The sequence below is a fragment of the Triticum urartu genome, chromosome 6A, assembly GCF_056163025.1.
Source record: "Triticum urartu cultivar PI428250 chromosome 6A, HENAU_Tu73, whole genome shotgun sequence".
In the NCBI taxonomy this organism is placed as follows: domain Eukaryota; kingdom Viridiplantae; phylum Streptophyta; class Magnoliopsida; order Poales; family Poaceae; genus Triticum; species Triticum urartu.
Genome location: NC_141878.1, coordinates 49,513,504 through 49,585,592, shown reverse-complemented (window position 1 = coordinate 49,585,592; position 72,089 = coordinate 49,513,504). Strand labels below are relative to the sequence as shown.

Sequence of the window (72,089 nt, the reverse complement as noted above, 5' to 3'; positions counted from 1 at the left end):
TAAGAAAACAAACCACCACTTAAGGTACTGTAATGAAATCATTCTTTATTTATTTTTGTGTCAAACCTACTGTATTCCAACTTCTTTATGGTTCATAACCTCCGATACTAGCCATAGATTCATCAAAATAAGCAACACGCGAAAAACAGAATCTGTCAAAAACAGAACAGTCTGTAGTAATCTGTAGGTTTAGAATACTTATGTAACCCCAAAAATTCTAAAATAAATTGCTGGACGTGAGGAATTTATCTATTAATCATCTTCAAAAAGAATCAACTTAATCGCACTCTCCATTAAAAAATGGCAACAAATCTCGTGAGAGCTAAAGTTTCTGTTTTTTACAGCAAGATCGCAGAGACTTTCCCCAAGTCTTCCCAAAGGTTCTACTTGGCATAAACACTAATTAAAAGCATAAAACCACATATAAACAGAGGTTATATGAATTATTTATTACTAAACAGAACCAAAAAGCAAGAAACAAAAATAAAATTGGGTTGCCTCCCAACAAGTGCTATTGTTCAACGCACCTAGCTAGGCATAAAAGCAAGAATAGATCTAGGTGTTATCATCTTTGGTATGCAATCCATAAGTGGCTCTCATAATAGATTCATAGGGTAATTTAATTTTATTTCTAGGAAAGTGTTCCATGGCTTTCCTTAACGGAAATTGGAATCTAATATTCCCTTCTTTCATATCAATAATTGCACCAATCGTTCTAAGGAAAGGCCAACCAAGAATAATAGGACATGTAGGTTTGCAATCTATATCAAGAACAATGAAATCTACGGGCACATAATTCCTATTTGCAACAATAAGAACATCATTAATTCTTCCCATAGGTTTCTTAATAGTGGAATCCGCAAGATGCAAATTTAAAGAACAATCATCAAATTCACGGAAACCTAACACATCACACAAAGTTTTTGGAATCGTGGAAACGCTAGCACCCAAATCACATAAAGCATAGCATTCATGATCTTTAATTTTAATTTAGTAGTGGGTTCCCACTCATCATAAAGTTTTCTAGGGATAGAAACTTCCAATTCAAGCTTTTCTTCATAAGATTGCATTAAAGCATCAATGATATGTTTAGTAAAAGCTTTATTTTGACTATAAGCATGTGGAGAATTTAGTGCGGATTGCAACAAGGAAATACAATATATTAAAGAACAATTATCATAATTAAATTCCTTGAGGGTTCATTGCTATGTAAATTTTTGACCTCATCAATCCCACTTTTACCAATTTTTGCATCAAGATCTAAAAACTCTGAATCATTGGGACGCCTTTTAACTAAAGTTGGCTCATCTCCAGTCCCATCATTATCAAGATTCATATTGCAAAACAAAGATTTAATAGGGGACACATCGATCACTTTTAGATCTTCATCCTTATTATCGTCAAGTTCTTCTGGTTTGGCAGCCATCTTATTAACTAAGGTGGCCTGCTTATCCAAAATTTGGGCTATTAAGTTTTCAAGATGAGCGAACTGAGATTTCGGACCATAAAATTCTTTAGACATATCATCGAGCTCTTTATTCATGTACCCAATAAAACTTTTTTGTTCCTTAAGATCGTTTCTGAAGAAAGTATTATGCTCAAACTACAAGGACATAAAACTTCTAACGTTGTTTTTAATTTCTTCAAACCTTCTAAGGTGAGGATCAAAACTTTTTGGTAAGGCCATCGCGACAAACAATCCAACACACAAGCAAGCAAAAGGCAAACAAAAAAAGGTGAATGGAAAGGAGGGCGAATAAAACAGCAAGGGTGAAGTGGGGGAGAGGAAAACGAGAGGCAAATGGCAAATAATATAATGCGAGGGATAAGAGTTTGTGATGGGTACTTGGTATGTCTTGACTTGTGCGTAGATCTTCCCGGCAACGGTGCTAGAAATCCTTCTTGCTACCTCTTGAGCACTGCGTTGGTTTTCCCTTGAAGAGGAAAGGGTGATGCAACAAAGTAGCGTAAGTATTTCCCTCAGTTTTTGAGAACCAAGGTATCAATCCAGTAGGAGACTACACGCAAGTCCTTTGTACCTACACAAACAAATAAGAACCTCGCAACCAACGCGGTAAAGGGGTTGTCAATCCCTTCACGGTCACTTACGAAAGTGAGATCTGATAGAAATAATAATAATAATAGTAGTAATAATAAGATAAATATTTTTCATAATTTTATGATATAGAATGGAAAATAAAGATTGCAAAATAAAATAGATTGAAAAGTTATATGATAAAAGATACACCCGGCGTCCATAGGTTTCACTGGTGGCTTCTCTCAAGATAGCATAAGTATTACGGTGGGTGAACAAATTACTGTCGAGCAATTGGTAGAAAAGTGAATAATTATGAGAATATCTAGGCATGATCATGTATATAGGCATCACGTCCGCGACAAGTAGACCGAAACGATTTTGCATCTTCTACTATTACTCCACACATCGACCGCTATCCAGCATGCATCTAGAGTATTAAGTTCATAAGAACAGAGTAACGCATTACGCAAGATAACATGATGTAGAGGGATAAACTAAAGCAATATGATATAAACCCCATCTTTTTGTCCTTGATGGCGACAATACAATACATGCCTTGCTGCCCCTGCTGTCACTGGAAAAGGACACCACAAGATTGAACCCAAAGCTAAGCACTTCTCCCATTGCAAGAAAGATCAATCTAGTAGGCCAAACCAAACTGATAATTCGAAGAGACTTTCAAAGATAACCAATCATACATGAAAGATTTCAAAGAAGAATCAATTACTGTTCATAGATAAACGTGATCATAAACCCACAATTCATCGGATCTCGACAAACACAATGCAAAAAGAGTTACATCAAATAGATATCCAAGAAGATCAAGGAGAACATTGTATTGAGATCCAAAGAGAGAGAAGAAGCCATCTAGCTAATAACTATGGACCCGAATGTCTGAAGTAAACTACTCACACATCATCAGAGAGGCTATGGTGTTGATGTAGAAGCCATCCGTGATCGATTCCCCCTCCGGCGGAGCTCCGGAAAAGGCCCCAAGATGGGATCTCTTGGGTACAGAAGGTTGCGGCGGTGGAAATAGGGTTTCGTGGTGCTCCTGGATGTTTTCTGGGTATATGAATATATATATATATATATATATATATGTATGTATGTATGTATGTATGTATGTATGTATGTATGTATGTATGTAGAAGGAAGAAGTAGGTCAGTGGAGCCACAAGGGGCCCATGAGGGTGGAGGGCGCGCCTAGGGGGTAGGCGCGCCCCCTGCCTCGTGGCTTCCTCGTTGGTTTCTTGACGTCCACTCCAAGTCCCCTGGATCATGTTTGTTCCAAAAATAACTCTCCCGAATGTTTTATTCCGTTTGGATTCCGTTTGATATTCCTTTTCCGCGAAACACTGAAATAGGCAAAAAAAACAACAATTTGCACTGGGCCTTGGGTTAGTAGGTTAGTCCCAAAAGTAATATAAAAGTGTATAAATAAGCCCATTAACATCCAAAACGGATAATATAATAGCATGGAACAATAAAAAATTATAGATACGTTGGAGACATATCAATCATACATATTGATGTATGTGGTCCAATGAACATTGAGGCTTGCGTTGGATATCGTTATTTTCTCACCTTCACAGATGATTCGAGCAGATATGGGTATATCTACTTAATGAAACATAAGTCTGAAACATTTGAAAAGTTCGAAGAAATTCAGAGTGATGTTGAAAATCATCGTAACAAGAAAATAAAGTTTCTACGATCTGATCGTGGAGGAGAATATTTGAGTTACGAGTTTGGCCTACATTTGAAACAATGAGGAATAGTTTCGCAACTCATGCCACCCGGAACACCACAGCGTAATGGTGTGTCCGAACGTCGTAATCGTACTTTACTAGATATGGTGCAATCTATGATGTCTCTTACTGACTTACCGCTATCATTTTGGGGTTATGCTTTAGAGACGGCCGCATTCACGTTAAATAGGGCAGCATCAAAATACATTGAGACGACACCTTATGAACTATGGTTTGGCAAGAAACTAAAGTTGTCATTTCTTAAAGTTTGTGTGAGGGAGTCCTGGATTAGGGGGTGTTCGGATAGCCGAACTATGCCTTCAGCCGGACTCCTGGACTATGAAGATACAAGATTGAAGACTCCGTCCCGTGTCTGGAAGGGACTTTCCTTGGCGTGGAAGGCAAGCTTGGCGATACGGATGTTCAGATCTCCTACCATTGTAACCGACTCTATGTAACCCTAACCCTCTCCGGTGTCTATATAAACCGGAGGGTTTTAGTCCGTAGGACAACATACACATCAACAATCATACCATAGGCTAGCTTCTAGGGTTTAGCCTCTCTGATCTCGTGGTAGATCTACTCTTGTACTACCCATATCATCAATATTAATCAAGCAGGACGTAGGGATTTACCTCCATCGAGAGGGACCGAACCTGGGTAGAACTTCGTGTCCCTTGCCTCCTGTTACCATCCGGCCTAGACGCACAGTTCGGGACCCCCTACCCGAGATCCGCCGGTTTTGACACCGACATTGGTGCTTTCATCGAGAGTTCCTCTGTGCCGTCGCAGTGAGGCCCGATGGCTCCTATGATCATCAATGGCGATGCAGTCCAGGGTGAGACCTTCCTCCCCGGACATATCTTCTTCTTTGGCGGCTTCGCACTGTGGGCCAATTCACTTGGCCATCTAAAGCAAATCGAAAGCTACGCCCCTGGCCGTCAGGTCAGATTCGGAAGTTTAAACTACACGGCTGACATCCGCGGGGACTTGATCTTCGACGGATTCGAACCACTGCCGAGCGTGCCGCACTGTCATGACGAGCATGATCTAGCTCTGCCGCCGAACAGTGCCCTAGAGGCCGCACCCGCATTGGCTCCGACCCTTAGTTCGGAGCCAACCGCACCGATCGAGGATGAGCGGTTGGATGCCACCTCGGGGGTTGTGATCCCAACGGCGGTTGAGCCAAACACCAGCCCTGTACTCTGCAAGACTCGTGACTCCATGGGGCCGGATTCTTCGCCGGACGCCGAACCCTCCGTGCCCCTGCCGATCGAATCCGATTGGGCGCCGATCATGGAGTTCACGGCCGCGGACGTCTTTCAGCACTCGCCTTTCGGCGATATCCTGAAGTCACTGAAGTCTCTCTCTTTATCAGGAGAGCCCTGGACGGACTACGGTCAGCAAGGTTGGGGTACGGACGATGAAGAAATTCAAAACCCACCCACCACCCACTTTGTAGCCACTGTCGATGACTTAACTGACATGCTCGACTACGACTCCGAATACATCGACAGTATGGATGCCGATGAAGGAGATGATGAAGAACTAGCGCCTACTAGGCCCTGGAAAGCCACCTCATCATATCACATATACATGGTGGACACCCCAAAAAAGGGAGATGGCGATGGAACAGTGGAGGATGACCCCTCCAAGAAACAGCAAAAGCGCCGGCGTCAGCGGCGCCGCTCAAAATCCTGCCAACACAAAAACGGTGATTCCAGCACGGGAGATAATAATACTCCAGAGAGTGCCGAAGAAAACCCCCTCCAGCAAGGTTTAGCACAGGAGGATGGAGAAACCAGCCCTCATGAGAGAGCGGCAGACAGAGAGGTTGAGGACGATAATTATATGCCTCCCTTCGAAGACGAGGCAAGCCTCGACGACGATGAATTCGTCATGCCAGAGGATCCCGTTGAGCAAAAGCGTTTCCAACGCAGGCTTATCGCCACGGCAAGAAGCCTCAAGAAAAAACAGCAACAGCTCAGAGCTGATCAAGATTTACTGGTTGACAGATGGACTGAAGTCCTTGCGGCCGAAGAGCATAAACTTGAACGCCCCTCCAAGAGTTACCCAAAGCGCAGGTTGCTACCCCGATTAGAGGAGGAAGCACTTGATGCGGCCGAACGGCCACCTCGTGGCCGCGACAGAGAGGCCTCTCGGCCCTCCACACAAGCCGCACCCCGTACCAAGGCACGGGAATATGCGCCGGACTTACGAGACGTGTTGGAGGACAAGGCAAGGCAAACACGATCGATCTACGGATCGCGTGGGCACCCCACGGCTCGAGATGGTAACCGTCACGCCGGCCACACATTCGGCAGGGCCGAACACAGTAGACAAAGCTCATTGGAGCTACGTCATGATATCGCCTAGTACAGAGGCGCCGCACACCCACTGTGCTTTACAGACGAAATAATGGATCATCAAATCCCCGAGGGTTTCAAACCCGTAAACATCGAATCATATGATGGCACAACAGACCCTGCGGTATGGATCGAGGATTATCTCCTTCATATCCACATGGCCCGCAGCGACGATTTTCACGCCATCAAATACCTCCCACTCAAGCTTAAAGGACCAGCTCGGCATTGGCTCAACAGCTTGCCAACAGGGTCAATCAGTTGTTGGGAGGACCTTGAAATCGCATTCCTCGACAATTTCCAGGGCACTTATGTGCGACCCCCAGACGCCGATGACCTAAGTCACGTAATTCAGCAGCCAGAGGAATCGGCCAGGAAATTCTGGACACGGTTCCTAACAAAGAAAAATCAAATAGTCGACTGTCCGGATGCTGAGGCCCTAGCAGCCTTCAAGCACAATATCCGTGACGAGTGGCTGGCCCGGCACCTTGGACAGGAAAAGCCGAAATCTATGGTAGCACTCACGACACTCATGACCCGCTTTTGCATGGGAGAAGACAGCTGGCTTGATCGTAGCAAGAATATGACCAAGAACACTGGTAGTTCGGATACCAGGGACATTAGTGGCAGGTCGCGTCGCAACAAGCAGAAGCGCCGCATTAACGGCGACAATGCTGAGGATATGGCAGTTAATGCCGGATTCAGAGGCTCTAAATCCGGTCAGCGGAAAAAGCCATTCAAAAGGAATCCTAGGGGCCCGTCCAGCTTGGACCGAATACTCGACCGCTTGTGCCAAATACATGGCACCCCCGAAAAGCCGGCCAATCACAGCAACAGGGATTGTTGGGTGTTCAAGTAGGCAGGCAAGTTAAGCGCCGACAATGAAGACAAGGGGCTGCATAGCGATGACGACGAGGAGCCCCGGCCGCCGAACAACAATGGATAGAAGGTTTTCCCCCGCAAGTGCGGACGGTGAACATGATATACGCCACCCACGTCCCCAAAAGGGAGCGGAAGCGCGCGTTAAGGGACGTATACGCGGTAGAGCCAGTCGCCCCAAAGTTAAACCCATGGTCCTCCTGCCCGATCACCTTTGATCGAAGAGACCATCCCACTAGCATCCGTCATGGCGGATTTGCCGCATTGGTTCTAGACCTAATTATTGACGGATTTCATCTCACTAGAGTCCTCATGGACGGCGGCAGCAGCCTGAACCTGCTTTACCAGGATATAGTGCGAAAAATGGGCATCGATCCCTCGAGGATTAAGCCCACCAAAACGACCTTTAAAGGCGTAATGCCAGGTGTAGAGGCCAACTGTACAGACTCAATCACACTTGAAGTGGTCCTCGGATCCCCGGATAATTTCTGAAGCGAGGAATTGATCTTCGACATAGTCCCATTCCGCAGTGGCTATCATGCACTGCTCGGACAAACCGCATTCGCCAAATTCAATGCGGTACCGCACTACGCATACCTTAAGCTCAAGATGCCAGGCCCTCGTGGAGTAATTACGGTCAATGGAAACACCGAACGCTCCCTCCGAACGGAGGAGCACACGGCGGCCCTTGCAGCGGAAGTACAAAGCAGCCTCTCCAGGCAGTTCTCTAGTCCGGCCACTAAACGTCCGGACACCGTCAAGCACGCCCGGAGTAACCTACAACAAGACCGTCTGGCACGATCCGAGCAGGCGTAGCAATGTGGCCCCAACCCCAACCCTCGCAAAAAGGCGACGGCGGTACTTCGCGTCCATAACTACGCTCTGGAAATACCATGGGCATAGGGGGAGGGGCACCATCACGGCACGCCCAAAACATGGCTTAAACTGCACCAGGGGCTGTCGATTTTTTTACTTTTCTCTTACTTCCAGGACTCTACTCTCCAGAAGGCCTGTTCGGCAGATCCATTGCCGCACAAACGACACAAGAACCAGGGAAGCAGACAAGCCATGCCGCATTACGGAAATCCCAGGTGGTCTCTATCACGAGCAGTGTACCTGTTTCGCATACTATTCCGCAGCTTGCCCCTGGAGCAGACATGTTAAATAGTCCAACTTTTCGTTTATCGCATTACTTGTATCGTTCTGCTTTGATCGCAGCTATTTTTAATAAACAATGCATAGCTTTTGTCTATTTTTTGCATTATCTTTTTATAAATAAATGTTCCTTAATGACATGTTGCACCCGTACAACTTGGTACGGCAAAAATACGCCAGGGGCTTTTAGCACCCCTCAATATGGTGTGAGAAGTCCGAACACTTTCACAAGTGCGGCACCCCGAACTTATAGCACTATATGCATCGGCTCCGAATCATGTCTTGGGTCAATCGTTGGGTTTGCCCGGCTCCTATGTTTTGGTGCCTTACGTTCCGCTATAACGGCTAAGGTAGCACTAGGAGAACCACTGCGATTGTGCCCTAGTTGAGCTGGGCCTAGCACCTCAGTGGAGAAAGCTAAAACTGACTGTCATGATGAAGCGAGAGCTGGTCGCTGTTCAAGAGGTTTTTTCGAGTCCCTAAAGACTTATGCCGCTTAGGGCGAGGAGTCGGCTCTGTCCGGCCAAGGCGTGGATAGCGCCCCGAACTCGGTCTTCCGAATACTAGGGGCTTCGCCGAAATTTAAAATTATAGAATTCTATGGCTAAGTGAGAGTGTTCACGCATTATAGTCCGATTGCCTCGTTCGTTGGGCTGAGCGCCTCCCTCGAAGGACCCAAATATGGGGAAAAGAGCGCCCAGGTTTATCCCCGAACACCCCAGCACTAGCGGCAAGGGGGCAGAAGCCGATGACTCGCCATCTCTCAGTATTGATACACAGCTGCACAGAAGGTAATATTTTAAATTCAAGCAGCATTGCTCAGCGCATATGAACAAGTTTTCAGCGCGCACGACAAACACGAGCGAGTTTTACTGAAAAATTACATACCTAGTACATTCATCCGCCACAAGGCGGGCACCCTTCAAAACATCCTTATAGTAATTTTCGGGCTTGCGATGCTCTTTCCCCGCTGGTGGCCCGTCCTTCACAAGCTTCTCCGCATCCTGCCTACCCCAGTGCACCTTAGCACGGGCAAAGGCCCTACGGGCACCTTCAATACAGACGGAGCGCTTGATGACTTCGAGCCTTGGACAGGCCTCCACCAGCCGCCGCACTAGCCCGAAATAGCTCCCAGGTAGAGCCTCTCCAGGCCATAGCCGAACTAGTAGGCCCTTCATGGCCTGTTCGGCCGCCTTATGGAGCTCAACCAGTTGCTTCAGCTAGTCGCTCAGGGGCACGGGGTGTACGGCCTCAGCATACTGAGACCAGAACACCTTCTCCGTCGAGCTGCCCTCCTCGGCTCGATAGAATGCGGCGGCATCGAATACACTCTGGGGAAGATCTGCAAATGCCCCTGGAGAGCTCCGGATTCAGGTAAGTATCAAGTAACTCACGTTTATGTGTTTACTTTGCATAAAGAATGCCTTACCCGCCGCTATCTTCTTCACCTCATCCAACTCCTAGAGGGTCTTCTAGGATTCGGTCTTGGCAGACTTGGCATTTTCAATAGCCGCCGCGAGCTCGGACGCTCGCGTCTTCGAGTCAAGCTCCAAACTCTCATGTTTCTTCATGAGAACCTAGAGCTCTTGCCTCACCTTGCCAACCTCGGCCTCATACCTCTCCCGCTCGGTGCGCTCCGAGGCCGCACTCTTCTCGGCCTCGAGCAGCGCTTGCTTAAGGGTCGCCACCTCAGATGTGGCCCCTACAATAGCCATGTTAATCCTGTCATTTCTTGCAATTGCACCTTTTTTATATATACATATTCAACCAAGGTATTTCTTACCTTCCTTCTCCTCGAGCTGCTTCTTGGCACGCCCGAGCTCCTGCTCGGACTTCTCGAGGCTCTGCTTCAGCGTGTCCACTTCCGTAGTCAGTACGGCGGACGCCAGCAGAGAAGCATGCATATGCATATTGACTCCTTTTGTTAGACTACTGTGAATTCTTTGATCCTCTATTCGTCTTTTCTTCCCGAACGCCCAACAGAGCATCAGGGGCTACTGTCTATGCGGTAATATTATTTACACATTATTTACTTACCTCAAAGCCTGTCAAAAGGCTAGTACAAGCTTCAGTCAGTCCGCTCTTGGCGGACTGAACCTTCTGGACCACCGCACTCATAATAGCGCGGTGCTCCTCGTCAATGGAGGCGCCTTGGAGCGCCTCCAACATATTGTCCGGCGCCTCCGGTTGGACGGGGGCCGCCGGCACGGTGGACTTGCTCCTCTTGGAAGGAGGTCCCCCGCCGGACTCCGAAACCTTTGAAGGTTCTAGAGTGGTGTCCGGCCTAGAGCCGGACTTGGAGCCCTGGGGATTTCATCCCCTTTACTCCTGGAGTCCGGGAGGTCTTCTTGCGGCGCCTCGGGGACCACCTCCTCCTTGCTTGGAACCTGTTTGGACAACACCTCGGTGTCGTCCGTAGGGCGGGGGGAGGAAGCCGTCGGAAGCGAGTTCACATCCGACGGGTCCAGTGAGTCGCTCAACGACACGTCGAGCCGGTCTTTGGGTGGGCTGCATAAGCATATTTGACATAAAGGAAAGCTATGCAATAAACAAATACTATGACTAATTCCAGTATCCGGATACTTACGATTTTGCCAGGGGCTTGGCCCTGGGCTGCCACTCATCTCCGCCGTCGTCGGCATCGGCGGAGTAGTCCGGAGGAAGGGTTTTCCCCTTCTTGGACCCTCCGGCCTCCTCAGAGAGGGCGGCCTTCCTTTTCTTCTCTCCTCCCGCTGGAGGGGGGAGGTTTCTTCTTCTTCCTCCTCATCTTCACGAGAGGAAGGCGCTTCGGGACCGTCGGATGATGAATCCGACACCTCCTGGCGCCGGGCGCTCTTTCGAGTCCCCGTGGCCCTTTTCGTGGCCTTCTTCTCCGGCACCACATAGGGCGCCGGAACCAGCAGCTTCGCCAAGCTAGCGTCCGCTGGGCCTTCGGGCAAGGGAGCCGGACATTTGACCTATCCGGACGTCACCTCCCAATCCTATCAAAGATAAGGGAGCTTAGATCCCACATAAAGTCAAACTGTGAAAAACTGATACCTTGTAAAAGGACAAAAACAGCTTACCGCATGAGCGTGACGCTGAGTACTGAATCCACGATCCTCGGCAGCGGATGCGGGAGCCTCGGCGCCCTTGAAAAGCATCCTCCAGGCATCTTCGTACATCGTGTCGAAGAGCCTGTTTAGAGTTTGATGCTGCGCCGGGTCGAACTCCCACAGATTGAAGGCCCGTCGTTGACACGGGAGGATCAGGCGAATGAGCATAACCTGGACTACGTTGACAATCTTGAGCTTCTTGTCCACCAGGGTTTGGATGCATGTTTGGAGTCCGGTCAGCTCTCCTTTTTTACCCCAAGATAGGCCTGTCTCCTTCCAAGAGGTTAGCCACGTAGGGGGACCGGATCGAAACTCAGGGGGTGCGACCCATTCGGCGTCGCGCGGCTCGGTGACGTAAAACCACCATGATTGCCACCCCTTCAGGGTCTCCACAAAGGAGCCCTCGAGCCACAGGACGTTGGCCATCTTGCCAACCATGGCACCGCCGCACTCCGCCTGGCTGCCGCGCACCACCTTCAGCTTGACGTTGAAAGTCTTAAGCCATAGGCGGAAATGGGGGCGGATGCAGAGGAAAGCCTCGCACACGATGATAAACGCCGAGATGTTGAGGACAAAGTTCGGGGCCAGATCGTGGAAATCCAGGCCGTAGTAGAACATGAGCCCCCGGACAAATGGATGTAGAGGGAAGCCCAGTCCGCAGAGGAAATGGGGGAGGAATACCACCCTCTCGTGGGGCCTGGGAGTGGGGATGAGCTGCCCCGTTTCGGGAAGCCGGTGCGCGATGTCGCTAGCCAGATATCCAGCCTTCCTCAGCTTTTTGATGTGTCCCTCCGTGACGGAGGAGACCATCCACTTGCCTCCCGCTCCGGACATGACTGGAGAAGGTTGAGGTGGTAGTGCGGACTTGGGCGCTGGAGCTCGAGTGCGTAAGAATGGATAGGCAAAGGAGGAAGAAGGCGTGGGTGAAAAGGTGGATCCTTATCCCCTTATATGGGTGGATGTGACTACATGTCCCCACCAGCCTGGTAAAACTTGCTTATCTCCAAGCGCCGTAATCAAAGGCGCGGTTGGGTTACCCACGCCCGTATTGATGAGAATCCCGGAATAAGGGGGCACGATCTCTGCTTTGACAAGACGTGCCAAGGAAGCCGCCTCGCATGACGCGCTGAGGCGGGATAATTAAACCACTCGGGTAAAGGCTTGGCCGTGGTGTGTCGCACCATGGAATACGTCAGCAGATTAGATTTGTGTAAATATTATTCTCTCTATGGCAATATGTGGAAAACTTATTTTGCAGAACCGGACACTATCTTTGTGTTTAAAATCTTCTATGAAGTACTTGGAGGAGGAACCCGCCTTGCAATGCCGAAGACAATTTGCGCGCCGGACTCATCGTCATTGAAGCCTGGTTCAGGGGCTACTGAGGGAGTCCTGGACTATGAAGATACAAGATTGAAGACTCCGTCCCGTGTCCGGAAGGGACTTTCCTTGGTGTGGAAGCAAGTTTGGCGATACGGATGTTCGGATCTCCTACCATTGTAACCGACTCTATGTAACCCTAACCCTCTCCGGTGTCTATATAAATCGGAGGGTTTTAGTCCGTAGGGCAACATACACATCAACAATCTTACCATAGGCTAGCTTCTAGGGTTTAGCCTCTCTGATCTTGTGGTAGATCTACTCTTGTACTACCCATATCATCAATATTAGTCAAGCAGGACGTAGGGTTTTACCTCCATCGAGAGGGCCCGAACCTGGGTAAAACTTCGTGTCCCTTGCCTCCTGTTATCATCCGACCTAGACGCACAGTTCGGGACATCCTACCCGAGATCCACCGGTTTTGACACCGATGGAGGTAAGTGGTTTGGCAAGAAACTAAAGTTGTCATTTCATAAAGTTTGGGGCTGCGACGCTTATGTGAAAATGATTCAACCTAATAAGCTCAAACCCAAATCTGAGAAATGGGTCTTCATAGGATACCCAAAAGAAACAGTTGGGTACACCTTCTATCACAGATCCGAGGGCAAGACATTCGTTGCTAAGACTGGATCCTTTCTAGAGAAGGAGTTTCTCTTGAAAGAAGTGAGTGGGAGAAAAGTAGAACTAGATGAGGTAACTATACCTGCTCCCTTATTGGAAAGTAGTTCATCACAGAAACCGGTTCCTGTGACATCTACACCAATTAGTGAGGAAGCTAATGATGATGATCATGAAACTTCAGATCAAGTTACTACCGAACCTCGTAGGTCAACCAGAGTAAGATCCGCACGAGAGTGGTACGGTAATCCTACTCTGGAGGTTATGTTACTAGACCATGACCAACCTACGAACTATGAGGAAGCGATGATGAGCCCAGATTCCGCAAAATGGCTTGAGGCCAAGAAATCTGAGATGGGATCCATGTATGAGAACAAAGTGTGGACTTTGGTTGACTTGCCCGATGATTGGCAGGCCATCGAGAATAAATGGATCTTTCTAGAAGAAGACAGACGCTGATGGTAATGTTACTGTCTACAAAGCTCGACTTGTTGCGAAAGGTTTTCGACAAGTTCAAGGAGTTGACTACGATGAGACCTTCTCACCCGTAGCGATGCTTAAGTCCGTCCGAAACATGTTAGCTATTGCCGCATTTAATGATTATGAAATTTGGCAAATGGACGTAAAGACTGCATTCCTGAATGGATTCTGGAAGAAGAGTTCTATATGATACAACCTGAAGGTTTTATCGATCCAAAGGGTGCTAACAAAGTATGCAAGCTCCAGCGATTCATTTATGGACTGGTGCAAGCCTCCCGGAGTTGGAATAAACGTTTTGATAGTGTGATCAAAGCATATGGTTTTATACAGACTTTTGGAGAAGCCTGTATTTACAAGAAAGTGAGTGGGAGCTCTGTACCATTTCTAATATTATATGTGGATTACATATTGTTGATTGGAAATGATATAGAATTTCTGGATATCATAAAAGGATATTTGAATAAGAGTTTTTCAAGACCTCGGTAAAGCTGCTTATATATTGGGCATCAAGATCTATAGAGATAGGTCGAGACGCTTAATTGGACTTTCACAAAGCACATACCTTGACAAAGTTTTGAAGAAGTTCAAAATGGATCAATCAAAGAAAGGGTTCTTGCCTGTGTTACAAGGTGTGAAGTTGAGTAAGACTCAGTGCCCGACCACTGCAGAAGATAGAGAGAAAATGAAAGATGTTCCCTATGCTTCAGCCATAGGCTCTATCATGTATGCAATGTTGTGTACCAGACCTGATGTGTGCCTTGCTATTAGTTTAGCAGGGAGGTACCAAAGTAATCCAGGAGTGGATCACTAGACAGCGGTCAAGAACATCCTGAAATACCTGAAAAGGACGAAGGATATGTTACTCGTTTATGGAGGTGACAAAGAACTCGTCGTAAATGGTTACGTCGATGCGAGCTTTGACACTGATCCGGACGATTCTAACTCGCAAACCGGATACATGTCTTTATTAAACGGTGGAGCTGGTAGTTGGTGCCGTTGTAAACAAAGCGTCGTAGCGGGATCTACATGTGAAGCGGAGTACATAGCTGCTTCGGAAGCAGCCAATGAAGGAGTCTGGATGAAGGAGTTCATATCCGATCTAGGTGTCATACCTAGTACATCGGGTCCAATGAAAATCTTTTGTGACAATACTGGTGCAATTGCTTTGGCAAAGGAATCCAGATTTCACAAGAGAACCAAGCACATCAAGAGACGCTTCAACTCCATCTGGGATCAAGTCCAGGTGGGAGACATAGAGATTTTCAAGATACATACGGATCTGAATGTTGCAGACCCATTGACTAAGCCTCTTCCACGAGCAAAACATGACCATCACCAAGGCTCCATGGGTGTTAGAATCATTACTATGTCATCTAGATTATTGACGCTAGTGCAAGTGGGAGACTGAAGGAAATATGCCGTAGAGGCAATAATGAAGTTATTATTTATTTCCTTATATCATGATAAATGTTTATTACTCATGCTAGAATTGTATTAACCGGAAACATAACACATGTGTGAATACATAGACAAACAGAGTGTCACTAGTATGCCTCTACTTGACTAGCTCATTGATTAAAGATGGTTATGTTTCCTAGCCATAAACAAAGAGTTGTCATTTGATTAAGGGGATCACATCATTAGGAGAATGATGTGATTGACTTGACCCATTCCGTTAGCTTAGCACTTGATCATTTAGTTTGTTGCTATTGCTTTCGTCATGACTTATACATGTTCCTATGACTATGAGATTATGCAACTCCCGTTTACCAGAGGAACACTTTGTGTGCTACCAAACGTCACAACATAACTGGGTGATTATAAAGGTGCTCTACATGTGTCTCTGAAGGTACTTGTTGGGTTGGCATATTTCGAGATTAGGAGTTGTCACTCCGATTGTCGAAGAGGTATCTCTGGGCCCACTCGGTAATACACATCACTTAAGCCTTGCAAGCATTGCAACTAATGAGTTAGTTGCAGGATGATGTGTTATGGAACGAGTAAAGAGACTTGTCGGTAACGAGATTGAACTAGGTATTGAGATACCGACGATCGAATCTCGGTCAAGTAACATACCGATGACAAAGGGAACAAATGTATGTTGTTATGCGGTTTGACCGATAAAGATCTTCGTAGAATATGTAGGAGCCAATATGAGCATCCAGGTTCCGCTATTGGTTATTGACCGGAGACGTGTCTCGGTCATGTCTACATAGTTCTCGAATCCGTAGGGTCCGCATGCTTAAAGTTCGATGACGGTTATATTATGAGTTTATGGTTTTTGATGTACCGAAGGTAGTTCGGAGCCCCGGATGTGACCGTGGACATGACGAGGAGTCTCGAAATGTTCGAGACGTAAAGATCGATATATTGGACGACTATATTTGGATACCGGAATGGTTCGGGTGAGATCGGAATAATACCAGAGCACCGGGAGGTTATCGGAACCCCCCGGCAGGTATATGGGCCTTAATGGGCTTTAGTGGAAAGGAGGGGAAAGGAGCAAGGGAGGGGGCGGCTCCCCCAAGCCAAATCCGAATTGGGAGGGGGGTCGCCCCCCCCCTTCCTTCCTCCCTCCTTCCTCTTCCTTCCCTCTCCCTCTCCAAATAGGAAAAGGAGGAGTCATACTCCCGATGGGAGTAGGAGTCCCCCCTTGGGCGCACCTCCTCCCCTTGGCCGACCCTCTCCTCCCATCCTTTATATACGGAGGAGAGGGGCACCCCATAGACACAACAATTGATCCCTTGGATCTTTTAGCCGTGTGCGGTGCCCCTCTCCACCATAGTCCACCTCGATAATATTGTAGCGGTGCTTAGGCGAAGCCCTGCGACGGTAGAACATCAACATTGTCACCACGCCGTCGTGCTGACGGAACTCTCCCTCAAAACTCGGCTGGATCGGAGTTCGAGGGGCGTCATCGAGTTGAACGTGTGCAGAACTCGGAGGTGTCGTGCGTTCGGTACTTTATCACTCGGATCGTGAAGACATACGACTACATCAACCGCGTTGTGCTAACGCTTCCGCTTTCGGTCTACGATGGTACGTGGACACACTCTCCCCTCTTGTTGCTATGCATCACCATGATCTTGCGTGTGCATTGTAATTTTTTTGAAAATTACTACGTTCCCCAACATACTCCACACATCGACCGCTATCCAGCATGCATCTAGAGTATTAAGTTCATAAGAATAGAGAAACACATTAGGCAATATGACATGATGTAGAGGGATAAACTCAAGCAATATGATATAAACCCCATCTTTTTAACCTCGATGGCAACAATACAATACATGCCTTGCTGCCCCTGCTGTCACTGGGAAAGGACACCGCAATATTGAACCCAAATCTAAGCACTTCTCCCATTGCAAGAAAGATCAACCTAGTAGGCCAAACCAAACTAATAATTCAAAGATACTTGCAAAGATAACCAATCATACGTAAAAGATTTCAGAGAAGAATCAAATATTGTTCATAGATAAACTTGATCATAAACCAACAATTCATCGGATCTCGACAAACACACCGCAAAAAGAGTTACATCAAATAGATCTCCAAGAAGATCGAGGAGAACATTGTGTTGAGATCCAAAGAGAGAGAAGAAGCCATCTAGCTAATAACTATGGACCCGATGGTCTGAAGTAAACTACTCACACATCAGCGGAGAGGCTATGGTGTTGATGTAGAAGCCCTCCGTGATTGATTCCTCCTCCAGCGGAGCTCCGGAAAAGGCCCCAAGATGGGATCTCTTGGGTACAGAAGGTTGCGGTGTTGGAAATAGGGTTTCATGGTGCTCGTGGATGTTTTCGGGGTATATGAATATATATAGGAGGAAGAAGTAGGTCGGTGGAGCCACGAGGGGCCCACGAGGGTGGAGGGCGCGCCCAGGGGGTACGCGTGCCCCCTGCCCCGTGGCCTCCTTGTTGGTTTCTTGACGTCCACTCAAAGTTCCATGGATCATGTTTGTTCCAAAAAATAACTCTCCCGAAGATTTTATTCCGTTTGATATTCCTTTTCTGCGAAACACTGAAATAGGCAAAAAAATAGCAATTTGCACTGGGCCTTGGATTAGTAGGTTAGTCCCAAAAATAATATAAAAGTGTATAAATAAGCCCATTAACATCCAAAACAGATAATATAATAGCATGGAACAATAAAAAATTATAGATACGTTGGAGACGTATCAAGCATCCCCAAGCTTAATTCTTGCTCATCCTCGAGTAGGTAAATGATAAAAAAACAGAATTTTTGATGTGGAATACTACCTAGCATAATTCTCGATGTAATTTTCTTTATTGTGGCATGAATGTTCAGATCCAAGAGATTCAAGACAAAAGTTTAATATTGACATAAAAATAATAATACTTCAAGCATACTAACTAAGCAATCATGTCTTCTCAAAATAACATGGCAAAAGAAAGTTCACCCCTACAAAATCATATAGTTTGGTCATGCTCCATTTTTGTCACACAAGAATACTCTCATCTTGCACAACCCCGATGACAAGCCAAGCAATTGTTTCATACTTTAGTAATCTCAAACTTTTTTCAACTTGCACGCAATACATGAGCGTGAGCCATGGATATAGCACTATGGGTGGAATAGAATAATGATAGGGGGTTATGTGGAGAAGACAAAAAAGGAGAAAGTCCCACATTGACGAGCTAGGGAGATGCCCATCAATTGATGTCAATGCAAGGTGTATGGATTGCCATGCAACGGATGCACTAGAGCTATAAATGTATGAAAGCTCAAGAAAAGAAACTAACTGGGTGTGCATCCAACTTGCTTGCTCACAAAGACCTAGGGCATTTGAGGAAGCCCATTGTTGGAATATACAAGCCAAGTTCTATAATGAAAAATTCCAACTAGTATATGAAAGTGACAAAACAAGAGAGTCTCTATCATAAAGATCATGGTGCTACTTTGAAGCACAAGTGTGGAAAAAGAGGATAGTAGCATTGTCCCTTTTTTGGGGGGGCCTTTCTTTTTTTTTATTTGGCCTTTCTCTTTTTTTATTTGGGACAATGCTCTATTAATGATGATGATCACACTTCTATTTATTTACAACTCAATGATTACAACTTGATACTAGAACAAAATATGACTCTATATGAATGCCTTCGGCGGTGTACCGGGAAGGGCAATGAATCAAGAGTGACATGTATGATAAATTACGCATGGTGGATTTCCCACAAATACGATGTCAACTACATGATCATGCAAAGCAATATGACAATGATGAAGCGTGTCATAAATGAAACGGTGGAAAGTTGAATGGCAATATATCTTGGAATGGCTATGGAAATGCCATAATAGGCAGGTATGGTGGTTGTTTTGAGGAAGATATAAGGAGGTTTATTTGTGATAGAGCGTATCATATCACGGGGTTTGGATGCACCGGCGAAGTTTGCACCAACTCTCAAGGTGAGAAAGGGCAATGCATGGTACCGAGGAGGCTAGCAATGATGGAAGGGTGAGAGTGCGTATAATCCATGGACTCAACATTAGTCATAAAGAACTCACATACTTATTGCAAAAATCTACAAGTCATCAAAAACCAAGCACTACGTGCATGCTCCTAGGGGGATAGATTGGTAGGAAAATACCATCGCTCGTCCCCGACCGCCACTCATAAGGAAGACAATCAAAGAACACCTCATGTTTCAAATTTGTTACACAATGGTTACCATACGTGCATGCTACGGGACTTGCAATCTTCAACACAATTATTTCTCAAATTCACAATTACTCAACTAGCACACTCTAATATCACCACTTTTATATCTCAAAACAATTATCAAGTATCAAACTTCTCATAGTATTCACTGCACTTTCTATGATAGTTTTTATTTTACCCATCTTGGAGGCCTATCATATTAGGACTAGTTTCATAACCAAAGAAAATTACCATGCTGTTCTAAGGGACTCTCAAAATGATATAAGTGAAGCATGAGAGATCAACAATTTCTATAAAATAAAACCACCATCATGCTCTAAAAGATATAAGTGAAGCACTAGAGCTAAATTATCTAGCTCAAAAGATATAAGTGAAGCACATAGAGTATTCTAATAAATTTCAATTCATGTGTGTCTATCCCAAAAGGTGTGTACAGCAAGGATGATTGTGGTAAACAAAAAAGCAAAGACTCAAATCATACAAGACGCTCCAAGCAAAACACATATCATGTGGTGAATAAAAATATAGCCTCAAGTAAAGTTACCGATGGAATAAGACGAAAGAGGGGATGCCTTCGGGGGCATCCCCAAGCTTAGGCTTTTGGTTGTCCTTGAATTTTACCTTGGGGTGCCTTGGGCATCCCCAAGCTTAGGCTCTTGCCACTCCTTATTCCATAATCCATCAAATCTTTACCCAAAACTTGAAAACTTCACAACACAAAACTTAAACAGAAAATCTCATGAGCTCCGTTAGTATAAGAAAACAAACCACCACTTAAGGTACTGTAATGAAATCATTCTTTATTTATTTTTGTGTCAAACCTACTGTATTCCAACTTCTTTATGGTTCATAACCTCCGATACTAGCCATAGATTCATCAAAATAATCAACACGCGAAAAACAGAATCTGTCAAAAACAGAACAGTCTGTAGTAATATGTAGGTTTAGAATACTTATGTAACCCCAAAAATTCTAAAATAAATTTCTGGACGTGAGGAATTTACCTATTAATCATCTTCAAAAAGAATCAACTTAATCGCACTCTCCATTAAAAAATGGCAACAAATCTCGTGAGAGCTAAAGTTTCTGTTTTTTACAGCAAGATCGCAAAGACTTTCCCCAAGTCTTCCCAAAGGTTCTACTTGGCATAAACACTAATTAAAAGCATAAAACACATATAAACAGAGGCTATATGAATTATTTATTACTAAATAGAACCAAAAATCAAGAAACAAAAATAAAATTGGGTTGCCTCCCAACAAGTGCTATCGTTTAACGCCCCTAGCTAGGCATAAAAGTAAGAATAGATCTAGGTGTTATCATCTTTGGTATGCAATCCATAAGTGGCTCTCATAATAGATTCATAGGGTAATTTAATTTTATTTCTAGGAAAGTGTTCCATGCCTTTCCTTAATGGAAATTGGAATCTAATATTCCCTTCTTTCATATCAATAATTGCACCAATCGTTCTAAGGAAAGGCCAACCAAGAATAATAGGACATGTAGGTTTGCAATCTATATCAAGAACAACGAAATCTACGGGCACATACTTCCTATTTGCGACAATAAGAACATCATTAATTCTTCCCATAGGTTTCTTAATAGTGGAATCCGCAAGATGCAAATTTAAAGAACAACCATCAAATTCACGGAAACCTAACACATCACACAAAGTTTTTGGAATCATAGAAACGCTAGCACCCAAATCACATAAAGCATAGCATTCATGATCTTTAATTTTAATTTTAATAGTGGGTTCCCACTCATCATAAAGTTTTCTAGGGATATAAACTTCCAATTCAAGCTTTTCTTCATAAGATTGCATTAAAGCATCAACGATATGTTTAGTAAAAGCTTTATTTTGACTATAAGCATGTGGAGAATTTAGCGCGGATTGCAACAAGGAAATACAATATATTAAAGAACAATTATCATAATTAAATTCCTTGAGGGTTCATTGCTATGTAAAGTTTTGACCTCATCAATCCCACTTTTACCAATTTTTGCATCAAGATCTAAAAACTTTGAATCATTGGGACGCCTTTTAACTAAAGTTGGCTCATCTCCAGTCCCATCATTATCAAGATTCATATTGCAAAACAAAGATTTAATAGGGGACACATCTATCGCTTTTAGATCTTCATCCTTATTATCATCAAGTTCTTCCGGTTTGGCAGCCATCTTATTAACTAAGGTGGCCTGCTTATCCAAAATTTGGGCTATTAAGTTTTCAAGATGAGCGAACTGAGGTTTCGGACCATAAAATTCTTTAGACATATAATCGAGCTCTTTATTCATGTACCCAATAAAACTTTTTTGTTCCTTAAGCTCATTTCTGAAGAAAGTATTATGCTCAAACTACAAGGACATAACACTTCTAACGTTGTTTTTAATTTCTTCCAACCTTCTAAGGTGAGGATCAAAACTTTTTGGTAAGGCCATCGCGACAAACAATCCAACACACAAGCAAGCAAAAGACAAACAAAAAAGGCGAACGGAAAGGAGGGCGAATAAAACAACAAGGGTGAAGTGGGGGAGAGGAAAACGAGAGGCAAATGGCAAATAATATAATGCGAGGGATAAGAGTTTGTGATGGGTACTTGGTATGTCTTGACTTGTGCGTAGATCTTCCCGGCAGTGGCGCTAGAAATCCTTCTTGCTACCTCTTGAGCACTGTGTTGGTTTTCCCTTGAAGAGGAAAGGGTGATGCAACAAAGTAGCATAAGTATTTCCCTCAGTTTTTGAGAACCAAGGTATCAATCCAGTAGGAGACTACACGCAAGTCCTTCGTACCTACACAAACAAATAAGAACCTCGCAACCAACGCGGTAAAGGGGTTGTCAATCCCTTCACGGTCACTTACAAAAGTGAGATCTGATAGAAATAATAATAATAATAATAATAATAAGATACATATTTTTCATAATTTTATTATATAGATTGGAAAATAAAGATTGCAAAATAAAATAGATTGAAAAGTTATATGATAAAAGATACACCCGCGGGCCATAGGTTTCACTGGTGGCTTCTCTCAAGATAGCATAAGCATTACGGTGGGTGAACAAATTACTGTCGAGCAATTGATAGAAAAGTGAATAATTATGAGAATATCTAGGCATGATCATGTATATAGGCATCACGTCCGCGACAAGTAGACCGAAACGATTCTGCATCTTCTACTATTACTCCACACATCGACCGCTATCCAGCATGCATCTAGAGTATTAAGTTCATAAGAACAGAGTAATGCATTATGCAAGATGACATGATGTAGAGGGATAAACTCAAGCAATATGATATAAACCCCATCTTTTTGTCCTTGATGGCGACAATACAATACATGCCTTGCTGCCCCTGCTGTCACTAGGAAAGGACACCACAAGATTGAACCCAAAGCTAAGCACTTCTTCCATTGCAAGAAAGATCAATCTAGTAGGCCAAACCAAATTGATAATTCGAAGAGACTTTCAAAGATAACAATCATACATGAAAGATTTCAAAGAAGAATCAAATAATGTTCATAGATAAACGTGATCATAAACCCACAATTCATCGGATCTCGACAAACACAATGCAAAAAGAGTTACATCAAATAGATCTCCAAGAAGATCGAGGAGAAAATTGTATTGAGATCCAAAGAGAGAGAAGAAGCCATCTAGCTAATAACTATGGACCCGAAGGTCTGAAGTAAACTACTCACACATCATCAGAGAGGCTATGGTGTTGATGTAGAAGCCATCCGTGATCGATTCCCCCTCCGGCGGAGCTCCGGAAAAGGCCCCAAGATGGGATCTCTTGGGTACAGAAGGTTGCGGCGGTGGAAATAGGGTTTCGTGGTGCTCCTGGATGTTTTCTGGGTATATGAATATATATATATATATGTATGTATGTATGTATATATATAGAAGGAAGAAGTAGGTCGGTGGAGCCACAAGGGGCCCATGAGGGTGGAGGGCGCGCCTAGGGGGTAGGCTTGCCCCTGCCTCATGGCTTCCTCGTTGGTTTCTTGACGTCCACTCCAAGTCCCCTGGATCACGTTTGTTCCAAAAATAACTCTCCCGAATGTTTTATTCCGTTTGGATTCCGTTTGATATTCCTTTTCCGCGAAACACTGAAATAGGCAAAAAAACAACAATTTGCACTGGGCCTTGGGTTAGTAGGTTAGTCCCAAAAGTAATATAAAAGTGTATAAATAAGCCCATTAACATCCAAAATGGATAATATAATAGCATGGAACAATAAAAAATTATAGATACGTTGGAGACGTATCAATCATACATACTGATGTATGTGGTCCAATGAACATTGAGGCTCGCGGCGGATATCGTTATTTTCTCACCTTCACAGATGATTCGAGCAGATATGGGTATATCTACTTAATGTAACATAAGTCTGAAACATTCAAAAAGTTCAAAGAAATTCAGAGTGAAGTGGAAAATCATCGTAACAAGAAAATAAAGTTTCTACGATCTGATCGTGGAGGAGAATATTTGAGTTATGAGTTTGATCCTCATTTGAAACAATGCAGAATAGTTTTGCAACTCACGCCACCCGGAACACCACAGCGTAATGGTGTGTCCGAATGTTGTAATCGTACTTTACTAGATATGGTGCGATCTATGATGTCTCTTACTGATTTACCGCTATCATTTTGGGGTTATGCTTTAGAGATGGCTGCTGAGGGAGTCCTCGATTAGGGGGTCTCCAGACAGCCGGTCTATATCCTTTGGTCGGACTGTTGGACTATGAAGATACACGATTGAAGACTTTGTCCCGTGTCCGGATAGGACTCTACTTGGCGTGGAAGGCAAGCTGGGCTGTACGGATATGGATATCTCCTCCTTTGTAACCGACCTTGTGTAACTAGCCCCCTCCGGTGTCTATATAAACTGGAGGGTTTTAGTCCATAGGACAAGATACAATCATACCATAGGCTAGCTTCTAGGGTTTAGCATCTCCGATCTCGTGGTAGATTAACTCTTGTAATACCCATATCATCAAGAATAAATCGAGCAGGACGTAGGGTTTTACCTCCATCAAGAGGGCCCTAACCTGGGTAAAACATCGTGTGCCCTGCCTCCTATTACCATCCGCCTTAGACGCACAGTTCGGGACCCCCTACCCGAGATCCGCCGGTTTTGACATCGACATTGGTGCTTTCATTGAGAGTTCCTCTGTGTCGTCGCTGTTAGGCTTGATGGCTCCTACTATCATCGATAGCGATGCAGTCCAGGGTGAGACTTTTCTCCTCAGACAGATCTTTGTGTTCGGCGGCTTCGCACCGCGGGCCAACTCGCTTGGCCATCTGGAGCAAATCGAAAGTTACGCCCCTGCCACCAGGTTAGGTTTGGAAGCTTAAACTACACGACCGATATCCACGGAGACTTGATCTTCGACGGATTCGAGTCCTTGCCTTGTGTGCCACGCAGTCACGATGGGTACGATTTAGCTCTTCCATCGGACTATGTTCAAGAAATCGCACCGGCAGCCGCTCTGACCCTCAATTCGGAGCCAGTTGCGCCATCCATGGACGGGTGGATAGACACCGCCACGGAGGCCGTATCCTCTACGGCGATCGAGCCAAATATCAACCTTACCCTTCATGAGAGCCATGTTGCCAAACTGCCGGATCCTTCTCCGGCCATGGACTCCGAACCGCCTGCACCCGTTCCTATCGAATCCGATTGGGTGCCGATCATGGAGTTTACCTCCGCGGATATTTTTTAGCACTCGCCCTTTGGCGACATACTTAACTCATTAAGGTCCCTCTCCTTGTCAGGAGAGTCCTGGCCGAACTACGTCCGGCAGGATTGGGATGCGGATGACGAAGAAATTCGCCGCCCACCCACCACCCACTTAGTAGCCACTGTCGATGACTTAACCGACATGCTCAACTTCGACTCCGAAGACATTGACGGTATGTACGACGATGCGGGAAGCGAAGAGGAACCACTGCCAACAAGGCACTGGACAGCCACTTCATCATATGACATATACATGGTGGACACACCCAAAGAAGGCAATGGCGACAGGACAGCGGAGGATGACCCCTCCAAGAAGCGACCCAAGCGCCGGCGTCAGCGGCGCCACTCTAAGTCCCGCCAAGGCAAAAGCGGTGATACCAGCACCGGAAATAATAGCACTCCGGATAGCGCCGAAGACAACAACAATCCCCTCCAGCAAGATTTAGAGCAAGAGGTTGGAGAAGCCAGCCCTCCTGAGAGAGCAGCAGATGGAGAGGCGGAGGCTGATAATTACATGCCTGCCTCCGAAGACGAGGCAAGCCTCGACGATGACGAATTCGTCGTGCCAGAGGATCCCGTCGAACAAGAGCGCTTCAAGCGCCGGCTTATAGCCACGGCAAATAGCCTTAAGAAAAAGCAGCAGCAGCTTCAAGCTGATCAAGATTTGCTAGCTGATAGATGGTCTGAAGTCCTGGCGGCCGAGGAATATAAACTCGAACGCCCCTCCAAGAGTTACCCAAAGTGCAGGTTGCTACCCCGACTGGAGGAGGAAGCACCGAAACCTACATCTCCGGCGTATGACGCGGCTGATCGGCCACCTCGTGGCCGCGACAGGGAGGCATTCCAGCCAAAAGCTCAGCCCGCACCCCGACGCCATTCAAATAAAAAGGCATGGGGAAATACACCAGACCTACGAGACGTATTGGAGGACAAAGCAAAACACGCAAGATCGATCTACGGATCATGAGGGCGTGCCACTATGCGAGACGATAATCGTCACGCCGGATACAGTAAAAGTAAGTCCGGCCGGGCCGAACACAGCGGGCAAGACTCATTTGAGCTGCGTCGTGATATAGCCCAGTATAGAGGCGCCGCACATCCCTTATGCTTCACAGACAAAGTAATGGATCATCAAATCCCAGAGGGTTTCAAACCCGTAAATATAGAATCATACGACGACACAACAGATCCTGCGGTATGGATCGAGGATTTCCTCCTGCACATCCACATGGCCCGCGGTGATGACCTACACGCCATCAAATACCTCCCACTCAAACTCAAAGGACCAGCTTGGCATTGGCTCAATAGCTTGCCAGCAGAGTCCATTGGCTGTTGGGAAGATCTGGAAGCCGCATTCCTCGACAACTTTCAGGGCACTTATGTGCGACCACCAGATGCCGATGACTTGAGCCACATAATTCAGCAGCCAGAGGAATCAGCCAAGCAATTCTGGACACGGTTCCTAACAAAGAAAAATCAAATCATCGACTGTCCGGATGCAGAGGCCCTAGCAGCTTTCAAGCACAACATCCGCGATGAATGGCTCGCCCGGCACCTTGGCCAGGAAAAGCCGAAATCTATGGCAGCCCTCACGACACTCATGACCCGCTTCTGTGCGGGAGAGGACAGCTGGTTGGCTCGCAGCAATAACATATCAAAGAACCATGGTACTTCGGATACCAAGGACGGCAATGGCAGGTCACGTCGCAACAAACATAAGCGCCGCATTAACAGCAACAATACCGAGGTTACGGCAGTCAATGCCGCATTCAAAGGCTCTAAACCCGGTCAGCGGAAAAAGCCATTCAAAAGAAGCACTCCGGGCCCGTCCAGTTTGGACCGTATACTCGATTGCTCGTGTCAAATACACGGCACCCCCGACAAGCCAACCAACCACACCAAGAGGGATTGTTGGGTGTTCAAGCAGGCCGGCAAGTTAAATGCCGAAAATAAAGATAAGGGATCACATAGCAATGACGAGGAGGAGCCTCGGCAGCCGAACACCGGAGGACAGAAGAGGTTCCCCTCACAAGTGCGGATGGTGAACATGATATACGCAACCCACATCCCCAAGAGGGAGTGTAAGCGTGCGCTCAGGGACGTATATGCATTGGAGCCAGTCGCCCCAAAGTTCAACCCATGGTCCTCCTGTCTGATCACCTTCGATCGCAAGGACCACCCCACTAGTATTCGTCATGGCGGATTAGCCGCACTGGTCCTAGACCCAATCATTGACGGATTTCACCTCACTCGAGTCCTTATGGATGGCGGTAGCAGCCTGAACCTGCTTTATCAGGACATAGTGCGCAAAATGGGTATAGACCCCACAAGGATCAAACCCACAAAAACGACCTTTAAAGGCATCATACCAGGTGTAGAGGCCCATTCCACAGGCTCAGTCACAATGGAAGTGGTCTTCGGATCCCCGGATAACTTCTGAAGCGAAGAGTTAATCTTTGACATAGTCCCATTCCGTAGTGGCTACCATGCGCTGCTCGGGTGAACCGCATTTGCAAGATTCAATGCGGTACCACATTATGCATACCTCAAGCTCAAGATGCCAGGACCTCGGGGGGTCATCACAGTCAATGGAAACACAGAGCGCTCTCTCCGCACGGAGGAGCACACTGTGGCCCTCTGTTGGGGATCGTAGCAGAAATTTAAATTTTTCTACGCATCACCAAGATCAATCTATGGAGTAATCTAGCAACGAGGGGAAGGAGAGTGCATCTACATACCCATGTAGATCGCTAAGCGGAAGCATTCAAGTGAACGGGGTTGATGGAGTCATACTCGTTGTGATCCAAATCACCGATGATCCTAGCGCCGAACGGACGGCACCTCCACGTTCAACACACATACGGAACGGAGACGTCTCCCACGCCTTGATCCAGCAAGGAGGAAGGAGAGGTTGAGAAAGAGAGTCCAATAGCAGCACGACGGCGTGGTGGTGATGGAGTGGTAGTTCTCCGGCAGGGCTTCGCCAAGCTCACGCGGAGGAGGAGAAGTATTGAAGCGGAGGGGTTGCGCCAGGTTCAAGGGTGTGGCCGCCCTCCCACCCCTCCACTATTTATAGGTGGGGAGAGAGGGGGCCGGCCCCCTAGATCCCATCTAGGGTTGGGGCGGTGGCCAAGGGGGGGAGGAGTGCCTCCCAAGTCAAGTGGAGGCCCTCCCCCTTAGGGTTTCCCCTCTCCCATGCGCATGGGCCTTGGGGGGGCTGGTGCCCTTGGCCCATTAAGGTTAGGGCGCCCCCCTACAGCCCATGCTGCTGTATTGGACGTGGTGGAACATTTTCTGGACCTCCGGACCCCTCCAGAATCCTCCGGAATCTTCCGGAAGCTTCCCGGTACAATACCGGAAAAAACCGAACATTTCCCGGAACCCGAACAACAACTTTCCATATATAAATCTTTACCTACGGACCATTCCGGAACTCCTCGTGACGTTCGGGATCTCATCCGGGACTCCGAAAAACATTCGGTAATCACATACAAGTCTTCCTAATAACCCTAGCGTCATCGAACCTTAAGTGTGTAGACCCTACGGGTTCGGGAACCATGCAGACATGACCGAGACAACTCTCCGGCCAATAACCAACAGCAGGATCTGGATACCCATGTTGGCTCCCACATGTTCCACGATGATCTCATCGGATGAACCACGATGTCGAGGATTCAATCAATCCCGTATTCAATTCCCTTTGTCCAGCGGTATTGTACTTGCCCGAGATTTGATCGTCGGTATCCCGATACCTTGTTCAATCTCGTTACCGGCAAGTCTCTTTACTCGTTCCGTAACACATCATCCCGTGATCAACTCCTTGGTCACATTGTGCACATTATGATGATGTCCTACCGAGTGGGCCCAGAGATACCTCTCCGTTTACATGGAGTGACAAATCCCAGTCTCGATTCGTGCCAACCCAACAGACACTTTCGGAGATACCTGTAGTGTACCTTTATAGCCACCCTGTTACGTTGTGACGTTTGGCACACCCAAAGCACTCCTACGGTATCCGGGAGTTGCACAATCTCATGGTCTAAGGAAATGATACTTGACATTAGAAAAGCTTTAGCAAACGAACTACACGATCTTGTGCTAGGCTTAGGATTGGGTCTTGTCCATCACATCATTCTCCTAATGATGTGATCCCGTTATCAATGATATCCAATGTCCATGGTCAGGAAACTGTAACCATCTATTGATCAACGAGCTAGTCAACTAGAGGCTTACTAGGGACATGGTGTTGTCTATGTATCCACACATGTATCTGAGTTTCCTATCAATACAATTCTAGCATGGATAATAAACGATTATCATGAACAATGAAATATAATATAATAACCAATTTATTATTGCCTCTAGGGCATATTTCCAACAGTCTCCCACTTGCACTAGAGTCAATAATCTAGTTCACATCGCCATGTGATTAACACTCACAGGTCACATCGCCATGTGACCAACATCCAAAGAGTTTACTAGACTCAATAATCTAGTTCACATCACTATGCGATTAACACTCAATGAGTTCTGGGTTTGATCATGTTATGCTTGTGAGAGAGGTTGTAGTCAACAGGTCTTGCCATATTCAGATCCCTATGTATTTTGCAAAACTTTATGTCATATCGTAGATGCTGCTACCACATTCCACTTGGAGCTATTCAAAATTGTTGCTCCATTATACGTATCCGGTATCTCTACTCAGAGCTATCCGGATAGGTGTTAAGCTTGCATCGATGTAACTCTTTATGTCGAACTCTTTATCACCTCCATAACCGAGAAAACATTTCCTTATTCCTCTAAGGATAATTTTGACCGCTATCTGGTGATCCACTCCTAGATCACCTTTGTACCCTCTTGCCAGACATGTGGCAAGGCACACATTAGGTGCGGTACTCAGCATGGCATACCGTATAGAACCAATGACAAAAGCATAGGGGACGACCTTCGTCCTTCCTCTTTCTTCTGCCGTGGTCAATCTTTGAGTCTTACTCAACTTCACACCTTACAACTCAGGTAAGAACCCCTTCTTTGACTGATCTATTTTGAACTCCTTCAAAAACATGTCAAGGTGTGCGTTTTTTGGAAGTATCATCAGGCGTCTTGATCTATTTCTATAGATCTTGATGCCCAATATGTAAGCAGCTTTATCCATGTCTTCCTTTGAAAATCACTCTTCAAACAACCATTCATGCTTTCCAGAAATTCTACATTATTTCGAATCAACAATATGTCATCCACATATACTTATCAGAAATGTTGTAGTGCTCCCACTCACTTTCTTGTAAATACAAGTTTCTAGCAAACATTGTATAAACCTAAAAGCTTTGATCACTCCATCAAAGCATATATTCCGACTCCGAGATGCTTGCTCTAGTCCATAGAAGGATCGCTGGAGCCAGCATACCTTTTAGCATCCTTAGGATCGACAAAACTTTGATTGTATCACATACAACTCTTTCTTACGAAAACTGGTAAGAAAACTCGTTTTGACATCCATTTGTCAGATTTCATAATTGAAAAATACAGCTAATGCTAACATGATTCCGACGGACTTAAGCATCGCTACGGGTGAGAAATTCTCATCATAGTCAACTCCTTGAACTTGTGAAAAGACTCTTTCCCACAAGTCGAGCTTCATAGACGGTAACATTACTGCCCACGTCCGTCTTCTTCTTAAAGATCCATTTATCTCAATGGCTTGCCGATCATCGGGCAAGTCCACCAAAGTCCATACTTTGTTCTGATACATGGATCCTATCTCGGATTTCATGGCTTCTAACCATTTGTCGGAATACGGGCCCACCATCGCTTCTCCATAGCTCGTAGGTTCATTGTTGTCCAACAACATGATATCTGAGACAGGATTACTGTACCACTCAAGAGTAGTACATATCCTTGTCGACGTACGAGGTTCTATAGCAACTTGATCCGAAGCTTCATGATCACTATCATTAACTTCCTATTCAACAGACGTAGGCTCCACAGAAAACATCTTTCTATGTTGCATCACTCTCTGGTTGAAGTAAAGGTTCGACAACCTCATCAAGTTCTATCTTCCTCCCACTCAATTCTTTCGAGAGAAACTCCTTCTCAAGAAAGGACCCGTTCTTAGCGACAAACAATTTTCCCTCGGATCTGAGATAGAAGGTATACCCAACTGTCACCTTTGGGTATCCTATGAAGATGTGTTTGTCCGCTTTTGGGTTCGAGCTTCTCCGGTTGAAGCCTTAAGCATCACATCCCCAAACATTAAGAAACGACAACTTTGGTTTCTTGCCAAACCAATGTTCATATGACGTCGTCTCTACGGACTTATATGGTGTCCTATCTAAAGCGAATGCAGCTGTCTCTAATGCATAACCTCAAAATAATAGCGGTATATCGGTAAGAGACATCACAGATCGCACCATATCTCATAAGGTTCGATTATGACGTCCGAACACACCATTACCTTGTGGTGTTCCAGGTGGCTTCAACTGTGAAACGATTCCACAATGTCTTAAGTGATTGCCAAACTCATAACTCAGAAAATCCCCTTTTGATCAGATCGTAGGAACATGATCTTATTGTTATGATGATTCTTAACTTCATTCTGAAATCGCTTGAAATTTTCAAACGTTTCAGACTTGTGCTTCATTAAGTAAATGTACCTATATCTACTCAAATCGTCAGTGAAGATGAGAAAATAGAGATATCCACCGCACGCTTCAATTCTCATTGGATCACATGCATCAGCATGTTTGATTTCCAACAAGTCACTTGCCCATTTCATTGTACCTGAAAATGGGGTCTTAGTCATCCTGCCCATGAGGCATGGCTCGCATGTATCAAGCGATTCAAAATCAAGTGACTCCAAACATCCATCGATATGGAGTTTCTTCATGCATCTTACACCAATATGACCTAAGCGGCAGTGCCACAAGAAAGTGGTACTATCATTATTAACTCTACATCTTTTGGCGTGAACATGTGTATTACCATGACCGAGATTCAATGAACCATTCACATAGGGTGCATGACCATGAAAGGTATTATTCATGTAAACAGAATAACCATTATTCTCTAACTTAAATGAATAATCGTATTGCAATGAACATGGTCTAATCATATTCATGCTCAACGTAGACACCTGATAACATTTATCTAGGTTCAATACTAATCCCGAAGGTAGATGGAGCGTGTGATGGTGATCTCATCAACTTTGGAAACACTTCCAACACACATCATCACCTCGCCCTTAGCCAGTCTCCGTTTAGTCCGTAGCTTTTGCTTCAAGTCACCAATAATAGCAACTGAACTGGTATCCAATACCCAGGTGCTACCAGGAGTACTAGTGAGGTACATATTAATAACACGTATATACTTTGTTGAAGTTGCCAGCCTTCTTATCTACCATGCATTTGGGGTAATTCCGCTACCAGTGACCGTTCCCTTTACAATAGAAGCACTTAGTCTCGGGTTTAGGTTCAACCTTGGGTTCCTTCACTGGAGCGGCAACCGGTTTGCCATCCATGAAGTTTCCCTTCTAGCCCTTGCCCTTCTTGAAACCAGTGGTCTTGTTAAACCATCAACACTTGATGCTCCTTCTTGATTTCTACCTTTTGCGGTCTTAAGCACCGCGAACAGCTTCGGGATCAACTCCATCCCTTACATGTCATAGTTCATCACGAAGATCTAGTAGCTTAGTGATAGTGGCTAGAGAACTCTATCAATCACTATCTCATCTGGAAGTTTAACTCCCACTTGATTTAAGTGATTGTAGCACACAGACATTCTGAGCACATGCCCACTAGCTGAGCTATTCTCCTCCATCTTGTTGGCAAAAGAACTTGTCAGAGGTCTCATACCTCTCAACACGGGCATGAGCCTGAACTCCCAATTTCAGCTCTTGGAACATCTCATATGTTCTATGGCGTTCAAAACGTCATTGGAATCCCGATTCTAAGCCGTAAAGTATGGTGCACTAAACTATCAAGTAGTCATCAGGATGTGTCTGTTAGGTGTTCACAACATCCACAGACGACATTGTAGGGGTTTGCACATCGAGCGGTGCATCAAAGATGTAAGCCTTCTGTGTAGCAGTGAGGACACTCCTCGGACTATGGACCTAGTCCGCATCATTGCTTACAATATCTTTCAACTTAATCTTTCTCTAGGAACGTATTGAAACAAGGAGCTACAACGTGAGCTATTTATCTACAACATATTTGCAAAGACAATTTAGACTATGTTCATGATAATTAAGTTCATCTAATCAAATTATTCAATGAACTCCCACTCAGATAGACATCCCTCTAGTCATCTAAGTGAAACATGATCCGAGTCAACTAGGCCGTGTCCGATCATCACGTGAGACGGACTAGCCAACATCGGTGAACATCTTCATGTTGATCATATCTTCTATACGACTCATGCTCGACCTTTCGGTCTTCCGTGTTCCCAGGCCATGTCTGTACATGCTAGGCTCGTCAAGTCAACCTAAGTGTATTACATGTGTTCCGAGGCCATGTATGTACATGCTAGGCTCGTCAACACCCATTGTATTCGAATGTTAGAATCTATCACACTGGATCATCACGTGGTGCTTCGAAACAACGAACCTTCGCAACGGTGCACAGTTAGGGGGAACACAATTCTTGAAATTATTGCGAGGGATCATCTTATTTAAGCTACCATCGTTCTAAGCAAATAAGATGTAAAACATGATAAACGTCACATGCAATCAAATAGTGACATGATATTGCCAATATCATTTGCTCCTTTTGATCTCCATCTTTGAGGCTCCATGATCATCGTTGTCACCGGCATGACACCATGATTTCCATCATCATGATCTCCATCATTGTGTCTTCTTGAAGTTGTCTCGTCATCTATTACTTCTACTACTATGGCTAACGCTTTAGCAATAAAGTAAAGTAATTACATGACGTTTAAGTTGACACGCAGGTCATAAATAAATTAAGACAACTCCTATGGCTCCTGCCGGTTGTCATACTCATCGACATGCAAGTCGTGATTCCTATTACAAGAACATGATCAATCTCATACATCACATATATCATTCATCACATCCTTTTGGCCATATCACATCACAAGGCATATGCTGCAAAAACAAGTTAGACGTCCTCTAAATGTTGTTGCAAGTTTTTACGTGGCTGCTATAGGTTTCTAGCAAGAACGTTTCTTACCTACGCGAAAACCACAACGTGATATGCCAATTTCTATTTACCCTTCATAAGGACCCTTTTCATCGAATCCGATCCGATTAAAGTGGGAGATACAGACACCCGCTAGCCACCTTATGCAACTAGTGCATGTCAGTCGGTGGAACCAGTCTCACGTAAGCGTACGTGTAAGGTCGGTCCGGGCCGCTTCTTCCCACGATGCCGCCGAATCAAGATAATACTAGTAACGGCAAGCAAATTGACAATATCGACGCCCACAACTGCTTTGTGTTTTACTCGTGCATAGAAACTACGCATAGACCTAGATCATGATGCCACTATTGGGGATCGTAGCAGAAATTTAAAATTTTCTACGCATCACCAAGATCAATCTATGGAGTAATCTAGCAACGAGGGGAAGGAGAGTGCATCTACATACCCTTGTAGATCGCTAAGCGGGAGCGTTCAAGTGAACGGTGTTGATGGAGTCGTACTCGTCGTGATCCAAATCACTGATGATCCTAGCGCCGAACGGACGGCACCTTCGCGTTCAACACACATACGGAATGGAGATGTCTCCCACGCCTTGATCCAGCAAGGAGGAAGGAGAGGTTGAGGAAGAGAGTCCAATAGCAGCACGACGGCGTTGTGGTGATGGAGTGGCAGTTCTCCGGCAGGGCTTCGCCAAGCTCACGCGGAGGAGGAGAGGTGTTGGAGGGGAGGGGCTGCGCCAGGTTCAAGGGTGTGGCCGCCCTCCCACCCCTCTACTATTTATAGGTGGGGAGAGAGGGGGCCGGCCCCCCTAGATCCCATCTAGGGTTGGGGCGGCGGCCAAGGGGGGGAGGAGTGCCTCCCAAGTCAAGTGGAGGCCCTCCCCCTTAGGGTTTCCCCTCTCCCATGCGCATGGGCCTTGGGGGGGCTGGTGCCCTTAGCCCATTAAGGTTACGGCGCCCCCTACAGCCCATGCTGCTGTATTGGACGTGGTGGAACATTTTCCGGACCTCCGGAATCCTCCGGAAGCTTCCCGGTACAATACCGGAAAAACTGAACTTTTCCCGGAACCCGAACAACAACTTTCCATATATAAATCTTTACCTCCGGACCATTTTGGAACTCCTCGTGACGTTCAGGATCTCATCCGGGACTCCGAAAAACATTCGGTAATCACATACAAGTCTTCCTAATAACCCTAGCGTCATCGAACCTTAAGTGTGTAGACCCTACGGGTTCGGGAACCATGCAGACATGACCGAGACAACTCTCCGGCCAATAACCAACAGCGGGATCTGGATACCCATGTTGGCTCCCACATGTTCCACGATGATCTCATCGGATGAACCACGATGTCGAGGATTTAATCAATCCCGTATTCAATTCCCTTTGTCCAGCGGTATTGTACTTGCCCGAGATTTGGTCGTCGGTATCCCGATACCTTGTTCAATCTCGTTACCGGCAAGTCTCTTTACTCGTTCCGTAACACATCATCCCGTGATCAACTCCTTGGTCACATTGTGCACATTATGATGATGTCCTACCGAGTGGGCCTAGAGATACCTCTCCGTTTACACGGAGTGACAAATCCCAGTCTTGATTCGTGCCAACCCAACAGACACTTTCGGAGATACCTGTAGTGTACCTATATAGCCACCCTGTTATGTTGTGATGTTTGGCACACCCAAAGCACTCCTACGGTATCCGGGAGTTGCACAATCTCATGGTCTAACGAAATGATACTTGACATTAGAAAAGCTTTAGCAAACGAACTACACGATCTTGTGCTAGGCTTAGGATTGGGTCTTGTCCATCACATCATTCTCCTAATGATGTGATCCCGTTATCAACGACATCCAATGTCCATGGTCAGGAAACTGTAACCATCTATTGATCAACGAGCTAGTCAACTAGAAGCTTACTAGGGACATGGTGTTGTCTATGTATCCACACATGTATCTGAGTTTCCTATCAATACAATTTTAGCATGGATAATAAACGATTATCATGAACAATGAAATATAATATAATAACCAATTTATTATTGCCTCTAGGGCATATTTCCAACACCCTCACAGCAGAAGTGCAAAGCAGCCTCTTAAGGCAATCCACTAGTTCGGTGATTAAGGACCCGGACACCTTCAAGCGCGCCCAGAGTAATCAGCAACTGGACCGCCTGGCACGTTCCGAGCTCGCATAGCAATGCGGCCCCCACCCCGATCCCAGCCAAGCGGTGAAATCCGTGCCACACAAACATAATTACGCATTAAAAATACCATGGGCACAGGTGGGAGGGGGGCACGACGGCGGAACACTCCAAGATGTGGCTTAAACCGCACTAGGGGCTTCCCGCTTTGTTATTTTTCTATTTCAGGACTTTAATCTCTGGAAACCCTGTCCGGCAGCATGATTGCCGAACAAATGATGCAGCAACCAAGGAGGCAGAAAGCTACGTCACACCACGAAACTCCCAGGTGGATTATGATAACGAGTGAAATATTTGCTTTAATACTATTCCTCAGCTTGCCCTTGGAAGGGACATGTCAAACAGTCCTACTTTTTGCTTATCGCACTACTTGTATCATTCTGCTTTAACGCACCTTTTTGAATAATCAATGCATAGCATTCAGACTATTATTGCATTCTTCCTTTTATATATATATATATATATATATATGTTCATTCATGACATCTAGCACCCGTACATTCTTGTACGGCCAATACGCTAGGGGCTTAGGCATACCCCATAATATGGCGTGAGAAGTCCGAACACTTTCGACAGTGCGGCACCCCGAACTTATAGCATTATATGCATCAGCTCCGAATCATGTCTTGGGTCAATAGTTGGGTTTGCCCGGCTCCCATGTTTTGGTACCTTACGTTCCGCTATATCGGCTAAGGTAGCACTGGGAGAACTACTGAGATTGTGCCCCGGTTCTGCTGGGCTAAGAACCTCAGTAGAGAAAGCTAAAACTGACTGTCATGATAAGGCGAGAGACTGGTCACTGTTCGAGAGGTCTCAAGTCCCTAAAGTCTTATGCCGCTTAGAGCAAGGAGTCGGCCCTGTCCGGCTTAAGGCGTGTATAGCGCCCCGAATTCGGCCTTCCGAATACTAGGGGCTTCACCGAAATTTAAAATTATAGAATTCTATGGCTAAGTGAGAGTGATAACGCATTATAGTCCGATTGCCTTGTTCGTTGTGCTGAGCACCTCCCTCGAAGGACCCAAAAATGGGAACAAGAGTGCTCAGGTTTTATCCCGAACACCCCAGCACTCGTGGCGTGGGGGCAGAAGCCGACGACTAGCCATCTCTCAGATTTGATAAACAGCCGAACAGAAGGCAATATTTTAAATTCAAACAAGCGTTCCATAGCGCATATGAACAAGTTTTCATAATACAGGATTACACGAGCAAGTTTATTCAAATATTACATCTTTCGCACACTCGTCCGCTACAAGACGGGCACCCTTCAGGACACCCTCATAGTACATCTCGGGGTGGCGATGCCCCTTGCCCTGCGGCGGCCCTTCCTTCACCAGCTTAACGGCATCCATCTTGGCCCATTGCACCTTCACACGGGCAAAAGCCCGGCATGCACCTTCGATGCAGACGGACCGCTTAATGACTTCCAGCCATGGGCAGGCATCCACAAGCCGCCTCACCAGGCCGAAGTAGCTGTTGAGAAGGGCGTCGCCAGGCCACATCCGGACTATAAAGCCCTTCATGGCCTGTTCAGCCGCCTTGTGCAGCTCGACCAGTTGCTTCAGCTCGTCGCTCAGAGGCATTGGGTGTTCGGTCCCGGTATACTGAGACCAGAACAGCTTCTCCGTTGAGCTTCCCTCCTCACCTGGTAAAACTGTGCGGCATCCGACACGCAGCGGGGCAAATCTGCGAATGCTCCTGGAGAGCTCCGGACTCGGGTAAGTAACAAGTAATTTACTTTCACATGCTTGCTTTGCATATTGAATGCCTTACCCGCCGCTATCTTCTTCATAGCATCAATCTTCTGGAGGGCCTTCTGGGCTTCAGCCTTGGCACTCTTTGCACTCTCAAGGGCCGCGGCAAGCTCGGGCTCTCGCGTCTTCAAGTCAAGCTCCAACACCTCGTGCTTCGTCACGACAGCATGGAGCTCTTGCTGCACCTCACCCACCCGTGCCTCTTGTTTTTCCCGCTCGGTGCGCTCCTGGGCTGCTTTGTTTTTGGCCTCGAATAGCGCTTGCTTCAGGGTTTCCACTTTGGTCATGGCCCCTGGCAAATTAAAGATGATCCTGTCATTTTGCAATCGCATCCCTTTCATATATATACATATCTACAGACTAGGTATTACTTACCTTTGTTCTCCTCGAGCTGCCTCTTGGCAAGGCCGAGCTCTTTCTTGGACCCTTCGAGGTCCTGCTTCAGTACGGCGACCTCCGCAGTCAGTGCGGCAGACATACTTATATTAGACTCCTGCAGATATTAGTTGATCCTCTATTCGGCTTTTCTTTTTGAACACCAAACAGAGCATCAGGGGCTACTGTCTATGCGGTAATATTTTTTCTATATTTCAAATACTTACCTCAAAGCCTATTAGAAGGCTGGCACAGGCTTCAGTCAGTCCGCTCTTGGCGGACTGAACCTTCTGGATCACCGCACTCATAATAGTGCGGTGCTCTTCGTCGATGGAAGCGCTGCGAAGTGCTCCCAGCAGACTGTCCGATGCCTCTGGATGGACAGAGGTCACCGGCACCAGCGTCTTGCCCCTTTTGGAAGGAGGCCGCCTGCCCGAGTCCGGAACCGCTGGAGGTTCCAGCGCAGTGTTCGGCTGAAGGCCGAACTCGGAGCCCTCGGGAGCCTTACCCCCTCTGCTCCCGGAGTCCGGAAGGTCGCCTTGAGGCACCTTCGGGACTGTCTCCCCTCGACCCAGTGCCTCTTGAGACAGCACCTCGGCATTGTCCGTAGGGCAAGGGGAGGTGGCGGTCGGAAGTGGATCACTATCCATATCCGACGAGTCCAAGGAGCCGCCCGACGAAGATACGTCGGTACGGGCTTGGGGCGATCTGCATAATCATACTCGGTGTTAGGAGAAGCAGTGCGACAAAGGTATGCTATGAGTTACTCTGGTATTCGAATACTTACGACTTCGCCAGGGGCTTGGCCCTGAGCAGCCACTCATCTTCGTCTTCGGCGGCGGTGGTGGAGCAGTCCAGAAGGAGAGTCCTTCCCTTCTTGGACCCTTCGCCCCCCCCCCCGGTTGGGGCGGCCTTCCTTTTCTTGTCTTCCCCGGCTGGAAGGGCAGCATCTTCATCTTCCTCCTCGTCTTCGTGGGAGGAGTGCGTCGCAGAGTCATCGGACGAGGAGTCCGATACCACCTGGCGCCGGGAACTCTTTCAGGTTCCCTTGGCCTTCTTCTTGGTCTTCTCCGGCACCTTGTAAGGAGACGAAGTCAGCATATCCGTCAGGAGAGCGTCCGCAGTGTCTTCGGGCAGAGGGGCCGGACAGTCGATCTTCTCCGATGCCCCCACCCAGTCCTGTCAAAGGCATGGGAGCTCAGACCCTGCGCGTGGTTAAACTATGGGAAGTAAAAATCCTACCAGATGTACAAAACTTACCGGATTCGCAGGGTGCTTCGCACTTAGCCCGCGGTCCTCGGTGAGAGAGGGAGGGACCTTGGCACCCTTGAACAGCACCCTCCAAACGTCCTTGTGCGTCGTGTCGAAGAGCTCGCTTAGAGTCTGGTGCTGGTCCGGGTCGAACTCCCACAAGTTGAAATCCCGTTGTTGACATGGGAGGATCCGGCGGAAGAGCATGACCTGGACTATGTTGACAAGCTTGAGCTTCTTGCTTGCCATATTCCGGATACATTTCTGGAGTCCGTCCAACTCCACCGAGGAACCCCAGGATAGGCCCTTCTCTTTCCAGGAGGTGAGCCGCATGGGGATTCCAGATCGAAACTCGGGGGGGCGTCACCCAGTTGGTGTCGCGCGGCTCGGTGATGTAGAACCACGCCGATTGCCACCCTTTTATGGTCTCCACGAAGGAGCCTTCAAGCCATATAACATTGGGCATCTTGCCCACCATGGCTCCGCCGCATTCTGCTTGTTGGCCTCCCACCACCTTCGGCTTGATATTGAAGGTCTTCAGCCACAGGCCGAAGTGGGGCCGGATGCGGAGGAAAGCCTCACACATGACGATGAACACCGAAATGTTGAGGATGACGTTCGGGGCTAGATCATGAAAGTCCAGCCCGTAGTAGAACATAAGACCATGGCCGAATGGATGGAGGGGAAACCCTAGTCCGCGGAGGAAGTGGTGGAGGAAGACTACCCTCTCGTGAGGTTTCAGGGTGGGGACGATCTGCCCCGCAGTAGGCAGCCGATACACGATATTCACGGATAAGTATCCAGCTCCGCGCAGCTTTTTGATGTGTCCCTCCGTGATGGAGGAAGCCATCCACTTGCCTCCCGCTCCGGACATGTTTGGAGAAGGTTGAGGAGAAGGATGTGGACTTGGGCATTGGAGCTCGAGTGCGCAAGAATGGATGAGCAAGGAGGAAGAAGGCGTGGGTAGAAAAAGAATAAACCTTATCCCTTTATAAAGGTGGTCGAAACTATGCGCCCCCACTAGCCTGGTAGAACTCGCTTATCCTCCAAGCGCCGTAATTGATGGTGCGGTTGGTCTACCCATGCCTGTATTGATGAGAATCCCGTAATAAGGGGGACACGATCTCTGCTTTGACAAGACGTGTCAGGAAACTGCCTCGCGTTATGTGCGGGGCTAGTTAAAGAAAAACGGTTCGAATGATCACTGCGCCATGGCATGATGTCATGTTGCCAAAACGTGTCAGTAGATTAGATTTGTGGAAATATTATTCTCTCTACGGTGGTATGTGGAACTTATTTTGCAGGGTCGGACACTATCCTTTTATTCGAACTCTTCTGTGGTGTATCCGGAGGAGGAACCCGCCTTGCAATGCCGAAGACAACACTGCGCGCCGGACTCATCGTCATTGAAGCCCGGTTCAGGGGCTACTGAGGGAGTCCTGGATTAGGGGGTCTCCGGACAGCCGACTATATCCTTTGGCCGGACTATTGGACTATGAAGATACAAGATTGAAGACTTCGTCCCGTGTCCGGATAGGACTCTACTTGGCGTGGAAGGCAAGCTAGGCTGTACGGATATGGATATCTCCTCCTTTGTAACCGACCTTGTGTAACCCTTGCCCCCTCCGGTGTCTATATAAACCGGAGGGTTTTAGTCCGTAGGACAAGATACAATCATACCATAGGCTAGCTTCTAGGGTTTAGCCTCTCCGATCTCATGGTAGATCAACTCTTGTAATACCCATATCATCAAGAATAAATCGAGCAGGACGTAGGGTTTTACCTCCATCAATAGGGCCCGAACCTGGGTAAATTATCGTGTCCCGAGCCTCCTGTTACCATCCGCCTTAGACGCACAGTTCGGGACCCCCTACCCGAGATCCGCCAGTTTTGACACCGACAGCTGCATTCACGTTAAATAGGGCACCATCTAAATCCATTGAGATGACACCTTATGAACTGTGGTTTGGCAAGAAACCCAAGTTGTCGTTTCTTAAAGTTTGGGGCTGCGATGCTTATGTGAAAAAGCTTCAACCTGATAAGCTCGAACCCAAATCGGAGAAATGTGTCCTCATAGGATACCCAAAGGAGACTGTTGGGTACACCTTCTATCATAGATCCGAAGGCAAGATATTCGTTGCTAAGAATGGATCCTTTCTAGAGAAGGAGTTTCTCTAGAAAGAAGTGAGTGGGAGGAAAGTAGAACTTGATGAGGTAATTGTACCTGCTCCCTTATTGGAAAGTAGTTCATCACTGAAATCAGTTCTAGTGATTCCTACACCATTAAGTGAGGAAGCTGATGATGATGATCATGAAACTTCTGATCAAGTTACTACCGAACCTCGTAGGTTAACCAGAGTAAGATCCGCACCAGAGTGGTATGGTAATCCTGTTCTGGAAGTCATGTTACTTGACCATGACGAACCTATGAACTATGAGGAAGCGATGATGAGCCCAGATTCCGCAAAATGGCTTGAGGCCATGAAATCTAAGATGGGATCCATGTATGAGAACAAAGTATGGACTTTGGTTGACTTGCCCGATGATCGGAAGGCCATAGAGAATAAATGGATCTTCAAGAAGAAGACTGACGTTGATGGTAATGTTACCGTCTACAAAGCTCGACTTGTTGCAAAAGGTTTTCGACAAGTTCAAGGAATTGACTACGATGAGACCTTCTCACCCATAGCGATGCTTAAGTCTGTCCGAATCATGTTAGCAATTGTTGCATTTTATGATTATGAAATTTGGCAAATGGATGTCAAAACCACGTTCCTTAATGGATATCTTAAAGAAGAGTTGTATATGATGCAACCAGAAGGTTTTGTCGATCCAAAAGGTGCTAACAAAGTGTGCAAGCTCCAGCGATCCATTTATGAACTAGTGCAAGCCTCTCGGAGTTGGAATATACGCTTTGATAGTGTGATCAAAGCATATGTTTTATACAGACTTTTGGAGAAGCCTGTATTTACAAGAGAGTGAGTGGGAGCTCCGTAGCATTTATGATATTATATGTAGATGACATATTGTTGATCGGAAATGATACTGAATTTCTGAATAGCATAAAAGGATACTTGAATAAGAATTTTACCTCGGTGAAGCTGCTTATATATTGGGCATCAAGATCTATAGAGATAGATCAAGGCGCTTAATTGGACTTTCACAAAGCACATACCTTGATAAAGTTTTGAAGAAGTTCAAAATGGATCAGGCAAAGAAAGGGTTCTTGCCTGTATTACAAGGTGTGAAGTTGAGTCAGACTCAATGCCCGACCACTGCAGAAGATAGAGAGAAAATGAAAGGTGTTCCCTATGCTTCAGCCATAGGTTCTATCATGTATGCAATGCTGTGTACCAGACCTGATGTGTGCCTTGCTATCAGTTTAGCAGGGAGGTACCAAAGTAATCCAGGAGTGGATCACTGGATAGCGGTCAAGAACATCCTGAAATTCCTGAAGAGGACTAAGGATATGTTTCTCGTATATGGAGGTGACAAAGAGCTCGTCGTAAATGGTTACGTCGATGCAAGCTTTGACACTGATCGAGATGACTCTAAGTCACAAACCGGATACGTGTTTTTATTAAATGGTGGAGCTGTCAGTTGGTGCAGTTCCAAGCAGAGCATCGTGGCAGGATCTACGTGTGAAGCAGAGTACATAGATGCTTCGGAAGCAGCAAATGAAGGAGTCTGGATGAATGAGTTCATATCCGATCTAGGTGTGATAGCTAGTGCATCGGGTCCAATGAAAATCTTTTGTGACAATACTGGTGCAATTGCCTTGGCAAAGGAATCCAGATTTCACAAGAGAACCAAGCACATCAAGAGACGCTTCAATTCCATCCGCGATCAAGTCAAGGAGTGAGACATAGAGATTTGCAAGATACATACGGATCTGAATGTTGCAGACCTGTTGACTAAGCCTCTCTCACGAGCAAAACATGATCAGCACCAAGACTCCATGGGTGTTAGAATCATTATAATGTAATCTAGATTATTGACTCTAGTGCAAGTGGGAGACTGAAGGAAATATGCCCTATAGGCAATAATAAAGTTGTTATTTATATTTCCTTATATCATGATAAATGTTTATTATTCATGCTAGAATTGTATTAACCGGAAACTTAGTACATGTGTGAATACATAGACAAACAGAATGTCACTAGTATGCATCTACTTGAGTAGCTCGTTGAATAAATGATGGTTATGTTTCCTAACCATAGACATGAGTTATCATTTGATTAACGGGATCACATCATTAGAGAATGATGTGAGTGACTTGACCCATTCCGTTAGCCTAGCACGATGATCGTTTAGTTTGTTGCTATTGCTTTCTCCATAACTTATGCATGTTCCTATGACTATGATATCATGCAACTCTTGAATACCAGAGGAACACTTTGTGTGCTACCAAATGTCACAATGTAACTGGGTGATTATAAAGGTGCTCTACAGGAGTCTCTGATGGTGTTTGTTCAGTTGGCATGGATCGAGATTAGGATTTGTCACTCCGATTGTCGGAGAGGTATCTCCGGACCCTCTCGGTAATGCACATCAATATAAGCCTTGCAAGCAATGTGACTAATGAGTGAGTTGCGGGATGATGCATTACAGAACGAGTAAAGAGACTTGCCGGTAATGAGATTGAACTAGGTATTGAGATACCGACGATCGAATCTCGGGCAAGTAACATACCGATGACAAAGGGAACAACGTATATCATTATATGGTTTGAATGATAAAGATCTTTGTAGAATATGTGGGAGCCAATATGAACATCCAGGTTCCATTATTGATTATTGACCGGAGACGTGGCTCGGTCATGTCTACATAGTTCCCGAACCCGTAGGGTCCGCACGCTTAATGTTCGGTGACGATCGGTATTATGAGTTTATGTGTTTTGATGTACCGAAGGTAGTTTGATGTGATCACGGACATGGCGAGGAGTATCGAAATGGTCGAGACATAAATATCGATATATTGAATGACTATGTTTGGACATCAGAAAGGTTTCAAGAGAGTTCGGGCATATACCGGAGTACCGGGGGGTTACCGGAACCTCACGGGAAGTCAATGGGCCTTAATGGGCCATAGTGGAAAGGAGGAGGAGGCGTCCAAGGTGGGGGCGCCCCCCCCCCCAAGCCCAATCCAAATTGGGAGGGGGGCGGACCCCCTGTCCTTCTCTCGTTCTCCCCTTCCTTCCCTCTCCTACTCCAACTAGGGAAGGGGGAATCCTAGTCCCACCGGGAGTAGTGGAAGTGCTAGTGATCGACTAGAGGGGGGTGAATAGGCGATTTTTATGAAAGTCTTCAAAACATGGAAGTTTCGAAGACAAACGATAGAAATAAACCTATTACCATGCAGCGGAAGGTAGACTACACTAGGCAAACCATAGTCAAGTATTCAATGAAGTGAAAGCACAATAGCTAATAGCAGCTAGGCAGTAAAGATCAGGTAGGAAGATATAGTGAAGCCAATCAGAACAAGCAGTCACTCAATGAAGAAAAAAGATAATGCAATCATGCAATGACTTCACCAGGGCCAACAGTAAGTAAAGGAATGGGAAGGATGAAACCAGTGACTCGTTGAAGACAATGATTTGTTGGACCAGTTCCAGTTGCTGTGACAACTGTACGTCTGGTTAGGGAGGCTGAGATTCAACTCAGAAGACCGTGTCTTCACCTTATTCCGCTTGAGCTAAGGACACCCAGTCCTTGCCCAATCACTCTGGTAAGTCTTCAAGGTAGACTTCCAAACCTTCACAGACTTCCTTCACCGGCGATCCACAATGACTCTTGGATGCTCAGAACGCGACGCCTAACCGGCTGGAGGATTCACAGTCCTCAAGTGTAATAAGTCTTCAGATCACACAGACAGGAAGACTTCAGTGATGCCTAACTCTCTTTGGCTCTGAGTGGTTAGGGATTTATCCTCGCAAGGAATTCTCTCTCAAAGGCTTCGAGGTGGGTTGCTCTCAAATGACAAAAGCCATACACTAACTCTGAGCGGCGAACCGTTTATGGTTGTAGGGGGTGGGCTATTTATAGCCACTAGGCAACCCGACATGATTTGTCCGAAATGACCCTCGGTCACTAAGGAACTGACACGTGTTCCAACGGTCAGATTTCAAACACACACGGCAACTTTACTTGGGCTACAAGCAAAGCTGACTTATCCAGCTCTGGACAAGATTTGCTCTCATAGTCTTCGCTCGAAGACATGGGATTTTGTTTAAGCATCACTTCAGTCATTCTGACTGGTTCTCTTGGACCCCACTTAACAGTACGGTGGCTCCTATGACTCAACAAAGAAGAAAAAGAACGACGAAACAACTAAGTCTTCACGCTCCATAGTCTTCATGCGATGTCTTCTCTTGTCATAGACTTCAATGTGAATATCTTCACATACCACCTTTGACTTCAATGTCTTCATACATTTTTAGGGGTCATCTCTGGTAGGAAAACCGAATCAATGAGGGACTTCTACCTGTGTTATCATGCAATTCTCACAAACACATTAGTCCCTCAACCAGGTTTGTCGTCAATACTCCAAAACCAACTAGGGGTGGCACTAGATGCACTTACAATCTCCCCCTTTTTGGTGATTGATGACAAACTGGTTGAAGTTTTCAACGGGGAATAAAATATGTGAATTTGTAAAGAATAGGGTATTGTCTTCATAAGTTGCAAGGGCTCCCCCTGAAGATGTGCATATAAGTAGTTTGCTTTTGGAATGCAAATGCACATGGCAGGTTGTAATTGTGGAGATCCTCTTCAACCTATGATGACAAGTCATTATGCAAGATATGATGTAACGAAGATAATGACATGCATAATGAAAAATGAACATCTGAAAAATGATCTAAGTGCGGAATTTATCGTCGCACATGCGGCATTTATCATCGCATCACAGAATAGCAAATAAGTAGCAGGCAACCATCGAGTTTAAGTGTTACAACTCAAAGAACCAAATGTATCGAAAACGAGAGTTGTAAGCACTTGGCAAAAGTAGCAAAAAGTAAATCAACCACCCATATAGACCCGCTTGAAGACTATCAACTCATATGCTTCTCCCCCTTTTGTCAGTAAGGACCAAAAAGGTTTGAAGACATAGAGCACCTACTCGTTCCCTTGAGGAGTTGGTGAAGCAGCAGAGTCGTCGGTGTTGGTTGGCGGTGCAGACGAACATGGTGCAGTGTTGATTCGCGCTGGAGGTGGAGGAGGTGAAATTGCATCATCTTGGTCATCGATGAATCTGGCATTTACGGTTGCAGCTGAGGACGAGTATTCAGAGTCTTCAAGTGAGGGAGTCCGACGCAAGTGAGCATTTCTGGGAGGAGTTGAGTCAAACTTGAAGCGTTCGGTGAAGCCATCGTCGTGCAGATCAGCTTCAGCACTCAGTAGGGTCAAACTCTTCCACGACCTCCGACAGGTTTCATGAGTGACAAAGGCATTCTTGGTGGCAAGATTGCGAATGCGGTTGACATCCACCAAGAGGCTTTGCATCTGACGCTTAAGCCAGTCGTGATGTTTGTCCTGTTTCTGATGCAGCGCGACGAGAAGCTCTCGGTCATTGAGGACACGAGATCGTCTTTGAGGCCTTTGCGCAATGGTGCTACCAGTGACATTAGTTTGAGCACGAGGGACACGTGTGTTTCCAGCCAGAGGATAAACACGAGAAATGGCTGGAATCCCTTCAATGGGCTGGGTGAAGCTTTGGTGATCAGCATTGTGAAGATAAATGGGATCCTTAGCAGGCTCTGGGTGAATGGCTTCAACTGACAGATCAACCTCGGGCAAGAATATAAGATGATTGCGCGCAGACGGCTGATAGTTGAAAGCTGAGTGACGCTTTATCAGACGTATGACCCATGGAGCATAGAATTTCAACCCAAAGATGTCAGAGCCAGACGCAGCCAACTGCCTGATGAAGAAGTCTTGAGCATTGAAGCTGATGCCATTGAAGATATAAAAAACCAAAGTCTTCATTGCTCCTTCAAGCTTCGCTGCAGATGAGTGTCCTTTGACAGGCCATAGAGTCTTCCTGATGATGTGGTAAATGGTGTGAGGCAGGTACTCTAGGTCTTCAACAAAGAACTCAGATGGGTATTCAGCGGCATGAGGCAGAGGCTTCATCATGCTCAGCATTTGACTCATGTTGGGTTCTGGCTTCTGAAAGATGCTTTCCAAGGCATTTTGATGTTGTTGACAACCTGGTTCATAGTATTCACCAGGAGTGGGCAGGCCTGTGAGCTCAATGATATCAAGAGCTTTAGCTTCATGATGGACATTGCCTGTCATCCACTCAAGGACCCAAGTCTTCGGATCCCTGTTGTAGCCTCGAATATGAAGAGTGGCATAGAATTGAAGCAGCAATTCTTCGTTCTAGTGCTCCTTGTCAGTGACGAACTGCAACAGACCAGCGTCTCGGAAACAGTCCAATGCTTCTTCGAGGCAGGGCAGACCAGCTATAGCTTCAGAGTCGAGGCGCATATGTGGAAATATGCGCCCTTGATTGTATAGGACACAGGAATAGTAGCTGCGCTGCTGATAGCTCCAGAACCGATCTCAGGAAATGCGCGGTCTTGTATAGGGGTTCTTGGAGCTATTGAAGAAGGTATTATGTGCCATGAAGCCATTTGCATTGAAGACCCCAGGTGAAGTGGCAGTGCCTGGGAATCGTGGAAGTCTTGTCTTGGGCTTTTGAACTTGAGGCATGTGCTCGGCGTGGTACTCAAATTATGGACCAGCAGCAGGCGGAGGAGTCAGAATGGGCCATCGAACCATAACTGGCTGACCACGATCAAATGCCAGCTCCATTGTGTGAGGTCTTGGAGGGGGAACAAGGGCATTGGCATTGTCTTCATGGGCTTCAGGGGCCACATGTGCTTTAGGTACTTGGACCTCAGGTGTTGCAGCATCGACTTCAGGTGTTGCAGCATTGACTTCTAGTGCCTCATTGGCTTCTGGCACCTCATTGGCTGCTGGCGTCGTATTGGCGTCAACCATGACAACGTCATTGGCGTCAGCAGTGATGTTGGTGGCTACTTCAGGGTTGTTAACCTCCACTTCAGAAGCTGGAGGGTCGGTCATGTTCTCCTCGAGAACAACATCTTGGTGAGACGGGGGTGTAGCAACTCTTGAAACTCTTGGGGCTTCTTCTTCATCTTCTTCTTCATCGGCTGATGCAGCCGGAACATCTTTAGCCATTTTGGCTTCGGATTCAAACATGTGCATTGTGCGAGTGACTTGGGGCCTTGGTCCTTTGCGAAGCCTGCGTAATGCGGGCGACGCTTGTGGAGATGGAGCGTGCGGGGCCTCAAAGTCATCATCATTTTGCACTGTTGGGGTAGCTTGCGGTTGGGGAGAGCTTGGAGTGTCTTGTCTCTGTGGGTGATCAGCCCACGATGCATCCTGAGTAGTTGGTGTCAGAGGACGACCAATGCTGATGAGTTCGTTGTGCGTGAGCACAGGCGATGATACCAATTGGTGCTCAATCTGAGGAAGGACTTCATCATCTTCAACATTGTCATGGTGACCAATGTCTTTAGCAGCGGTGGGGTCAACTGTTGGAATGTCTTCAGCTTCAGGAGCCTCTGTGGAAGCAGGCTCATGAACTATCATCTGTCGTTCTTGATGCGAAGAGGCAGGACGAGCAACCGAGATGGGCTCGACAACAAGGGGCTCTATGGGAGCAGCCCGATCTTTCTTGGTTTTGCGCTTCTTCTTGGAGGGAGCGGCATCAGAAGCTTCAGGATTTTTCCTCTTTCTAGCTTTAGCCTCGGCAGCCCTTGTCTTCTTTAGTTCTGAAGCCACTGTGGGGACCTTAGGCTTCGAACCTGTCATACTGGCAGGGAAGACAATGGGATGTACTTCCTGCCTTGTTGCTTCGGGTTCGGCCACAGCTGGCTTCTTCTTATTTGGCTTGGCCGCCATTCTGGGGTCGATGCCAGGACGCCCAAGAGCCTTGCGCTTCTCAACTTCATTGTAGGCTTGCACGCACTTGTCAGCCAGACTCTTCATGTGCTCACGAGACCCTTTAGCTTCTTCACGTTTCTTGAGAAAGGCTTCCTTGAGCTCGTGCAGGATAATCTTGAAGTTTTTCACATCTTGCACGCTGAGCTTGGCCATGTGCTTCTTGAACTGAGCTTTCTCATAATCGATCATTTGCTTCAGTTCAACGATGCGCTGAGCTAGAGCTAGCTCAGAAGCAATGGCGCCAGTGAAAGCGACGCTGAGGCCAATTGGAAGTTGCAGATCATCAAAGCTGAGATTGGGGGTTTCAAACCACTTATCAATGAAGATGTGGGGGATTGCTACGTCAAAGAGAGGCAAATCATTGAAGATTTCTGCTTCTTCTTTACTCTTAATTAGTTGCTCAAGAGCATCATCTGCAAGATCTTCATCGCTGGACAGATCAATGGCATCATTGCGTAGAATAGCAGCAGCAGTCAGTTCTTGGCTGGTGGGTTGCAAGGGCATCTTCACTCTTGAGGGCTTGGAGATGCGTGACAAATCTTCAGACTGCACACTGTGTTCAAGAGGTGCAGTGGCCAGAGGCTTCGCCTGTAAGACCTTTGGTGCAGGAGCAGGCTTTGAAGCTTTAGGCTTCTTCAGTTTCTTTGGCTTCGGCGGTGCAGGCGCTTCATCAGATTCAGCGTCATCTGCAGGCTCATCCACGGCTTTCCCTTGAACCATGATATGAGTGATGAGACCTTCCAGGTTGTAGAAGGGCCCAACAAGATTGGGTTCAGCTTCGCGTGTGCCATCAGCACGAGGAGCAGAGGGGCCTGGATTGAAGTCTAAGCCTCGTGACTTCTTGTTCTCTTTGGCCGAGTTCCTGGCAAACTGAAGGTTGCGCCTGAACAGATTATCATCGCGGCACCACAGTAATGAAGATGGGTCTGCATCCGCAGGCTGCGGTCCACGGACCATGCAAGGATAGAAGCCTTGTTCAATGGCTTCAGCTCTGGACTTGCGTTGAAGATTTCTATATAGAATGTCTCCCCATGGTCGTTTGATGGCATTCTTCTCAGCATACTCCTGGGTCACAAACCTGTACTTGAACCACTGTTCTGCCCAATATCTTCGAATCCATTGGATTCGAGTTTTTCGCTGATTGTAGTCCTCCTCTGGATCTGTCTTGTATAGCTCATAGAGGTCATGAGGCAAATCTCTTGAGGTGTTGCCAAGACGCTGTCTGCCACCCTTTCTTGTAGGTTTCTCTGGTGCCATGAAGCTTAAACTGAAGGGCTTCAACACGTTTAAAGGCTTCAAAGGCTTCCGCTTTCTGGTCAAACATGAACTGGCTTCGGGAGAGTTAATGTGATGCTGTAAGAATTATGCAAACGAATGCAGACTATGAGAACCAAGAGATTCTCCCACGGACATGTACCTGTGACAGCATTAAGGTGTGAGGGAAGGGGAAGAGGTCATATGCATTCTCAGAAGATTTTGAAGATAAATCAGTTTAGAAGACATTGACCTCATAGTGCGAAGACATTCACTCATAGATAGAGAGTTGGTTCCAGATTTGTACGAATCCACGAATAAGTACATGTGAGGAATCTAACTTCTTTGTGAAGCATAAGTGAACATACTAGGCATATTATGAGATGCAGTATGAAATAGATCCAACTTGTGTGAATAGAAACTTCTTGTGGTAGAAAGTGATGAATCTATAGGATCAAAGGGGGCCGTAAAAAGGAAGTTTTATTTACCACACGAAGAACTGCTAGACGAAGTGGGAGAGGAGGCCGAGCAGTTCGATCGTCCGTGCCCTAACTTGGCGACGGAGGACACCTACGGCGATGGCGGAGAAGACGATGTCTGCGGCCAGCGTGAAGACGGCATCGGTGAGGTCGCGGCAGCTAAGCGCTTCGTCGCCGGCGTCGTCGAGGGCTAGCGGTGGCGCTAGGGTTTGTGCGAGAGTGGAAGAAAGGATAATGTCTATGGTGAGGCGTGTATTTATAGGGATAGGGACAGCACAGAGTTATTACACAAGTGCCCCTGGCGATTCACATCTGAGGGACACGTGGCTATCATGCAACACATCGGAGGTTGTTCCACGTTCCCACGCACGCCTGGATTGTCGGGTGGTCGTTCCCACTTCTCCGGGTTTCAGGTGAAAGGATTTAGCATTGAAAACGGATTAATGTTTGTCTCTGTGTCTTCTGCTGACATTGAGGCAGAGAAGACATTTGACAGTGTCAATAGAATGCATATGATTTGGATAGATAGACTTAGGAAAGAAGCATAGAGGGGTTAGGGTCCGATCACATTCACTTAGTTCAAAAGATTCATCAAGAAGCCATAGCTATAAGTGAATGTTGTAGAGGACAGAAACCAAACCAAATCAGTATATACCAGAAGACAATCATATCAACATAGTGAAGATAATCATTAAGACAAGTTGAAAATGAAGACAAACCAAATGTGAAGACATAGCAAATGTAACGCCATGGGTAAAACACTTCAACAGAAGAATTTGGTGGTGGCGTTACCCACCGTATAGGAAGTATTAGACCCAGACACGGCGCACAATTATTGTGGCGCTCCGAAGTCAAATTCCACGTTAATGTATTCACACTCAGAATGTAAGTCTTCATTTATTGAAGATATACTTTACTTCGTGTGTTGCACATCTAAGTCATCAACATGCATAAGTGTTAGGATGTGTGCCTGATCACATGACATTTGAGGATTCCAAGATATTTAGCTCACACCGTAACTTGCAAAACCTCTTCTCATCCAAGGGCTTGGTGAAGATATATGTCAATTGCTCTTCAGTGTTGACGTGTATGATATCAATATCTTCCTTCAGAACATGATCTCTGAGAGAGTGGTGGTGAATTTTAATATGCTTTGTCTTCGAGTGCTGAACTGGGTTGTTGGCAATCTTGATGGCGCTTCCATTGTCGTAGTAGAGTGGCACTTGCTTCAGGTGAATGCCATAGTCTTTGAGTGTTTGCTTCATCCATAGAAGCTGAGTGCAGCAAGATCCAGCAGCAATGTATTCAGATTCAGCAGTGGAGAGAGATACACAGTTCTGCTTCTTTGAAGACCAACATACAAGTGATCGTCCCAGAAAATGACATGTGCCTGATGTAGACTTGCGATCCACCTTGTCACCAGCATAATCAGCATCCGAGAATCCAACTAGATCAAACTCTGAGCCCTTTGGATACCATAATCCTAGTGTTGGGGTGTGAGCCAAATATCTGAGAATTCGCTTCACAGCTAAGTGATGTGATTCCTTTGGTGCCGCTTGGAACCGGGCACACATGCAAACACTAAGCATGATATCTGGCCTAGATGCACATAAATAAAGCAAGGAACCAATCATGGAGCGATATACCTTTTGATCGAACTCTTTACCATTGTCGTCGGGACCCAGATGATGTTTGGCTGGCATTGGCATCATGTAGCCTTTGCAATCTTGCATTCCAAATTTCTTCAGGCAATCTTTGAGGTATTTCTCTTGAGATATAAAGATGTCGTTGCGTTGCTGACGTATTTGAAGACCAAGGAAGAACTTCAGCTCTCCCATCATGGACATCTGATATTTATCTTGCATCATATATCCAAACTCATCAGTGTATTTCTGATTGGTGCAGCCGAAGATAATGTCATCCACATATATTTGGCACACAAACAGTTCACCATCATATGTCTTCATGAAGAGAGTGGGGTCCAGGGAACCAGGTTTGAAGCCTTTTCTCTTCAGGAAGTCTTTGAGTGTGTCATACCAAGACCTAGGGGCTTGTTTGAGGCCATACAGTGCCTTGTTGAGCTTGTACACCATATCAGGATGTTTTGGATCTTCGAAGCCAGGCGGTTGTGCAACATACACTTCTTCGTCAATCTTGCCATTGAGAAAAGCGCTCTTCACATCCATTTGATGCAGAAGAATGTTATGATGATTTGCATAGGCCAGCAGTATGCGTATGGCTTCAAGTCTAGCCACAGGAGCAAATGTTTCATCGAAGTCAATTCCTTCAACTTGAGTGTATCCTTGAGAAACGATACGAGCTTTGTTTCTGACAACTTGACCATGCTCATCTTGCTTGTTGCGATATATCCATTTGGTGCCTATTATATTGTGCTTGCGAGGATCAGGACGCTTAACCAGTTCCCATACATTATTCAGTTCAAATTACTGAAGCTCTTCTTGCATAGCTTGAATCCATTCAGGCTCCATGAAGGCTTCATCAACTTTCTTGGGTTCAGATATTGATACGAATGCGAAGTGCCCACAGAAATTAGCTAGCTGTGTTGCCCTTGAACGAGTGAGTGGGCCTGGTGCATTGATGCTATCAATTATTCTCTCAATCTGTACTTCATTTGCAACACGAGGATGTACAGGACAAAGATTTTGCTCTTGCTGATCATTTTCATCGTTAGAAGGATTGTCTTCAGGTTGATCAGGTGTGGAGATGATAAGTTCCTCTTCAGGCCGAGCTTCAGATGGTATGATTTCTCCAGTTCCCATAAGTTTGATTGATTCACTGGATGGAACTTCATCTAGAACATTTGGCAGGTGCTCTCTTTGCGAGCCGTTAGTCTCATCGAACCGCACATCCACAGTTTCAACCACTTTATAGTGAAAGAGGTTGAAGACTCTGTAGGAGTGCGAATCCTTTCCATATCCAAGCATAAAACCTTCATGTGCTTTTGGTGCAAATTTTGAAGTGTGATGTGGATCCTTGATCCAGCACCTGGCACCAAATACTCTGAAGTAACTGACATTTGGCTTCTTGCCAGTAAGGAGCTCATAGGATGTCTTGTTCAGAAGCTTGTGAAGATAAACACGGTTGATGATATGGCATGCAGTATCAATGGCTTCAGGCCAGAATTTTCTTGGAGTCTTGTATTCATCAAGCATCGTCCGAGCCATCTCAATAAGTGTTATGTTCTTGCGTTCGACGACGCCATTCTGCTGTGGCGTGTACGGAGCTGAGAATTCATGTGTGATGCCCAAAGTATCAAGATATGTATCTAGCCCAGTGCTCTTGAATTCAGTGCCATTGTCACTTCTGATGTGCTTTATCTTGACGCCATAGTTGTTCATGGCTCGATTGGCGAAGCGTCTGAAGACATCCTGCACTTCAGTCTTGTAGAGGATTATATGCACCCAAGTATATCTTGAATAATCATCAACAATGACAAAGCCATAGAGACAAGCAGTAGTAGTAAGAGTTGAGTAATGAGTGGGACCGAAAAGGTCCATGTGGAGCAGTTCGAAGGGTTGAGTCATTGTCATGATTGTCTTCGAGGGATGCTTGGCCCTCGTCATCTTTCCTGCTTCACAGGCACCGCATAAGTGATCCTTCTTGAACTTGACGCCCTCGATGCCTATGACATGCTTCTTTCTTGCAAGAGTGTGCAAGTTCCTCATGCCAACATGCCCTAGCCTCCGATGCCAGAGCCAGCATTCTGAAGCTTTTGCTAGAAGACATACGGCAAGTTGTGGTCCTGCTGAGAAATCTATCACGTACAAATCATCTTTCCGATACCCTTCAAACACTAGAGACTTGTCAGATTCCATTAGAACAAGGCAACGATATTTTCCAAACATCACAATCATGTTTAAATCGCAAAGCATTTAGACAGACATTAAGTTGAAACCAAGGGATTCAACAAGCATGACTTTATACATGTGTTGATCCTTTGAGATTGCAACTCTACCTAGACCTAATACCTTACTTTTACGAGTGTCAGCAAATGTGATGTGACTTTTGTCAGATGGACGTAAGGTTGAGTCCATAAGAAGACTTTGCTTGCCAGTCATGTGATTAGTACACCCACTATCAATAATCCATTCTGAAGCAGCTGGTGTCGTACCCTACAGTGCAGTTAGGGGGATAGGCTTCACGAAGAGAGTTGTAAAGTAAAAACATTTGATGAGAAAGTGGATTATGAAAGCTTAGATCGAGGTTAGGACTGATAGGGCAAGTAGCAAGCGACTCAGGAACAAAATACATAATAAGACCATTTGGGCATTTGATCTTGCGCCCTACAAGATGTTTAAGGTCCCCAGCAATAGCTTCAGACGATTTTGGTTTTTGGCTGGAGACCTTTCCCTGCAAAAGAGAGTTAAGCTTTCTTAGCCACCCACATCTTCAAGGGTGGCTTTGAAGCAATGAGTCTAAGTGGAGCATCTAAGAACTTTGGCTTTGGAGCCCTAGCAAAAAAACTTGCAGGTGGACAATAGTACTCATAAGAATAAGCAGAATAGTTCTTGGTCTTATGAACATGGCGGTTTGATGAAACGCGCTCATATTCATAGGCCTGAGTATGGCTTCCCTGCAAAACATTTGCGTTAGTGCGACTCAGGTGAGTCATCTGTCTATATGAAGCCTTTGGACCGTATGAAGCCTGTGGTCTGGGGTTTGTCTTCTTCACATGTGGTGTCATGACGACATTCACAGGAAGATTCTCCAAACACCTTTTCGGCACCCAGACCTTCTTCATAGGCGGTCCATTCCTGCAGTTAGTACCAATATACCTGGCAAACACTTCACCCTTCTGATTCTTAAACAGTTTATAGTTTGCATCAAAGGATTCATCAATAACAATGGGATTAGCACAAGTGAAGCCAGATAGGGTGGATGGATCCACTGAAGGTCCCTTTGCAGCAACCCATGTGGTTTTGGGGTACTGCTCAGGTTTCCAGTAAGAGCCATCAGCATTCATTTTCCTTTCGAACCCAACACCCTCTTTCCTAGGGTTTCGGTTCAGGATCTGCCTTTTGAGGACATCACATAGTGTCTGATGCCCTTTGAGGCTTTTGAACATCTCTGTTTCAAGCAATGTCTTCAACCTAGCATTCTCATCAGCAATAGCAGTGGCATCCTCAGCAGAGGGGTTAGTTGGCACATCAGCAGTTGAAGATATTGCAATAGTAGCGGCAGTAGAACAACCAGCAACAGAAGTAGCGTTGTCACGCTCAATACATTTAAGACATGGTGGTTCAAATCCTTCCTGAGTGGGACTGATCTGTTTGGCACGAAGTGACTCGTTTTCCTTTTGAAGATCTTCATGAGCCGCTCTCAATTTCTCAAGATCTTGCTTCCTTTGAAGATAATCATAGGAAAGTTTTTCATGAGTTGTTGAGAGCGTTTCATGACGACTTTCAAGTTCTTCATACTTAACGTGAAGATTTTTTATGTCTTCAATTAAGGACTGAGATTGAGTCATTTCAGCGTCTAACAGGTCATCGCTTTTGTCTAACAGTTTTTGAATATGTTCCATAGCTTTCTGTTGTTCAGTTGCAATTTTAGCAAGTGTTTTGTAGCTGGGTTTGGAACCACAATCAGAGTCATCTTCACTAGAAGTTTGATAGTGAGTAGTGCGTGTGTTTACCTTGGCACCGCGTGCCATGAAGAAGTAGGTAGGAGCGGAGTAGTCCTTGTCATTTGCATCGGTGTCGGTGACGGAGTCATTGTCTTTAGTGTTGAAGATGGACTTGGCAACGTATGCCGTAGCCAGACTCGCAACGCCAGAATCGGACTCCTCCTCGGACTCCACCTCCACCTCCTCAGAAGCGGACTCCTCCTCTGAATCCATTTCCTTACCAACAAACGCACGTGCCTTGCCAGATGAGCTCTTCTTGTGTGATGAAGACTTTGAGAAGGACTTGGAAAAAGACTTTGAGTATTTCTTCTTCTTCTTGTCGTCAGAATCATACTCCTTGCTCTTCTTTTTCTTCTTGTTCTCATTGTCCCACTGCGGACACTCGGAGATGTAGTGGCCAGGTTTCTTGCACTTGTGGCATGTTCTCTTCTTGTAGTCATGAGCAGAAGCTTCATCATTCCTTGAGCTTGATCGTGAGGACTTTCTGAAGCCTTTCTTCTTGGTGAATTTTTGGAACTTCTTCACAAGCATAGCAAGCTCCTTTCCAATGTCTTCAGGATCATCAGAACTGCTGTCAGACTCTTCTTCAGATGAGGAGACAGCTTTTGCCTTCAAGGCACGAGTTCTCCCATAGTTGGGACCATAGATGTCTCTTTTCTCAGAAAGCTGAAACTCGTGTGTGTTGAGCCTCTCAAGTATGTCGGACGGATCGAGTGTTTTGAAGTCAGGACGTTCTTGAATCATCAGGGCTAGGGTGTCAAACGAGTTGTCAAGTGATCTCAGGAGTGTCTTGACGACTTCATGCTTGGTGATCTCAGTGGCGCCGAGGGCTTGAAACTCATTTGTGATGTCAGTGAGTCGATCAAACATGAGCTGAACATTCTCGTTGTCATTTCTCTTGAAGCGGTTGAAGAGATTGCGAAGGACACTGATTCTCTAATCTCTCTGGGTTGAGACGCCTTCGTTGACTTTGAAGAGCCGGTCCCAGACTAGCTTAGATGTTTCCAAAGGTCAGATGACCACAGATGATGTTCTTGGCAGTGGAGTCCAGTTGAACGAACTTCTTGACATCAGCAGCGGTGACACCTTCACCAGCCTTGGGAACACCATTCTTGACGACATACCATAGTTCGACATCAATGGCTTCAAGATGCATGCGCATCTTATTCTTCCAGTAGGGATATTTAGTTCCATCAAAGACTGGGCACGCAGAGGAGACTTTGATTATCCCTGCAGTCGACATAGCTAAAACTCCAGGTGGTTAAACTGAATCACACAGAACAAGGAAGTACCTTGCTCTGATACCAATTGAAAGTGCTAGTGATCGACTAGAGGGAGGTGAATAGGCGATTTTTATGAAAGTCTTCAAAACATGGAAGTTTCGAAGACAAACAATAGAAATAAACCTATTACCATGCAGCGGAAGGTAGACTACACTAGGCAAACCATAGTCAAGTATTCAATGAAGTGAAAACACAATGACTAATAGAAGCTAGGCAGTAAAGATCAGGTAGGAAGATATAGTGAAGCCAATCAGAACAAGCAGTCACTCAATGAAGACAAAAGATAATGCAATCATGCAATAACTTCACCAGGGAAAACAGTAAGTAAAGGAATGGGAAGGATGAAACCAGTGACTCGTTGAAGACAATGATTTGTTGGATCAGTTCCAGTTGCTGTGACAACTGTACGTCTGGTTAGGGAGGCTGAGATTCAACTCAGAAGACCGCGTCTTCACCTTATTCCCCTTGAGCTAAGGACACCCAGTCCTTGCCCAATCACTCTGGTAAGTCTTCAAGGTAGACTTCCAAACCTTCACAGACTTCCTTCACCGGCGATCCACAATGACTCTTGGATGCTCAGAACGCGACGCCTAACCGGCTGGAGGATTCACAGTCCTCAAGTGTAATAAGTCTTCAGATCACACAGACAGGAAGACTTCAGTGATGCCTAACTCTCTTTGGCTCTGAGTGGTTAGGGATTTATCCTCGCAAGGAATTCTCTCTCAAAGGCTTCGAGGTGGGTTGCTCTCAAACGACAAAAGCCGTACACTAACTATGAGCAGCGAACCGTTTATGGTTGTAGGGGGTGGGCTATTTATAGCCACTAGGCAACCCGACATGATTTGTCCGAAATGACTCTCGGTCACTAAGGAACTGACACGTGTTCCAACGGTCAGATTTCAAACACACACGGCAACTTTACTTGGGCTACAAGCAAAGCTGACTTATCCAGCTCTGGACAAGATTTGCTCTCATAGTCTTCGCTCGAAGACATAGGATTTTGGTTAAGCATCACTTCAGTCACTTCAGTCATGCTTAGGCGAAGCCCTGTTCCGGTAGCATCATCATCACCGTCATCATGCCGTCCTGCTGACGAAGCTCTCCCTCGACACTATGCTGGATCGTGAGTTCGTGGGACGTCATCAAGCTGAACGTGTGCATATCATGGAGGTGCCGTACTTTCGGTACTAGGATCAGTCGATCGTGAAGACGTACGACTACATCAACCGCGTTGCCATAACGCTTCCGCTTACGGTCTACGAGGGTACGTAGACAATATTCTCCCCTCTTGTTGCTATGCATCACCATGATCTTGCGTGTGCGTAGGATTTTTTTTAAATTACTGTGTTCCCCAACAATTGCTACCCGGATTTGAGCGTGAGAGCAGTAGATCAAGGGTGATGTACTATTATAGCAAGATTAATAATATAGCCGGCTGCCAGCTCTATCTTTGTGTCAGCTCACTTATAGCCAAGATAAAAGCTCATTTATATAATAGTTTCTGGCTCTATACAATAGGTAGTTAATACTTGACCCCACCTTCTTCTCTCATAAGTGTGTTGAAGCTTGTGCTGTAGCTAGCTACTAGTTACATCCCACCCCTCTTCTCTCTCCTCTCCTCTCTCCTCCACATCATCATAAATCTGAGGTGGCAATCCTTATAGCCCACTTATGTCACCATATTATACTTGCTCTTAGATTGCTAACACGCAAGTGAAGCAGGTGTTGGTCCACTGGTAGGTTTCCCCGTGCAATCTTGCTAAGTCTCAGTTGACCGAAACTTAACGAAGTGTCGGTCGATGATATATCCATGCAATCTTATCTTGAGATTTATGCAAAAAAAAATATTTTTTTTTTCATTTTCTTTCTTGTATGTTATGTCATTTGACTGAGATTTGGTTCGACTGAGACCTAGCCACACGGCCACACCCTTCCCCATGCCGCTCGCCACCTCGGAAGACAAGGTGCCACTCAAATCAAGATTTTCAAGGGCGTTGGCTCAGGGGACAAGCCGAATCAAATGGGAGGCAATGTCACCAGAGCGACCGGGTCAACTGGCACGCCGGGCAGCCCGGCCCAAGAGGAAGGCCAAGCCCAACCCCCGCTTCCGTGGAGAATTCAGTGAGGTGGCTACTTGGGCGTGTGTGCGAGTTCCTCTTCCACCTCCTGGCTCTGCTCCCCAATCCCCATTCTTGCTGAAACCCTAGCTACTCCAATTTGTATCCTGGATGGATCTGGTGTTCCGGAGTTGAGAATCGAGTGCTAGTTACCTAGGACCATATCATCCGCCCATCTTCCGGCTCTCGCGGCGGCGACTTACCGGCCAGGTGAGACGAGTCCGCCAGAAGGCATCCATCTGCCCATCTCATCCCATTCGCTCCACCCTCGCGCCGTCTGATCCTTTCTTGTCTTGCAGCGCCGACGACGCATGGCTCCCAGGAAGAAGCGCAAGAGTGCGCCGCCGGAGACGGTGAGCACCACCGTCCACGACCTCCCCGACAGTCTCCTACAGTACGTGCTCTCCTTCCTCCCAGCGCAGGCGGCTGTTCGGACGTGCGTGCTCGCCCGGCGCTGGCGCCACCTTTGGAGGTCCACCACAGGCCTGCGCATCGTAGGCCTTGATGACGATGAGGAGAATGTCCCAGTCCAAGACCTCCGGAAATTCGTGGAACATCTGCTGATGCTGCGCGAGCGCACCGACCTAGAAAGTGTTGAGATGAAATTCTACAGTTGCTCTGAAGGCGAAATGCCCTATGTGAATCTATGGATCCGTTTTGCTGTGATTTGCAAAGTTCGGGTGCTCACCCTTCATATCCTTGAGGATGATTACCTCCCCCTAGACGACATGCCTCTTGTGTCTCTGCACCTGAAAACATTGGACCTTTATGGTCTAATCCTACAAAAGAGCTTTCTTGATTTTGCTAGCTGTCCAGCATTGGAGAATCTGAAGATGAATGATTGCAAAATCAATGGTTGGAAGATATCGTCCCTTTCCCTAAAGCATTTGAGCATCACTAGTTGCTTCTGTGACCCAGATTCCCGGCTCAGGATTTCCACTCCAGGCCTTGTCTCTTTGAAACTAGATTGCTTTGTGGGTAAAACCCCTTTTCTTGAAAACATGCCGTTGCTACAGACTGCATGTGTGAATCTTGGCAAAGGCTGCAAAGATGTCTGTTTGAATTATAACTCTGGTGTCTTCTGTGGAGCTAATAAGAACGGATGTGGGAATTGTCTATCAAAAAACGATGGCCGCAGCAATTCAGTGCTTCTGGGTGGGATGTCAAGTGCTAAACATCTTGAACTGATATCTGAATTGGGAAAGGTGTGACACTTATCTTTAACTCTTTCATTTGTGTTATCGCTTTTTGTGTTCCATTATCTACATTGTTTTTAGAGAATCAGAGATAAACAGATTGCATATGCATCACAAACAGATTGTGGGTCTTAGATCAGCATCTTGCATTTTTAGTAAGGATTACTTGATTTAATTACTTATTTTATTTTTCTTTCCAGTTCATTTTCACAAGAGATTTGAATTGCCGCCCTACATTTAGTAAGTTAAAGACTTTATTGCTCAATGAGTACTGGTGCGAGGCTCCTGACCTGGGTCCACTAGCTTGCATTCTACAAAATTCACCAGTTCTAGAGAAGCTCACTCTTCAACTTTTCTCCAAGGTATAAATCTTCTAAATGGACAACTGCTATAGTGTGAAACGTTATTATCGGCTATCTATATTGGTTCAATGTTTTTTCTTACCATAGGGACCAGATCATAAAGTGGAAATGAAAGGAAGGTACAGTCCAATGGAGGGTCCGTCTGCAATATCAGAGCACCTAAACATGGTTGAAGTCAAGTGTAATGTGGTCGACGAGAAGATTCTCAAAGTCTTGAAGCTCTTGTCTGCATTTAACATACGTAAGCTAACTAATGACTCCTGACATGATCTCTATGTTCTTAAATTAGCTTTCATATGTGAGAAAGAAACTAAGAAAGCAGGCTGTAAATAAAAAAACCTGAAGAATTGTGAACAAGGAACAATTTGTAGGGATTCCAAATTGTTTTAAGATACGAAAGGTCTGGACCAAGTCTGGCTAGGCTTAGAAATGAAACCAATATAATCCATTCTGTTGGCAAAGGATATTCAGTATATGTGTTGCCCGAACAGCAATGTAACACAATATGGACTTGTTGATTAGTTCTGCTTTTATTCGGCAATAGCACAAATGTCTGAATTGATTAATTTAGAGTAGTGATGTAGAATACACGGATACTCTAGGAAATCAATGTATCCTGATCCCATTCCCTCCCGCCCTCCTGAGTCCTGACCTAGACGGCGGCTCAATCTGCGGCGGCGAACTTGGCGGCAAGCTAGGGGCGATCTTGGGAGGATTTGTGCTCCTCATTCCTCACATCCTCTTCTCCGACTCGGTGCCTTCTCCTCTCAACAGCAGGCAGCAGCAACTCACCGGCGGCAGCTCCCGCTCTTCAGTCCTCATCTGACTCACCTCCTCCCTGGCTTCCCCTCCAGCAGGATCCAGGAGCAGCTCGAGGGCATGCTCCCCACCCCCACCCTCAGGATCGAGTAGTAGCTCGCCGGCGGCAAGCCGGTGATGCCTAATCCAGTGCTCTTGCTCCAACCCCCTCCCCCTCTCTCATAGAAATTTCTATCTAATGGGCAGCTACCCTCCCTGCACTACAAACATCTCTGTATTGGTGTTCTTCTGCATAGTATTTCTATGAAATCTACACCTTCACCATGTTTAGGAAAAAAATCAAAACATACAAGTTAAATTGTTGGTCATACTTCATATTAAAGAACTATTTATCATTATTTTTTAAAATTAGTCAAACGTAACCCCGTATTGGCACTTTTCCAAAATGACGAATTTACGTATCGGTATTGGCCTGATACCGATACACGTATCCGCATCGGTGCATTTTAGGGAGTGATACAGTATCTTCACATGCTGATATATTAGTTCTGAACAGTAACTCAAATGTCTACAGTATCTTCACATGCTGATATATTCCAAATTGTTCCAGTATCTTCATTTTCATTGTCACAAGTAGCCGTGCATTTCATACTTCTGCGGACACATCAGACTTATCTTTTCATTTGGGGAGTGCCTAGAACTCATTTAGATGAGATATAATTTGGTCTCATTCAGATGGAAAACAAAATAGATAGAGAAGGAGTACCAACCCACGTCAGCACACACGCATCTTCTAGCACCACATCCAATGACTATAAAAGTGAATGAGACATAAGTAGAACTCAGCTAGATGAGTTCTAGCAAAACCGTTTCATTTGTGTACAGGTTTCGGTTTCTTGTAAGGGTGAGATGATCTGGATTGTCGATGGATTTACCATCTCTTGACTATTCAGAAATGGAAGGTGCAAGTATGTGCTGCGACAAGGTTTCCGTCGTTTTGGTGTGTGTGCATCTGATGCCAATTCTACCGAACAAAGGAATAGTGCAGAATTCGGATCATGTAACTTGTCAACTCTAGACTTTGTTTTATGGTGTCTTGTAATTTCTGTTGCACTTTTGGTTCATGGACTGCAGGTTAGTACGAGCACTCGCTTGGTATGTCTTTTCTGGCTTCGGTGCATAACTTGTTGTGTTATGAATTATTCGCCTGCTTTCTTGTTCCTCCTATTTGATCTCTGCTAACTTTGCTGGTCCAGAGGGGAGGTGGCACCCTTGGATGTTGCGTCTTGGGGAGCACCGTGCCATTCTGCGTCTATTTAGAGCAACTCTAGCAGATGTGCCAAATTCCGACCCGTAAAATCGTTTTACGGTTCGCCCTAAAATGATTTTGCAGGCACTTAAACCCCAGCACAGAACAAATCTTGCAAACCATACTCTAAATTTGAAAACTTAAACATAGTTTTGTTCCCGCTACATAGTCTGTCTGGAGCACACCAGAGATCATCAACATAGGTAAACAAAAAACTAGATAAAACTAGCTTGACGTCGGAGACCCGCCACGGGCCCCATGTCACCTCTGTGTCGCCAGAGCTCAATTCAAATTCCATCTCCTTTTGCCTTTTTCCCAAGCACTTCTTCATTCTTCAGGCTTAAATCCAGAAAGTAGGAAGTTAGTAAGAGCAGAGCAAGCATACCCTGAAATCAACGTGTTCAGATTTGGGATGTTGTAATGCCCGTTGTGCTCTTTCAGAGCAAAAAGCGTTCACGTTTTTCTTTTCTTTCTTTGCGCTGCTGGCAGATGATCTGGGTAGCCATGCCATGAAGACCAATACCTCGCCAACGAGAGGGAAATTCACATGGACCGCAAAGATCTCCAAGAGGGGATCGCTGAGGGATTCTTTGAAGGACCAGCGGGTGGTACTCGGTCAGGCTAGTGCGGGCGATGGTGATCACAGAGGCGATGTGGATGATGGAGCCGGAACCAAACCACCTGGGGAACCGGCGACGTCCAGCAGCCCCAGTAATCCCAGGCGCGGGAGGTCGATCAACCTCTGCAAATAAATTAGAACTGATGAATACTTCCATATAGATGTAGCGAAAATTTGTTCGGAAAGAACGATACTACTCCTGTTTGCCTACCTGAGGGTCGCCCTGAAAATATGTACTCCTACAAGATGGTCTTTGGAGCGGCGGTCCGCCGGCGATTCCCACGCTCGCGGCTCCTTCGGCGGCGGCCGGAAGGTGATTCATTGTGAATCCTACACTATACACTATTAGTAAGGGTGCACACACGTATTATTCAGGCTGGACGGAGCGAGCGGGCTTTTCGGCCCGCTCGTGGCCCGTTCCAGACCGGACCGACCGATCGGTCCTAGCCCGTTGAAGAAACTGGCCGGTCCGGTCTCTAAATTTCAGCCCGAAATTTACTCGCTCCGGTCCGGTCTTTAACCGGTCGGACTGAGCGACTGAAACTGCAGATCGTTCCTCGACGTCTCAGCCACTGGCGATGCACTGGCCATGCCCCGCCCGTCGTTGTTGACCAGTGTAATTCAGTCAATTGACGAAGAGATAGGGGCAAGAGGTAGAAGACTGGTCACGCGCTGCTGCGCTGAAGTTTCTTTCCTATTACTAGAGGTTGCGGCGCCACCTGGTGGCGCCACCTGAGTGGGCCTGTGCGCACTTATCTTGCCTTGGTACATTCGGTTGTCATGTTTGGTCCTCAGTATCACTTATGTATGTCAATATGGAGGCAATGCTATAACGATACTCATGTATATCAATATGGAGATATGCTATAACATTAGAATCTATTATCGATCAAACACACATGTAGTTGTTAATGTCTTGACATTGCAGATAAAAGACGATGGTTTTGAACCAAGCACCACCTCATATTATATAAATATACACATCACGCAACCAAAATGACCATTACATAATTTAACATTGGACCTGTAATACTCTCTCCGTTCGGAATTACTTGTCTCGGAAATGGATGTATCTAGAACTAAAATACATCTAGATACATTCATTTCCGCGACAAGTAATTCTGAACGGAGGGAGTAGTATTATTATATCTAAAGATCTTCTAGATATTTCTGAAGTAAAGAGAGCACTATATACATCGGATTGAAGGCCCGCAGAACACCAATGTCATGAACAATGAGGTTGTGCATCCCAATGTGCCAGCAACGTTCTCGCGAGCAAGTTAGCTTTTTGAGGTTTGGTGTGGCGCCTATGCCCCCCCCTACCCCCCCCCCCCCCCCCCCCTCTCTCATGTGTAAAACTCTTCCCCCTTCCATGGGCTTGATGCAATAGAAAAAAGAAAATGATTCAGGTGGAGGGCCTTGCCCTCCCCCGGTGACCTTCAAAAAAAAATGTGGCAGCAACTAGAAGGAACCACATTGAGATGACTGGAGCAAAGGTGTACCTGACCTTGTCAGTGCTGAAGCGTTGGACTAAGAAGAGCAATAGCAAAATCACCACCGAGATGAAGACCACTTGTGCTATATAAAGTACAAATGTTAGATGTGATGGACACAGGGTAAAAGAAACAAGGGGAGAGTACATATAAAGAGAGGACAAAAGAGCCGGGGATGCAAGGAAGCATGTTTCTAATAATACAGAGCCTTCGTTTACCAATCGAAGCAAAGCTATCTTGTAGCGGCTATGAAAGTGAACTGGAAACACTGTTTGTACAAATGAACGGAGACCAATTTAAATAGTGATGTTTTTGTTTCTACAACTAACGTGAGCATGTTGTTGTGCATGCTTGTTGTCAGCAGAATGTGTTGTACCTGTGCAAAACTGGTTACTCATCTCCTCAGAATGGTAAATAGAAGAATTATTGGGCAGGTAAATAGAAGAGTGGTCATCTCCTCAGACCTCTCCTATGTCATCTGCTCCCTACGGTAACAATTACTTAGAATGGTAAATAGAAGAATTGTTAGGCAGCATGCACTAATATAACATGGTAGAGATGATGCTAAAAAGGCATGCCACTATGTATGCATGTAGTAATACACATGCATTGCCCATCAACCAAATTAAATTTATTCTGCAACAAGTTTTTTGTAAACGAAATAAAGCATTCCATCTTCATGGTTAAATGGAGAACAACTGAAAGACTGGGTCTTTTAGCGATATAAGTAACCTGAGTAGGATCTTCCTAAGGCTGGTTATTAGTAGAAGATTCTTCACCAAGCTAGTTACATGTTTTATTCCATATCCATTGTTCCTTGCTGTAACATAAGCTTTGAACGGCAAACAAACTATTTGCTAGACACTCAATTTAAATGGCTTAGTATCTCCCATGTGGTAGTATGTACCTAAAAGTGTCAAGGAAGCAACTTTGTTGACCTACAGATGCCCAAGTGTTTCTCTTTTGGAAGTATGACAAGCCACTATTTTCTCAGTTTAGGTGATCTATTGCAGTAACTAAGGAAGATTGGAGACCTTTTTAGAAGGAGAAACTAAGTTGCAAATGCAGATAGAAGTTTTAGGCCTTAATATGCACATCATTTCTCATATCCTCGGAATTGATCTGCAACAATGAAGTAGAGTTCTTATAAATAAACTAAATAACTATATTATTGGCCAATCTCCAAATTTGTGCCCCTCCTTTTGCATATGTAACTCTATATGGGCCACCAAACAACAATCTAAAAGAAATTAATATAAAGAACATGTCCCCTGGGTTTGAACAATTAAATCATGAATTATCGTCTTGACATTCTAGCGAACATATTAACAAACAAAACTGAAGAACATAATTAACCGTGTACATAGGGCCAAACCCTCATTCTCCAAACTTGTTTTCAGTTGATTCATAAAACATCATAAAGTGAGAGCATGTGTTTTCACTTCCCAAAGTTTCACTACATCTGAAGCCATGACGAGGGGGTGATCATGCTATTTTCGTTTCCTTGATTCATAAAACATGACTTACTATGTGTTTCTCAGATAAGCCATGGCATGCTCTTTTAACTACAAATTATTTCCAACGCAGAATGGTTACCTTTATTTTTCCATCTCCTAATTCAAATAAAATAGATGAGACAGAAGACATGGAATGCAACTGACGTAAGTACATATGCTACTCAAGCATTTTGTGACCTGCAAAAAAACAGAGCATGGCACTTGATTTAATAAACTATCAGTGATGCTTTTTGTCTTCTTGCAATAACCCAATCTTCACATATTGTCTCCCCAATGGCATTAATGCCTTGCCATGCAATACGTTTCTTACCTGAGATACTGCTAGATTGTAATTCAGTAATTCTGATGCTAGTACACAAAGATGAAGAGCTTCAACTCCATCCTCCGAGTTTGTTAGCATGCCTGAAGCTGCAACCATCAGACAACGAATGAGCATATGCCGCACAAGAGCAATCTTTCATACAGGCAAATTGACAATCACTTTTTCCCAGAACAGACAACTTCTGCAGTGGGTCAGGAGCTTGCGTACGAGGCATATCTATAAACCTATCAGCATTACACTTTATTCCTTGCAAACGATTTAACAAATACTTGGACTCCATGGACCGATCACCTGTAAATTCGATTGTGGATGTAAAGGAAGTATTCTCTGAGCTCAACTTCTACATGTCTATCAGATTGAAAGTGTTTGAACCCATCAAAGAATCAAAACATGAGCTGAAAACAAAACAAAACTGATGCATACCTCGTACAGAGGTGATCAGACGGAGATGGGAGATTGTGAGAATGGGGATGGGGATGGTGAGAGCGGCCAGTCGTCGGCGGAAGCGCACTGCTATCTCCCATCTCCTGCTGCTTGCAAGGCGGACCATGGATGAGGCAAGAGCCTGCACTAACAGAAGCACCAAACCCAAATCACAATCACAAAAACTGCAAAGGTATCCACCTGAAAGCGAAACGTGTGCGCACAGATGAAATCAAGAGGGCACCTGATTCCGACATCAACTGAAAATGGTCTAAATAAATCTGGAAATAGTGCAGATTGATATTAAAAATCAATCAATAGTGAAACCTATTCAACACTTGATTACGACACAAATAAGAGAAAGCATCTTGAGTTCTAATAAACATTTAGAAGAAACTATAAGGTGGACATCATACAGACTACAAACGCTTATTTTTGTTTGAGAAAATATAGAAGAATCCAACAAGCAACCCTTCAGGAAGGCAATATATAATCAGAAGAACTTAAACAACTCCAAAATCTTATAGACACAACTATGCCATTCCATTCTAATAAAATACACTCATTTTCGAAGAAAACTGAGAAATAGTAGAGATAAAAAAATAAGAAACAATCAACAACATATGTGAAAAGATCTGGCTTCAGTGATCAATGTCAACTTCAGTTCCACGGGAGGACTCTCAATGCCAAGTTCAGTACTCTCATGGAATTGAAGTCGGAGTATACAATATTGTCCAATGGATGTCCAAAATGATAGTTTCAGTTCCATGACATTAAACACAAATGATACAAGTCCAACAGGGCTTGAAAGAAAATACAGTAAACAAACATAGAAATGCCCAGCCTAGAAATATGTAGAAGCATTCATCAAATAATTAGTACCAAAGTTTGCACTATATCATGATCTCATCGAAATCATATGAAGCAGAAGCAAAGTTTTTCTTACGAACATCCAGTGAAGCAGTTTATTCCAAAATCCCAATACAACAACTTTTCAATATAATAAAATTCTTTTGTCAGCCAAGCAATCTCCTCTTTATGCTAACTACAGGGCATCAACAAATCAGTAAAATCACACTGGTGGAGATAAACAAATTTGGAGGAGTTGACTCATATCCAATGCAAAAGATAAAAGTTTGGACCACATCCAAGCCATATTTGGCCTTCCAGATCAGCCCATCCCACATCTGATAGAAGAGAATCAAGCGACAGTGAGCACATGAAAAAAAAAAGTTATTAAGATATCGAACATAACCTCCTACGAGCGCCATGGTGGACGAGAAGAGGGCGAGGCCGCTGGACACCGAGATAGCAGCGGCGCAACCACTGCGGGGCAGCGGCGATTGGTAATAGACAGCAAGGAACGGCACCGCCCATCATGGCGTATGCAGCTTTCACCGCCTCAAGATTGTCCTGCCATGGCATCCCAGGTTGTGTTGAATATGTCCTTTGTACTGCACAACTGAATCCACCAGCATGCGCACGAATGAGTCAGAAGTATATGATCCACAGACTGTATAAGAAAACAAGAAAAGAGGAATATGTAAAAAGGGGAACAGAGAAGAACGAAGAGAAAAATGAAAGAAAGATTGTGATGTTACCCAGCCATGGATCTGAGAGGAAATGGTGCGTTCGTCCGGCAGGGCAGAATCAAGAGTTCATCGATCAGATATATATCTGCAAGCTGAACAACAGCTTCAAAGTTAGGATCCACAAGTTGACAATATTTACATTCTTAGTCTGAAAAACAACAGAAGCATGTGCACACATGCACGAAGGACCAAGTGAAGGGGGGAAATGTGTTGAGTACATATAATATGCAAAAGGCATAGTCAGGCCAAGAGCAGTACAAATGAATAGTAGGACATTTGGAGCTGTAAGTATTAGATATGTTCGATATATAAAAACCATTTTACATTATACAGTAACAAAAATAAAAGGCAAAAAGCATGGTAAGTATTAGATATGCAAAAATAAAATGCCCTGAAGTCCTGAATCTTTTGAACACCACAGAACATGGAAACAATATACTCTAAAGACAATCTATTTCATAAAGCTATTAAGTAAAGTTCAGGCAAAAGAAAGAAACACCTTCCCAAGGCAAAGACATAATGCCGCTCTTTATCATTCTCCGCCTGATAAATTTGTAACTTCACGGTCCATGAGTTGCTCAATTTGTAGTGGTTTAATGGCATCAGACCTAAATTGAGGATGAGCACATGAATCCGGTATTTTCTGATGACGTAATTATCTTACTGTACCCTGAAATTTTGTATCAAGCAGATGAGGCTTGTGGGACATGTAAAATTTAGGAATTCCAATCTCAGTTCCTTCCACAGATTTCGTCTTCCTTTGTGGCGAAGGCACTTTCGTCTTCCAATGGGATTATGGGAACGACGAAAACGAGGCCAACCCATTCGCTAGCTTCGATCCGTTTTTTGTCGTATACCTGTGATGACGTGGTACACTCGAGGAGACCTCCTTGATGCACACCTTATTGTTTTGGATTCAGTCGAACAGAAAAGAGAAACGGGATTAGATCCGATAATCACGCACGACTAACTCCACGCTACCGTTTCCCTTTATTCCATAATGTTGTTTCCTTTATTCAATCGAACAGAAAACAAAAGGAAACACCTATTCCTACGTTAGAGGCTTACCAAATCTGTACGCGTGCAATCACGGTTCAGTTTCGCCAGAATCTTCAGTATTTTCAGTTTCGTCAGTATTTTCAGAATCTTCAGTATTTTCAGGAGCGGACAGACCCTGATGAAGAAGCCCACAACAACAGTAGTTGCTCGCGGTGGTGATCGTGGCTACCCCAACCGCACACAGAAAATCGTGGGCCGTTTCTTTCTTTCCTTCTTTTCGTTGACCGGATAAACGAGGATTGATTAGTCAATTACGGCGTCATCCCACGACTAACCCCACGTAAAACTTGATCCTCTAATCACGGCAAGGCCAGTACGCACAAAATCGTTGGCTCATGCACGCGTTAAATTGCTTGCATGTAGCGGAAAAATTGCAAAACAACAAACGTGCGCATGTAAAACTCGCGGCCCGCCAGCGCCACCGCGTCCAGTTGCTGCTGAACCGTCGTCGTTCTCGACCGAGTCCAGGAGCTCGCAGGAGACGTCTCTCGCGGCTGCCTGTTGGGTTTCGTAGTAATTTCAAAATTTTCCTATGCACACGCAAGATCATGTGATGCATAGCAACAAGGGGGAGAGTGTTGTCTACGTATCCAACGCAGACCGACTGCGGAAGCGATGACACGACGTAGAGGAAGTAGTCGTACGTCTTCACGATCCAACCGATCAAGCACCGAAACTACGGCACCTCCGAGTTCGAGCACACGTTCAGCTCGATGACGATCCCCGGACTCCGATCCAGCAAAGTGTCGGGGAAGAGTTCCGTCAG

General features: G+C 45.6%; 1 protein-coding gene across 1 annotated transcript; it reads left to right on the top strand.

Annotated features, from left to right (window-relative positions):
- Positions 1-60,660: 60,660 nt before the first annotated feature.
- On the top strand, positions 60,661-65,962 carry LOC125517144 (MEIOTIC F-BOX protein MOF-like). Its single transcript, XM_048682333.2, has 5 exons — positions 60,661-60,882; positions 60,972-61,877; positions 62,069-62,230; positions 62,318-62,471; positions 64,788-65,962. The coding sequence occupies exons 2-5, from the start codon at positions 60,984-60,986 to the stop codon at positions 65,048-65,050; spliced, it is 1,473 nt and encodes a 490-aa protein (XP_048538290.1). The 5' UTR covers positions 60,661-60,882; positions 60,972-60,983; the 3' UTR covers positions 65,051-65,962.
- Positions 65,963-72,089: the final 6,127 nt, after the last annotated feature.

Coding starts and splice junctions, on each gene's coding strand:
- LOC125517144 (XM_048682333.2), top strand. CDS start 60,984: ATGGCTCCCAGGAAGAAGCGCAAGAGTGCGCCGCCGGAGACGGTGAGC. Junction 61,878..62,068: donor TGATATCTGAATTGGGAAAG/GTGTGACACTTA, acceptor TTTTCTTTCCAG/TTCATTTTCACAAGAGATTT. Junction 62,472..64,787: donor CTTGTCTGCATTTAACATAC/GTAAGCTAACTA, acceptor CGCTGCTGGCAG/ATGATCTGGGTAGCCATGCC.